The 71351-nt window shown below is 48.1% G+C and overlaps 2 protein-coding genes across 2 annotated transcripts in view; both read left to right on the plus strand.

The window, feature by feature from the left end:
- The first annotated feature begins 11897 nt into the window (after window positions 1–11897).
- On the plus strand, window positions 11898–47894 carry Aldh1a3 (aldehyde dehydrogenase 1 family member A3). Its single transcript, XM_052161127.1, has 13 exons — window positions 11898–12048; window positions 17298–17402; window positions 20161–20301; window positions 26029–26158; window positions 26468–26529; window positions 27250–27378; window positions 29683–29796; window positions 30917–31019; window positions 32708–32892; window positions 36626–36790; window positions 38496–38653; window positions 39850–39924; window positions 45732–47894. Exons 1-13 carry the CDS (start codon window positions 11950–11952, stop codon window positions 45802–45804), a joined length of 1539 nt encoding a protein of 512 aa, XP_052017087.1. The 5' UTR covers window positions 11898–11949; the 3' UTR covers window positions 45805–47894.
- A 1813-nt stretch (window positions 47895–49707) lies between these two features.
- Window positions 49708–71351, plus strand: part of Lrrk1 (leucine rich repeat kinase 1) — a 138270-nt gene continuing 116626 nt past the window's right edge. Inside the window, 2 exon segments of the mRNA XM_052161140.1 lie at window positions 49708–50118; window positions 56610–56824. Coding sequence (XP_052017100.1) covers window positions 56728–56824 — 97 coding nt within the window. The 5' untranslated portion in view covers window positions 49708–50118; window positions 56610–56727.

Genomic DNA, 71351 nt, shown 5'->3' on the forward strand with positions numbered 1-71351 from the left:
GCTAAAGTGGAGGCAACGAACAGTCCCACCCAGATATGATGAATGACGATGAACCACAACAGTGACCAACATAACTCTACGGATGCAGCATTGCCATTCATCCCCTGGCAGTGACCATCCACTCTCTAATTGGACTTAAGACTCATTCAACCAGAGAGAAACCAGGCCTGGTAAGTGGAAACCTAGCTAACTGCTCAGTGCTAGAAAAGTCATGGTTACTGGAGGAGAAACTACAACCTCTATTTTACTAAACCAGCATAATGTTTAGCATCAATCTATAAACATTTGTCCTTACACTCACAGATAAGTATAGTCTTCACCCCTCTTCAAGAAAACCTCTCTTCTCAACAGACAGATGCCACTACAGAACCGAAAGCAACCAAAATGCAAAGTTGTGCATCCCCATCCCAATGGATAACATCTGCAAAACACTCTTGCATCTAAGGTTCAGGGAAGGCTCCTTGCAGAAGGGACAGAAAGATTGGAAGAACAAGAGGATTAAAGAGTTTTCTGTGAGATAATTTCTCCTAGCAATGTGGGAAGCTGTATCCATAAACTCTTGCCAACACGATTGCTCAAGTGTGAGCTGAACAACAACACCTTGGACCTCCAGTGGGCATGCCGAGGTGGGCAGGGCAAAGTCCAAGAGGCCCCAGCCAGACATAAGGAACTATAAGCAACTGGGGAAATCTAGGCACAGGAGAGGTGATCTCCATTGGTGTGTTCAGGAAAGAACACACCAATTGGTTGTCCAGTGAAACACACATATAAGAAACATTATATGATTATATGGACTGAGCAGGTTATCTTTAAGAGTGTACACACACACACACACACACACACACACACACACATTCACTTCCTAAACCATATGCTGGATCTCCATGCTATAGGACACTGCACTGGGGACCCAGAGTCCCTTCTCATCCCAGCTTAGTCTCTGCTGACTTGATGGCTGTGGCTCTGAACTCTGTTCTGTAGCTACACTGTTTGTCTACAAGGAAGGACACGTTTTTGAAGATGGCTGTGGTCTTTATCAGGGCTGTGGCTCCAGGCTGGCCAGTGACATTGTCTCATCTATGACTATCTCAAGCATGGGTGGAGATACTGGGGGGGGTGGCTTTTTCTTACTCCAGCATAAGCCTATGTTTATTTGTTCTCGAAAGAATATTTCTGATGTATTTAGCACACACCTACTATCTGAACAAACTTTGGCCAGCTTGAGCAGAGTAAGCTTGACTCTGCTCACCCTGCCTTGCAAGACAGAGGAAGAGATGGAAGTGTGGATGTGTCTTCCCAGACAGACTGGTCAAGGGAGTCCTCAGGGACAGAAAATTTCCCCTAGATCCACATGGGAAGAGGCCAGTCCTGCAAAGATCAGAGAAAGGGCAAACGCCCTGGGGAGGGAACCAGATGATGGTGCTTCAGGGAGAGAAGACCTTGACTGCTGGGTTGCAAGCAACGTGGGTTGCTGTGGGCCAGACAGAGGCCCACGTGGGAGTCTTTCCAGGAGTAGTGGATTTAAGGGCAGAAAGTTAGGAGTCGGGGTCAAGCAGGAGAGTGACCCGAGTCAGGCAGAAGTCCCAGCTTGCTCCATCTTTGACCTTGGACTTGCAAGTTGCATCGGGGCTAAAAAGTGAGGTTTTGGATGAAGACAGAAAAATCAGTTTTGCAGCATGGTGCTGCAACTTTCCTTCTGGATCACCCATCAGACTTTAAGATGTCCTGTTTTAGACAATATCCCAAATCCCCAGATATTCAAGCCTCCTGTTTAAAAAAAAAAAAAGATGTAGTGTTTGTTCACACAGACCTTCGTCTGTCCTCCTGCATAGAAGAGCATCCCTCATGGTTCTCAGCACTCAGTACAATGTGGAGCCAGGCAGGTAGCTGACATACTTTCATTGTTTAGGAAAGAGTAACAAGGAAGATTCCTGTGCATATCCCGTAGGATGCCCTTTCTTCCCAACACCTTGCTTGGATCTGGTGTTCGTGGTTCTGACAACTGCAGAGCTTGCAATAGACAGGGAGGACTGAGTTTCCTTCCACTCTAGCCTTCTTACAGATGGCTCAGAAAAAAGTTATCCGCCCCCCCTCCATGTCATCTCACTGGGAACAAAGCCAGTGAATGCATCATGGTCGTGGAAAGAGACCCTTTGCTGCGTAGATGAAGAACAAGCCACATGCCACGGCCCCTCCTGGCTCGTGCCCCTTCTGGCACATCCCTTGAAAATGCCCACTTCTAGAACTGTCTAGCACCAGAGAACCATACTATCTGGATAGCTGAGCTCTGCAAGCCTGTCATGCAGAAGAGGAAGCTGACACCTGGAGAGAGGACTCTAGACACTGGAGTCCCCCAACACTACAACTGCTTACTTCAGCCTCTGCTGTCTACATGAGAGCAAGACATGGGGGAGCAGTCTCCCTGCTGAGTTCTTATTGCTTGCTTAACAACCCATTAGCCATATCTGACCCGCTTTAGGAATTCTTGGGAAATCAGCTTGGCCCTAAGGTTCATTTCCTAGGATCCATTTTTCTCTCCAACAGCTATAGGGTCAAACACTTACACTGCCTTGAAAAGTCTTTAAGCTTGCCTTTCTCAGAAAAAAACAAAAGCAAAAACAAAAACATAAAATAAAAACATAAAAAAAATTTAAAAAACATTTATATTTGTTATGATGATGGCATTACTTATTTTTAATAGTATTTCCTTGCGTTGCTAGACTTGACTCTTGGAAAGCATCTTATCAACTCAAAATCTCAAATGCTATCTATTGGGGGACAGTTGTCAAGTACCTCCAAAGGGCAGGGTCTGGGCTGGGTGTTGAACTTTTCTTCAACCCACAGAGGAATATGATGACATCCTGACTGAAATTAGGCTGAAAACCAAAAAGAGAAGATTCATTTTAGCCATCCTGATGAGGTGGGGCTAAGCAGACTGCCTCAAAAGAATTAACAGCACCAGGCCTGACAACCTTTCTCACGCTACTATGTGCGACTGAAGTTTCCAGAGATCTTATCAATTTGTACTTTTTTGCCTCAGAGATCTCAGACTGGGCCCAAGAGTCTGTGTTACTAACAAAGCTCACAGACAATGCTGACATAGAGAGGATGCCTATTAGTTATGTATTGGCTAGGATGCCCAGCTCCTGAGAAGTTCCTTCTCGGTCCATGAATGGAACATGCCAAGCAACAAGATTATACAGATTCCTATGCATGTTCCAGAGCAACAGGGTGGTTTCTTGGACTTGGAGCCATCGCTTGGTCTGAGACAGACATAGCTAATCAATCAAGATACTCTGATGATCCTTCTCTACGGATGTCAAGTAATGCCTGAGAGACAATCTAGGAAAATACCTTTCACCTGAGTCTTGAGAAAGATCACCCCTGACTCCTGGCTAAATAAGATGAGAAAGAGGAAACAAGCCAGGGCCGAGTTGGGCTTTTAGAAGCCCGATCAGGAAGATTTCTAGACAGTACTCCAAAGTGTCCACAATGCTAGACAATATGCCCCCAAAGCTCTGAGTTCTCCTGTAGTGCTGAAATACACCTGAAGCTTTGCTCATGAAAAAGACCAGAAAAGAAATCCTAAAAGGGCTGAGAAACTACTCACCAGCTCAGGAGTTAGTTTCTTGGCATGTGGTGAAGCAAGGGACTAGAGACGATATATCTCTCTACCAAGGGGATCTCAAGAGGCATAAACGGATGACCCACCATGCACCAGGCAGTGACTGGCCTTCCCACACCAAGGATGTCAGTCATTCCAGCATCGCTGTAAGGTGAGGACTCTGAGGCAAAGGAGGTCAGGTGATGAAGCTCAAATGTGCCCAACAGGAAATTTTATCATCTACTACCTGCCAGGCTGGCCTACATCCACACCTAGTATGTCTTGGCACTTGGACCATTTTGCAATCTCTTGGCACGTTTGCTTTACCTGGTCATTGCTTGTCATCCTTTGGGGGGGGGGGGTGAAGGGATGAAGGGATGAAGGGATTAAGAACAGGCAGACACTGAGGATAGTGTTTTCTGTTAGCTCAGCCAAGAGTCTGAGCTCTTCTAGTACATTGGGTGCACTACTCCTGATCTCTAAGCCCCGTGACCCTGTTGCTAGGCAGAAATCATTGTTTCCAAGTACTGCAGAAGGACAGAATGACAAAGAGCAGGTATTAGGCTCAGGTTCATCCTGGGCTGTGATGGGCACCTGTGTCTCTCCAATGAATGAGCTGTTCTTCACAGTCCTGCCTGGGCACTGTGTACCTAGTACCAGCTGAACACATCAGCACTAGAATCTATAGGCCCCGTGTTTAAGCCTATGGAGCAGTGGTTCTGATTGCCCCTACGCACCACTGAAGTTTGGGAAACTATGGCTCAGTGGAGAGATGGTTCGGTGGTTAAGAGCACTCACTGCGCTTCCGAAGGTCCTGAGCTCAATTCCTAGGACCCGTACGGCAGCTCACACCTGTCTGATGCCATCTTCTGATGTGTAGATATATATGTAGACAAAGCACCCCGAATACAACCATTTAGATGTAACTGGGAAGTGAATGCCTGTCCTCTCTGCAGAATACATTATAATGGCAATTTCCTACTCAACTTGGTCCCCTGACATCTAGTGGCCAACAGAGGAAGTGCAAGGCAAGCTGTGACAAGAGCAGGTGCAAACGCACACTGATGGTTTATGGGCTAAAAGACAGGCAGACGTTCATCGTTAGCTGAAGTCTCCGCGGAGTTAGTCAGATGCACACTTAAGCCATGTAAGGCCCGTGTTTCGTTCCTAATATTTATGCTGTTTCAACATCACCAATGGAAACTACACCACAAGTAATCGGCTGTCTCTTAATAAACCACGTTTATGGTAACGCAAAGCATATGGTACATGACATCCTGATCTAATGCGATGCAAGCCCAGCGCTTGAACGCTGGCTCCAGAATGAAAAGCACGGCGAGCTGGAAAGCGCTGGAGTCACTCATTACGCCAGGCCCCTGGGAATGCGGCGAAGGCATTAGGATCGCCATAATGCCACATGAAAGAGGTAAAACATAGCGCACACAGGCGTATACACCTTCAGATACGACGTGCCTTGCAGGGGAGTGTGAACTCTGCCGATGGATTCACAAGGAGGGTGTGGCTACAGGACGATCCCCGGGAAACCTCTGGCCAGCATAGACTTCCGCATCCACCTCTTCCCCACCACGATCTCCACCCCGGGATCCAAGTAGTGGCGACCCTCCAAGAGAGATGCCTCCGAAATCTGAGCATTCTTTACAGCATGTCCCAGCTGAAGGGCAGGGGGACAGCCTTCTCACCAAGGGGCCAGTGAGATACACCCAAGGATGATTTGCCAAACCTTAACATACTCGAATTATTTTTTAAACATTTTGGGTTTGGCAAAATGTATCCAACTAAGTCCCCTTTCCCGGCATTCTTACACCCATGTGGATTTCAAAGGAAATCTGATATGTATGTTTCTGATTCACTTGGGCCTAAGCGAACACCATTGTTCAGTGAGAATCATTTTGTGTCCAAGAGTCTCCTACACCCTTCCTTCTGTCAGCCCCTTAACACTCTCCCTCCTAACTAGGAGACCTGCTTCGACCTGATCAAATTGAACACCAAAGCTAAAACATTCAAGCTTAGTTCAAAGCTTAGAGACCCTTCAAGTCTGCTGGTGTCTGAGAAGCTTGCAAACAATTTCCTGTGTCACTAACAATGTCCAGGGGAGGTTCTGGGAAGCGTGGGGTGCCATGAGCTGCAGTGGTTAGGCAGAGTGATGCTCAGCATACTTAACACTGAAATTCCCTAGCATGAGTGCCAGCCCAAGACACGTATCTTTCTGGTCTGGGTGGCACAGTAACCCTTGACCCTCAGGGCAGCTCTCCCAGTGTCGGGCACCCCTCAGAACACAGCAGGCACCAGGAAGGGACCGTGGTATGGGGGAGGTGACTGCCTAGATCTGGGGGGAGGGGCACTTGCATCAAGCTATTTTCTTCCCTAGGTGAGAGTCCATTGTCCACTTTAGGCAATGAAAGCTGTGACTGACTCCGTGAAGTGGATTCATGTATTCCACCTAAGCGTTGGTATTGTTATTTTAAAGTTCCTATATGACATGAACACAGTACATCTACATATCTATACCACTGAAAAATTGTGTGTGTGTGTGTGTGTGTGTGTGTGTTGGGGGAAGGTAAACATGTACATGCAAACATATAGAGAGGCCTTTCTCCTTCCTGTGGGCTCCAGGAATCAAACTAAGGGGCAGGCCTTGGCAGCACATACGCTCTTTCAGTCACTCAGTCAGTCATCTTGCTAGCTCTAGGGCATTGGGTTAGCTCAAGATAGCAAAGATGGAGAAGTCATTCTTTTAAACAGACTTCTTTTGATATAGAAATGACATAATTTTTCCATTAGAGGATGTTTTTTTTGTTTTTTTTTTTGTCCCAGGGATGGGTTGGGTTTATACAGCCAACTCAGGGTGACATCCTGAACAGCAGAGGAAATCTTGAGCAAAAGGCCGACTCCAGGGTCATCAGTGTCGATTCCAAATTCCTCATCCTAAACTTGCAGTTCGGCAGTGCGTAACTGTCCCAGGACAGCTGCCTCTGTCGCAGCCGCAGTCCTTCCGTCTGTGTTCCAGCCACTGGCGATGAGTCTCTGAGCTGACTCTACCCCAGGGAGCTCAAGCCAAGGCTTCAGCTTATATTTCTTTGACCGCTTATATTTCTTTCTCTGCAAGAGAAGCTGGTAAGTGTTTTATCAAAACACATGGCTGCCCTGATAATGCGGGGTTCTTATGGCCAGAAAGAAGAGAAAATTGAAAGGTCAACCAGCTGCCATTCTTCCCCACATGCTCTTTCCTGGCCTTGTCACAACTCCTAACCACTGGCAGACAGGAACGTTCCAGAAGCCATGTACTGTCAGATGTTGTGTGTGGGAGGTCTCATCAAGGCCAGACCCACAAATATTGTGATGTATTCTCTTTGGCTTTATATGATTAGTTCTCTGTTTGCTTCTGCCCTGGTTGGGGTTGGAGTTACCTCAGGTTCATGTGTGTTTATGTGGAAGATATTTTCTTGGGATCCAAAAGGGCCAGCAGGGTTGAGGAGAAAGCAGCTGAAAGAGGCAATGGGGTAGCCCTTCAGTCTGCCTCGCTTTCGATAGTCAACTCCTGTTTTTTCTACGTGGGCTGCTTCTCACTCTCATGACCCTGGTTATCACGGTTACAGCTTTGGTCTCCATCCTGCAGTGATACCTTTAGCAGGTAGGGCGTAATGGAAGTTTAGTCATTGGAAGTATGTCCTAACAGGACTATCAGGGAGCTAACCCATTCCTGTTTTTCCCTTTCTTTTGCTTCTCAGTCAGTGTGAGGTGAGCTTTGCCACCTACTCCAGCCATGATGTCCTGCCTCACCATGGGCCCAAGAATATAGGCCCAAGGGACCACAGAAATATGAGCTGAAATCCAACATTTCTCATCAAGTGTCTTGTTTCAGCATTAGAAAGCTGACTAGCACTTGTGTTGATTAGTTTTTACTGACCACTTGATGCAACCTAGAATCATCTTAGAAGAGGGAACTTTAATTGAGAAACCTCCCAGATTAGACTGGCCTAGGATTGTGTCTGCGGAAGACTGTCCTCATTAAGGATTGGTAGGGGAGGGTTCAGTCCACCCTGGGCAGTACCATCTCAGGCAGGTGGATCATGATGTACATGAGAAGAAGCTAGCTGTGTCTATGCCATTGAATGAAGCGATGGGCAGCCTTCCTCCCTCGTGGTCCCTGCCTCCAGGTTCCTTCCTCTAGTTCCTGCCTTTCGTCGCTCACCTGAGTTGCTTTTGACCAAAATGTTTTATCAAAACGGAAGCAAACTGCGAGAACACAAGGAAACAGACTCATTTGCATGTTCCCACAAAGCTGTAACACAGAAGAGACTTGATGAATCATAATTTATAAAACTTGAATAGTAAGAAGTTGCCTGTTCAAATCAATTTGGCCAACAGTAGACAATTCCCACATGATGCAAACTCTGCTTCCGTGAATGCAAGGAGGTATTCACAGAAAATCAACTTTGCCTTAGTTCTGGACCACCTGTTAACTGCTCTCCCCCCTCCCCGGACAGCCAAGAAAACTGAGGTTAGGCTACCTGTCACCAGAGTCACCAGAGGCCACCAAAGAATTGCACAGCCTTCCCTTTGTCAAAGACCCTCTCTTCCTTATCAGAAAAGTTTGGCTTTCTGGGAAGTCTTTCAGACTGCACACCCACGGCCCTGGATTGGGTCAGACTCCAATTTGCAGGTAAAGGTAAGTGATGTGGATAAGGAGGGTGGATGGTAAGTTCCGGGATGCTAGAGACCCCCAGACAGCCCAGTCACCCCTCACAGAGGCTCAGACACCAGACTTGTAAAATAAAGTGTGGGTTCTATCCTACCCATTATTAATTACATTTACCACAGATTTCAACATCTCCCACAGACATGTACGGTTTGGAACAGGATTAGATTTAGAGTTACCAACCTCGCTTTTATCTCAGCATCCCCTTCATGTGTATTTGTGTGGAGGCCAGAAGTTGGTCAGATGCCTTCCTCAAGACTCATTATTTCAGCTAGCCTGGCCGGCCAGTGAGCTCCAGGGATCTGCCCATTTGCACCGATCTGTCTAACGCTGGAATTCCAAGCAAATGCTGCCATGAAGAGCATTTTTTCACGCTGGTCCAGAGGAGCCAACTCAGGTCCTCACGCTTGTGCCATAGGCACCCCGGTGACTCAGTCTTCCCTCCAATCCCCAATGCGTTGTAAAATATTTATTTATTTCCTTATTTATATGTGTGTGAGTCCTTTGTTTACATGTAGTTATGTACATCATACATGTGTAACACCTACAGAAACCAGAGGAGGGCGTCAGATCCCCTGGAACTGGAGTTACAGACAGTTGTGAGCTGTCTTGTGGTTGCTGGGAACCAAACCATCTCCCCACACCATCCCCGAGATGCTTAATTTTTTTTTTATGTTTATCACACAAACAAGCCTTCAGTCCCAGATCTCATGAGGCACCCGCCAAGAAACCAAGCATCAGACAGAGCCAGCCCCACCAATCTGAACACACAAACAAGTGCCCCCTAAGCCGGGAAGAGTGAGGGAGAAATGCCCGCTAGTAGGGAAACCTGGAGGATTAGGACTGGACATGTGTACAGCACGCCATAGTTTATCCAGTGTTATCTTGCTTGAGGCTCCCTAAACACCAGGGAGTGGAAAGGGGTCTCAGGAAAGGAAATGAAAGTTCAGAGCTCCAGTGTCCAACCCGGGAGCACACATCTGGGTCTGAGGCAGAGATGTGGGAGCAGGGAGGAAGGCTGAGCTCTCACCAGCCACAGGGCTCCAGAACCCGCCCCCAAACACCTGGTGACCCTCTGTGCTAAGTAATGAGTCCCCCCTCCTTTGATCCCTAGGGCCATGTCCCTGTGGCTAAGGCCATGAGTGTTGGTTCCTAGCAGACACAGCCAGGAAGGACAACCCCACTATTTTGTTACCTCATAAAATACGTACGTAGCACCTTAATTACATCAGTTGGCCCCAGGGCCACCCTGGGACACAGGTACATCCCTCGGTGAATAAATATGACAGAAAAATATTAAGAGCAGCCTCTCCTCGAATCCTGCAGTCCCCCCCCCCCCTCCAGCAGTTTGCCTTTGATTCCTCCAAGATGGTGAGGTCTAGGGCAAGTATTCACCTGCCTCTGTTTACTCACCTGTAAAATGGGAACTTAAGCTTCGCAGCTTCTCCCTGCCTGCTGAATGACAAGCTGAGGGGTGTGGAGGAAGAGACTTCCAGTCAGGACAAGCCCAGAGCCAAGCCCATCCCCCCCCCCACCTGCTCTTTGGGAACTGCCTGCTACAGGGAAGGTCTATGGTTGAGGATTCTGCTCTGACCTCTGGGGGGGGGAGGGGGTCACGTGGGAGTCAGTAAGGGGAGGACGGTGAGTCAGTCTGTCTGCCCGTGGTCACTGCCAATGGCTCCGAGGCTCTGCGGATGCCACGGTCAGGAGGGAGTCTTGGGGTGTGAATTGAGGCGACCTGCATTGTCCACTCTGTGCCTGGCAGAGTCACAGCTGTCCGCCTTAAAAGAAAGATTCTTACCAAAAAGAAGCAGAGTTCTAATTCCCAAACCCATTTGCCTCCCCCACCAGTCTAACAAGTATTTAATAAATTCAAGGTCTTCTGTACATTTTTGGAGTTTGTATTTTCTTAAAGACCTGTCACACTGAAAACCCAGGCAGGATCCAGGGTAGACTCAGACGGAGGACAGGAGTTCTGATAGGATAGGCTTGTAACAACAACCAGCCTTTGGTCGCTGGCCCCTGCACCGAGAAAGGTCTTTCAGCATTTCAAAAGCACTAGGCAGGACTCAGCATCCAGGGGCCCTAGTGCGAGACACCCCAGATGTTTTCAGTACACCAAGGTGGGAGTCAGGGGACCAGCTATATGGGCAGGGAGCCCAGAAGAGCAGGAAAGACGGAGGAAGAGGGTTGGCGACCCGAGAGTCAAGGGCAGATTCTCAGAAGGCTGTCAGTCCTTGCTCATTTGGGGTCCCACAGTCCCCCACCCCCACTCTCACCTTCTGAGTCCTTAGCAGCAGGAGACTTTTCCACTGTCTGAGAGAGCAGAGCTCAATAGGGCCTTTCTGCGGGTTTACTGCTTATTTGACTATCCAGAAGGATTCCTCCTGACAATACTGTGAGGAGAGTCATGGGGAACAGAAAAGGATGCTGAACCCTTAGACCAGAGGTAGCCACCTTACGGAAAAGCACGTGGCCATGGCCTTGGCCGAACCTCTCTGAGGACTAAACCCCCTCCTCTGCGGGCAGTTCAAGCCTCACCCGCTGATGCAGCTGCCCTACACCTGAGTGAGAAGCCTCCCTGTATTTCAGATGAGGCTTAAGTCAGAGTCCTGGGCTGAATGGAGCAGCGTTTCCTAAAGACAAAATAAGAGGAGTTGGACATGCCTTTCCCACAACCCCTTCTTGGCAGTTCTGAGCAACATAAACATTAAGAGGTTTTAGTTTGAAAGCAGCTAACTGCAAAGATCTCATGTCTTTTGTTTTGGGATTTTTTTCCCATTTTTTTTATTTTAAAAAGGACGTTTCGTTTGTGCGTTTCAAAAACTAAAATACTCGCCTCCCTGGGGCTGTGCGTACTTATGAAGGTCACAGGACCAGCGGCCGCAAAACTCCAAAGGGCTGCGCATAAGAGCTGTCGCTTAGCTTTTGCCTGCTGGTCGTGGGTGTGAAGGAAGCTCCCTGCCAGCCAGGCTCGGAGTGGACCTCCTCCGCTGGCGGCCCTAGCTTGGAAAGGATGGAGCGCAGGCTTCTGGCAGCTGGATCCCAAGTCGAGGCAGCCACGGGTGGTGGCCACAAGACACCTAGATCCCGGGAGGCTCAGCGCAGGGTCCCAGAGAGAGCGCTCACTCCTGCGAAGTTTTGGAGAGCCGGGACCGCAGGTGCTTCGGACAAAGTCTCGGGATTGCCCAGAAAGAGCAATGTTACTGTTACTGTGATCGCTACGAGCCAGCTTCCTGCCCTGACGGGGGGTCCGGCCCTTCAGAATTCCGGGCCCTGGTGTCCGTCCGGCTCCAAAGGCAGAAGGGAAGCTAACTGGGCTGCCGAAGCCCGCGGTGTGGCCGGCGATGCGCAGAGCTCTCTGGCCACAGCCTAGATCGGGCTGGGACCGTCCGGCTCCCGCAGGGGCAGGGACAGCAGGAGGGGTGGCTGCGGCGGCCCGGTCCCCTCCTCCTCTCCCGCGCCCGCCCTCCCTTCCTCTGTCCTGCAGCCAATTAGGCGGCCCCCTTGGGCGGGAGGCGTGGGGCGCTGCATAAAGGCGCGGAGCTGTCACCCGGAGCAGGCTGCGCACCGCCCAGGCCGAGCTGGTGCGTCGGGGACACGGACCAGGGAGTGCGAACCAGTCATGGCCACCACCAACGGGGCTGTGGAAAACGGACAGCCGGATGGGAAACCGCCTACCCTGCCGCGCCCCATCCGCAACTTGGAGGTCAAGTTCACCAAGGTGAGGAGGGTGACCCTTCGACTCGACGGCCTCGGACTCCTGAGCCGAGCAGCCTGGTGGGGAGAGCCGGGGACCAGGAGCCAACCCTGCTGGGAGTCCGCAGGGAGCTGCCCACACCTGAGCGTCTCTCTGGTGGGGGGCTGGCTCCTTGGAAACCGCACTTCTTTGAGGGACACCCAGACTGGGAACCCGCGCCTCTGGCTAGGTGATCTAAGCCTCAAAGCTGGAGGTGCAGGGCCCAGGCAGTGCAGGGCCCAAGGTGCGGAGTTGCAGCCTGCAGAACCCCCACCCCACCCCATGTGTACGGGCCACCGCCCACTTAGAGTGCTGGTGCTTTTGGTGAATGAGCATAAGGTGGTGACTTGTTGGTAGAGAGCTTTCTGGACTGATGGACCTGGGTTGGGGAGTGGGGGCAGGGGGTCTTGGTGGGAAACTAGATAACTGAGATAACTGAGGACTCCACGATGAGTTTCCAGTCTGAGTCACACCAGAAACTACAACTGGGAAGCAAGTCTTCCTGGGCAATGGGAGAAGGGTCTGGTACCTCCCCTGTGTTCAGCCTGAACCCAGCTTACCAAGAGAGCTGGGGGGTGGGGGGAGATGGACACCACTGATGAATCCTCAAGGGCTCTAGATCTGGGCCTAGGGAAAGAACTGTGGGCTGAACAAGGCCACAGGCAGTGCCCAGGCCTAGTGGTGTTTGCTCTTCCCTGGGAGGCTGGAACTGGCAGAGTGGTGAGATCACCTGCCCCGAGCTTCAGGGACAATGATGTCTGGCGACAGAGCAGGCTCGGAGAGGAAGAACAACTCTAAATTCAGGGATGGGCTGCCCTGCCTGCAAGGGATGAGGGACTGCAAGTGCTCGGCCTCAGGTCTGGAAACCTCAACCCCTCTTATTTTCCCATCTTGTTCGCCGAGCTTAACTCCAGCTGACACGATGCTTAGCAACTGCCTTCATCCATTTTATTTTCAAAAGTAGCAATTATCCCTCTCAAAGGATTTTAATCAAAAGGTGAAAGTGGCAGGTGGCTATGTGGGGGCTTCAGATTCTGATCTGTTGGTCCTTAGTCCCCAAAGTCGGCCATGCTGACATATGAATTGCATGGCATTTACATGAACTGTTTTCCCAAGGAAGGCTCTGTAATCAAGAGAGGCACAGCCCTGGGAGGAATGGGCTTCCGTAACTGTGTCAGCTTCAGAGGGAGAATTCCAGCGTCAGGGCTGGGAACTGAACGAAGAATGGCTTCGCTTTCTCAGACCTCACTGTGATGCCCCGCTCCTGCTCTGGCGGTGTCCGTTCTGTTTTGTCTTTTACAGTTCTGTAAAAACACCACAGCAGCCAGAAAGTGAACGGGATTGCCTCTTCGCTTAGTATTTTACTGAATCCTCCCACAACTGTCTGGCTACAGGGCAGGAAAAGTTTGCCTCTGTTTTAGGCGATTTCCTGAAACGCTTTAAAGATGCAGCCTTGATGGAGAGGATCCTGGAATATGGTTAGAGGAGTAATTGGTTCTGACAGAGGCCCCTCCCCTTTGAGGGTTGAAGGTCTGGGGGTGTCTGATGGAGACTGGGGAAACATGGGAGATGCAGGGACCTGAGAGCTGCAACCTTCGACCCTCGGGATGTTCCAGGAGATACTTTCTCCAGGTTTCTGATGCCTGGCTATGCCTTTCATCCCCTTACTGGTTCCAGCCTGCTCCCTCTGGGTTTCTTGTGCACCTCTACAGAGACCTCTCCTAACAACGGAAAGGCCAAGGTGCCTTGTACCACTAGGGTCTCCTGAGCTAAGGAAGGAAGCCAAAGAGCAGAATCCAGACCCGGATCAAACAGTGGGCTGAGAAGCGTGAGAGCCAGCCGAGGTCCGCGGCTTTCCCGACTCACCGTGCTTCTCCAAAATGGAGGCCCGGTTTGAGCCCAGGCAATGGCAGGGTGATTTGCCAGCTTCTAGAAGGATGACTTTATCAAAGCTCCTTCATTTTGTTCTCAAAGTTTTAAAGTGGGCGTAGGGCCATGTGGAGTGGTTCTGGTGAGGAGGGGGAGATCCTCCGGGGTTTCCCATACTGATCAGAGAGAGTGGCAGCCTTTTCCATTTTAGGGACCCACTTTCTTTATCAAGTCTCTCCAGTAGGAGAGGTCCTCTTTCAAGGTTTCCAATTCATCAAAATATAAAACGTTGCCATCCCTTTTATGAAAAAGAAAATTCCCCCAAATCTCCTGAAAATGTAGTCACTTTGAATTTAGCTGAGTCCAGTGGAAGTTACTGGAAATAATGCCAGAAGGGTTCTCTTGTGTGACCACCTCCTTTACCTCCATCCAGAACACCTTCCAGGGCCTTTGGTAATAAAATATGAATTCTGTCTGCATCTCACGGTATCTTTAACCTTATACCTCAATAACGTCCCATTCCGGCCAGTTCACAAGTCAACAAAGATGGTTGCTTTCTAGACCCATCAGCTAGTCCATTATGATTCACAACAATTCAGCCGGCATCATTGGTGGGCCGTGCCTGTGACTGTTTCCTCAGTTTTGTTTATAAGTTGTTTTAGTGGAAAGAAAACCAGCAGCGGGAACCACTTACAAGATCCTCCTACTGGTTGAATAATGCAAACAGCTTTGCTCAGTGAGAAACAAACTCTGTGAGGGAGATATAACCCAGCCAGTCTAAGTTTTTACTTGAGGTTGCTGGCTTGCAAGGTCAATGTCATGAACTGAGTAATACACACACACACACACACATGCACACACACACATGCACATACACACACATATACATACACACGCATACACACACATGCACACACATATATACACACATACATACACATACAAACATACACATACATATACACACATATACACATACACACATATACACATACACACATACACACATACACACATATACACATACACACATACACACATATACACGGACACACACATACATATTACACACACACACACACACACACACACATATATAGTTTTTAAAGAGTGTGCCTAGAGATGAGGTGTGTGTAGCAGACATCCGATCACTGCACTCTGCCCCCTTCCCTGCTATTTAGACTCTGTTTTACCACCTTCTCATTTTCCCTCCCCCTTGGAACTGATACCAGGAAGGACCTAGAATCAGCAATTTTCACTGACAGTCTCTATTATCTAACCGACGAAATTTCATCTTCCTTCAAATGGGCCTGCTCCTGGCTTCACTTTCCTCTGCGCACTGACTTAACTCCTTCTCTGCTTATTAATTTCTCGCTGGTGCCGAGTAATTACTTGCCGCATGGCAAAAGTGAACTCTTGGATTTGGTTTCAGCTGGAAGAATAAACCTGTAATTGTAGCCAGGCCTCTTCCTTGCATGCTTCCCTGGGGGCCTGGCCTCGCATGGAAGGTGCTGGCTGAGCCTCCAGCAGTTGCGTGGGTATGTCCTACCACAACTTCCCCCTTAGCTCCAAGCGCCATATTGAGGGTCTGGGGCAGCGGCAGCTTACCACCCTAGCCGAGTCTGGCCTGGCTTTGAGGTTCACTCCAGAGGTAGCCGGGGGTGGTGGTTTCTTTCTGATAAGCTTCAAAACATGCACCAGAGAGCCTGAAGCAATGGTAACCAGACACACTCTAATATCTCTCTCTCTCTCTCTCTCTCTCTCTCTCTCTCACACACACACACACACACACACACACACACACACATCAGAGAATCCTTGTGTTCTAAACAAATGAACTTCAGTCATTGAAACTAGCCCTGAAGTGACACAATTATTATTATCATTTTACTACCTTGCATAAAGTTATGTGAGGCATTTTGGGCTGTAGAATTCTGGCACACGGTGGCCTTTTCTGCAAGTGGGCTGCAAAAATGAGGCTCCAGGAACACGGGTGGCTGTCCTGGTGGCTGCCCTGGTGGCTGTCCTGGTGGCTGCCCTGGTGGCTGCCCTGGTGGCTGCCCTGGTGGCTGTCCTGGTGGCTGCCCTGGTGGCTGCCCTGGTGGCTGCCCTGGTGGCTGCCCTGGTGGCTGTCCTGGTGGCTGCCCTGGTGGCTGTCCTGGTGGCTGTCCTGGTGGCTGCCCTGGTGGCTGTCCTGGTGGCTGTCCTGGTGGCTGCCCTGGTGGCTGTCCTGGTGGCTGTCCTGGTGGCTGCCCTGGTGGCTGACAGGCCTTCTCTGCCATCAGATCCTGCATTGTGTGTTAGCTCTCCTCTGTTTCTGGTTCCTTCCAAAAGTCACCTCTTTTGGATTTTGTTTTTAAAATTTCACGTGTATTGATGTTTTGCCTTTGTGCGTGTGTGTATGTATGTATGTGTGTATATATATATATATATATATATATATATGTCTAAGGGTGCAGGATCCCCTAAAATTGTGAGCTGTAATGTGGGTGTTGGAAATTGAACCCAGGTCCTCTGGAAAAGCAGCCAGCGCTCATTACCACTGAGTCACCTATTCAGTCCCAAAAAACCACACGTTTTAGTGCCGTCTTTTAAAGTTGATTAGAGATTAGAACACATTGAACTAGTAGAATCCTTCTCAGTATACTGATTTGATAAATTCCTTTTAAATATTCTATTTTCAGCTGTGTTTTGGATAATTGAGGCTTCTATAAAATAATCTTTTTGCGAGCTACTTATTTCTGGATATAAATTATAGTTTACTATATCACTTAAAGTAATCTAAAATGTTTCTAACCCAGAGACTTAGCTTGGTGTTCCAATGGTGGGGCTTTGTAAAAGGCCCCAGGAAGTAAACATTGTGAGGGATGCAGAGATGACGCCACCATGTGGCTTGAGGAAGCCTAAGAATTTGTGGGAAGATCTCAGATAAACCTAGGTCCTGGGGGTCTCACTTGGAAGGAGGAAGTGTGCGTAGCGTACAGCCTTTTGGGACCTGGAAGACTGTATGCCAATTTATACACAAACCTGCCCAGCCTTTTCCTAAAGCCTACAGATATGCAAGCTTCAACATGCACAGTCTTTCTTACTATGTAATCTAGCTATTCCTTGGCAAATCCATACTATTGCTACAAACAAAGATATAATAATAATAAAAAATTAACTCTAAAGAACTTTAGGTTCATTCTGCTCCCAGTTGGTTGCTTCCTATGATTCTGTGTTCTGCTCCCGACTCCTGGTCTCATCTATAAAACATCCAGGGGAGGGGGAAGAAGTGGGGCAAGACATTACCTAAGACCCTTAGCATGTTGAAATTGTATGATTTTGATTTAAGCCTAATTTGTTACACTTCCTTTCCTGGTTAGATATTTATCAACAATGACTGGCACGAATCCAACAGTGGAAGAAAGTTTGCCACATATAACCCTTCAACGCTAGAGAAGATATGTGACGTGGAAGAAGGAGATAAGGTGGGTCCGACCTCCCCGCCCCCACTTTTCTAAGTAATTCAATTAGAGAGAAATGGAGGCCAAGGAAGCTGTGTGGCTTGGCTGTAAGACACGTGGGCCCACCTCTAGGTAGGGCCACAGCAACCACAGCGGCCGGCCGGCCGGTATGTGCGGCTCAGACGCAGCCTAGCACGGATCAGTTACAGATGGTCCTCTACAAAGAGTCTCACCTTTGATGGATGTTTCTCCATCTCTGAGGATGACCTCAGCTGTCTTCATCACACAGCTAAAGGGAAGGTTTTTATCAATTATTTCAACCTGTAAGCATTAAAGGATCTTTCCAGAAGGCATTTCCTGCTGGTGTGCTTCACCAAACAACACGTTCTGGCAGGAGACACTTAAAAGGGGTGGGGGCTGAAGGGTGGGGAGGGCACTCCCAAATGATCCTGGGAGTGGCAGTGCTGTCACGTGACGACTCAGTTTCTTTGCTGGTGGAAATTTACTCGATCGCTTGAGGCTGTGGTCTGCATTTGCCCAGTGTAAGATTTCCTTTACCACATGGGCGTGAGGGAGCGTCTACATGTGCCCCTTGTACCCGTCAAAGCCATCAAGTGTGCTTTAAGTAGAACGGTCCCTGAAGAAAGCAGACTCCTAAAGAGGGAAGGAGAGCCTGACCCTCTGCTTAACTACTAAAGTGCAGGCTGGATGCCCGCCCACCCACCCGCCTGCCCACCCTCCTCCCTCCTTCCTTTCTCCTTTCTTCCCTCCCTCCCTTCATCTCTTCACCCCTTCCTCCTTCTCTTCCTTCATACCTTCCTTTCTCCCTTCCTCCTTTCCTCACTTCCTCTCTCTTCCTCTCTTCCTTCTTCCCTCCATTCCTTCATTTCTTCCTCCCTTCTCTCTCCTTTTCCTTTCTCCCTCCGTTCCTCGCTTCCTCCCTCCCTTCATCCCTCTTCCCCTCTCCCTTCTTTCCCTCATCTGTTCCTTCTGTCCTCCCTTCATTTCTTCCTCCTCCCTCTCTCTCTTTCTTCCTTCCTCCTTCCTCCTTCCGCCTTCCTCTTCCTATCCCTCCCCCTCACCCTTTCTGTTCCCTCCTCCATTCCTCCCCTCCCCCAACCCAAATTCTCAGATTGTATCTTGCTTTATTTCTCAGACTAGTGGAAAACTCCTAGGCTCTGGGATGTTCTCAGAACTGCGAATGCTACACATTTTTGTTTTCTTTTTGGTGTTACAGGTCAACATTTTTCATGCTGGGTAAACTCGCAGCTCCCTGTTTCTTGAGATGGCTCTCACTATTTAACCCAGTCTGGCCTTGAACTCTTGATCTTCCTGCCTCCACCTCCCAAGTCACGTGCGGAGGTTACAGGTGTATACCATCACCTCTGCTGAACAGATTTTTGTTGTTGTTTTTCTTTTGAAACGGGGTTTCTCTGGGTAACCCTAGTTGTCCTAGAACTAGCTTTGTAGACCAGGCTGGCCTTGAACTTACAGAGATCTGCCTGCTTCTGCCTCCTGAGCCCTGGGAGTAAAAGTGTGCATCACCACCACCCTCCCAGATTTTCTTCATATGTGCATTGGTGAGACCAAGAGGGTAGAATAAAGGTGAAGGAGACTGGAGTTTCCTTGCACAAGTGACATCTTTTATATGTGCACAGGACACAGTGGTTTGCCTGCACAGACTACATAGACCCTGCTCCCTGTGGTTCCTTACACTGCAAAGCAAAGAAATGAGGGGGAACTGGGAGAGAGCTGGGAGGGCCTGGCAAAGGGGACAGGAAGCCAATAAATGCCAGGAGGAAACCCCAGCAATTCTGCGGCAGGCTTTGGTTCTTCCCATCACCTGAAGGAACACTTTGCTCTGTGCACCCAGAGACAGAGGCTGCGTTGGCCCTGCAGCTGGAGAGGCCTCTCCTCACTGGGGTGCCGCATCAGCTACCTGCTGCATCACCCCAGGGAGACACTCTGCATGGACGGAGCCTGTCTGTCAGTAACCAGACCGTGGTCCTGAGCCCATTCCCCTGAAAAAAGGACAGGCGGTTCTCCTCTGCACAGCCACCACTCTGCCCTTTTAAAAGACAGAGGGCAGAGCCAAGGCTCGGTTGTAGCGGGCGTGTCTTGCACATGCAAGGCTCCAGTTCAAGTCTCAGCTTATATATATATATATATATATATATATATATATATATATATATATATATATCCAAAGACCTGTGGCTGTTATCCTTCCTTACGTGCCACACCATGTAGACATAGTGATCTCTGTGTGTTGAAATGGAACTGACACATAGAAAATCTTTCTTAGAGTTTTAAGGTTTATTTTACTTATTATTAGCATGCATACAGCATGTCTGTGACTGCGAACACTCCCGTGTTCATCAGGAGGTCAAAGGGCAACTTTTTGGGAGTCATTCCTCTCTCTACTATGGATTCTGGAGATTGAGCTTGGGTCACCTAGTGTTCACAGCCAGCACTTTGCTGGCTGAACCATCATCTCTCTGGCCTGGGAAATCTCTTACTGTTGGGTCATCAAGAAAAAAAATATTTGAGGTGAATGACTGTATAAAACATTTAATACTTAGCTAGTACAGAAAAACTGAAAAATGACTTACCATGTAAAGAAAAAAAGAATCACTTGAAAGCCCCCAAGTCATCCGGGGAATTTCAAAAACGTGTTGCTTTGAAGCTTCTTGGCTCCTCAGCAAGACGCTGTTATGTTCTGTGCCCGCAGACTGCGGTTGCGTGAAAAGCGACACATTCTCTCTGTTGTTTTGTCTTGCAGCCCGACGTGGACAAGGCTGTGGAGGCCGCGCAGGCTGCCTTCCAGCGGGGATCCCCGTGGCGCCGGCTGGATGCCCTGAGCCGTGGCCAGTTGCTGCACCAGCTGGCTGATCTTGTAGAAAGGGACCGTGCGATCCTGGCGGTGAGTACGGGAGCTGGGCAGGTGGGGTGGGGGCTGTCCTCACTGTCCCTCTCACTGAGGGATCCGTCCCCATGGGATGCAGCTGGAAACACCTGCAGTATTTGTTTTGTGGGCCTATGGGTCTGTTTGGTCTTTGGGTGTGGGTAGCAGGTGTCCCTGCCTCAAGACTTCCTCCTCATCACATCGAAGACAGGCTTCCTCCACTGCAGCTCAGCCTCTCTGCCTCACTGTGTAAAGGGAATTCAGTTGCCTGTGTGGTTCCCAAACTGGAGACATTCCCAACCAGTCACCAGAGGCTGGGGTCCCCTGCCCCTGCCTGGACATTTATGTAGTAACTGTTTTCTACTTCACATTAACTTCTTTGCAAACGTAACTCTAACCTTATCAGAGTTCTGCTAGTCTCCCCTTAGCTGGGGTTTCAGTTATCCAGAATCTCCTGGGCTCAAAAGTACTATATGGAAAGTCCTAGAAATAAGCCTTGTATCGCAGTGAACTGTTATAGTTTTATTTATTAGCTACAACAGTAGCTACTGCTTCTCATCTCTTACGGTGATTTACAGGCTAAGCTTTATTGTGGAAAGTCAGTATAGGAAAAAGTGCAATATGTATTTAAGGGTTAGGTGCTACCTGCAGATTTCAGTCATCATAGTATAGGCTCTGGGAAGGTCTGGGGGCACAAATAACATTGTTTATAGAAAATCAAATGCCCTTGCATTATCGGAACGCATCCCTGTATCGCCTCAGAAGAGAACAGTGGTGAGCACATCCAGAATGCTGGTGAGGACGAGATTTGGTTATAGAAGATGCACAGCATAAAGGGCCTGGGCTCAAAGTCCTGCTTTGCCGCTTACTAATTACATGCTAGTTCCTAAACTGCCTGAGATTTATTTCTTCAGTGAAATGTCACAGATAATGATATCTAAGTGCTGTTTGAAGAAAGAGCCATTTAAAATCATCAGAATCCCCAACATACAGTAAGCACCAAGGAGGAGATAGCTGTTATAAATAACAGCTCTCATACTGATGCTATAGGATCTGACCCAAGCTGCCCTGCCCCCCTGCTGGCCGGCATCTTTTAGAGGCCTTAGCTTCTCTGAGAGGAAATAGGAACAGGATAGCAATACAGCCTACCCATGAGTGCACACAAAGGCTGTGGGGCTGGGAAGGCATCGATAAGCTGTAAGTCTGTTGTTTAACAAGATTCAGCCCTCCTTGGGTCCTGAGGCAGATGACCAGAAGACATCCCTGGGCCACAGGAAGTCTTTTGTTTTTAAATGTTTTCGTCATTATGATTTTTGTACGTGGTGTGTGGGTGTATACTTGCCACCACAGTGTCTGTGTGGAGGTCAGAGGACAACTTTCAGGAGTAGATTCTCTTTTTTTACCATACGGATCCCAAGATTCGAACTCAGGTCCTCGGGCTTGGTGGCAAGCACCTGCTTTGGAAGCTATATCACGAGCCCCACGGGGAGTCTTGAAACCATCACAGCCTTCACTCTGGCTGATATACAATTCAATTCCTTGGTTGAAATTTTGTTTCACACCTTGAGGCCCAGTTTGTTAGGAGGCGACATCTACTTTTTTGGTCTTTGATTCAAATTTTTAGCAAAGGGTTTTCTTGGTTTTTTGTTTTTGTTTTATTCTGATGTTGAAAACCAGGAGAGTAGCCATCCTTTTAAAGTATCAGCCAGGACCCTTGAACTGCTTTTGTCCTGAGTTTGGGTACTCCTGGGGGTTAAGGGAGCTCTCCTTGAGAGAGGTCTGCAGACACCATGAGCTCTGTTTCCTTCTGCCAGTGCTAAGCCTCATGTTCCTTCTTCGCAAGAAGGAATCTAAGTGAGATTCCTCCCGGGGCAGAGCTCCAGAGAGCCTCTGGTTTCTTCCTGCACCGAAAACCAGCCGCGCCGTTCATGCTGCCAAGCTGGCTTTTTCAAAAACATTTCTGTTTTCCCCCCGCATGAGCTCATCGGTCTGCAATGTCCATAAGTACTAATCGCAGGCTGAAGAGGATGTGTCCTGGGCAACCCTTCCCGCCCTGTCCTCAAATGTCATTGCCACCCGTGGCAGTGTGGGCCACCTTCTTCTCCTGCGCCGTCACCCCGGCACTATAGTGTGTTGATGGCAGACAGAAGCAGGTGGGGGGATGGGGCCACCCCCCTACCCCCCAGCACACCGCTCCTGCCACTACAACCTGGTTGCCCACAAGAAATAAGATCCAGCTCTTGGCCCCAACATTAAAGGGCCCCCGAGAATGACTAGGAAATATGGCTTTGAAAACTCTAACCACATCATAGGAGGGCGCCCCTCGCTCTCCACCTTGATATGGTTTCCTGCCTTTTTGAGTAGCAAAATGCTTTATTCTGCTGTATTCTCTTGCCGGCTCAGTGGTTTGATGGAACTGGGTGTTTATTCTGCATCCAAAGCTTGGAAACAGATGTTGGGGCCTCCGTGGCTCATGACGTTCCTAGCTCTGTTGAGGAACCTAGGCCCACACTCTGGCCCTCTGGGTGTCCGTCCTTGTAGGTGCCACATACGGCTCCTCCTTGATAGAGGATTGACCTTTCGGTTTGGGCGCCATTTCTGGAGCCTCGTTTGCAGCCTGGGCGCACTGGCATTTGGGGGAAGGCACACTAGCAGGTAATTATCCCGTAGCATCTGAACATTAAGTATTCAGAAGGTGCATTTTTCTCTTTTTATGATAAAGAAAGTAAACTTTGGCTTGACTGAGGTGGCCCGCGTCTGAATCACAGCAGTAAGACAATCACCGGCTCCAGTCAGGAGCTAACACTTGACTTCCCAAGCTCAGTCCTCTCTCTACCTCAACTCCAGTCTCCTCCACGACTCTTCCTCTTCCTCCTTCTCCTCCCCTTCCTCCTTCTCCTCCTTCTCTTTCTCCTCCTCCTCCTCCACATTCTCCTCCTCCACAACTCTTCCTCTTCCTTCTTCTCTACCTCCTCCTCCTCCACCACCACCTCTTCTTCCTTTCTTTTTATCTTCTCCCTTTGAGCATGTGGAGATGGCTATCTGTCTTAGTTAAGGTTTCTGTGGTAATAAAATACCACAGTCAAAAGCAACTTGGGGAGGAAAGGGTTTATTTCAGCTTAGAACTTTCAGGTCACACTCCATCGCCCAGAGAAATCGGGGCGGCAACTCAAGGCAAGACCTGGAATAGAAGCCATGGAAGTGTGAAGCCCACTGGCTTGCTCCTCAGGGCTTGCCCAACCTGCTGTGTTACATCAGCCAGGACCACCTGTCCAGGGTTGGCGCTGCCATTCAGTAATTAACCATTTGGGTTTTTTCAGTTTTGTTTTTGTTTTTGAAACAATTTCTGATTGGCTTGGAGCTCACTAATTAGGCAAAGTTTGTTGACCAGTGAGCTCCAGGGATCTGTCTCCACCTCCTTCATGCAGGAATTACAAGCCTGTGCCACCACACCCGGCTTTTCTCAAATGTAGGTTCTGGGACTTGAACTCGGGTCCTCTTGTTTGCATGGTGAGCACTTACCAACTGAACCTTCTCCTTAGCTGCCCCTCCTGTTTAAAGAATTTTTCGTATAAATTTATTGTGAACTGGGTTCTGTTTGTACTGATTCTTTACGACTGACCCAGAAAAATCAAGTTATTACTTGACTAAGCAATCTTGTCTAAATTAACGACTTAAACCTGTAGGTAGCATGCACTGGATGCTCTGGACTTACTGCATGTATTATATTATTTCAAAGCCAGGAAGTTCAGGCCCAGAAAAAAAAAAAAAACACCTTGTCCAAGGCCACCAAACGAGAGGTAGAAATCCAGGATGGGAGGCAGAGAGTTGCCCACGTCCCAGATTTGCCCACAGTGCTCCATCAATGCCCTCTCTCTTGCCTTATCACAGAAAAGAGCAAGAGCAGACAGAGCCCTGGCTCCACGCACCGCCGTGTTCATGCACTTGGGGGCTGTCCGGAGCCGGGGGGTCTTTGGACATTCCTGAAAGTACTAGGCTTCTCCTCAGAAAACTAAAGTGGATGAAAATCCACAGGGGCCAAAGGTACAGGGTACCGGGTGTCGTGCCGGGCTCCAAGTGGTTGGTGTCCAGGGTGAGCCTCAGACCCGCAGACCCAGCCAAGTTCTGTCATTGTCAGCAAGTCCGAGTCCTTTCCCCTCAGGAACAGTGATGGTCACCAAGCACCCGTCCAGTGCGTCAAAGAAAGCTGGCCTGTCCACCTGTTAGCATCTGGACAAATTACACCGAGGCACGCAGTTATTTGAGTGTTACACTCCCTGATTGCTTTAACTCACACACCAGCCCCAAGAGGGTGAAACTGTTAATATCTTCCTTTTTCAGCACAGGAAACTGAGGTGGAAGACATCTGAGGGCTCAGCCAGCATCAGTCAGAAGCGAGGATTTCCATAGTTAGGGAGATGGTTCAGTCAACAGAGTGTTGGCAGTGAGAGCATAAAGACCTGAGTTTGGATCCTCAGCACCACAAAAAAAAAAAAAAAAAAAAAAAAAAAAAAAAAAAAAAAAAAAAGCTAGGCGTGGCAGGATGTACCAGTAAATGCCACAGCTGAGGAGCGGAGCTCAGAGGCTCCTGGGGCTCACTGGCTAACCAGTCTAGCTAACTCCGTGCTCCAAGCTCAAAGAGTCACAGACCTTGTCTCAAAAAGTAAGGTGACGAGGGACTGAGAAGCTTCTGCATGCATACATACCCATACTCACATGTGTCCACACACATGAATATATACACACAAACATACCACACACACACACACACAGGCTGTGTTTGTTTCTTTTGGTTGTCTCTGAGGTAAAGGTCAGACCCTGCCAGCCTTAGTGACTGTACCCTCATCAGTACCTCCTAATGGGAACAGAGCCATCAGCATCCAATAAGACACAGGCAAGCGCCTCAGATCTAAAGCTCTGGGTTGGAGTGGGGAAGCACCTCCCTTCCTCTCTCTAGCACCATCTAGCTCCATACAGACTCTGACAGGAATTCAGCCCTAGGCGATTTGACGATGTGATGGGTGGATGCTTTCCTCGAAGCCAGATAAGTGGACGGTTCAACATGGTGCGCCATTGGGCTACTTGTGTGAGAGACAAAGGGGTTTCTTTCACCCAGGCTGGAAATAGAAAAGAGTCCCAATGTTGAGCAGCGGCACCCAGGCCTAGTCCAGCCAGCTTGCCCTCCCTAGTCCGTTTCCACATCCGGCCAGCAGCCTGCTTGGGAAGCATCGCGTGGTTGGGCTGGTGGCCTGTCCCTCCTGAGCTCCTTCTGAACCTCCTCCTCCCGAGGTTCTCTCTACCACCACACTGACCAGTTCTTCCCTTTCTCTTTTGTTAAAAGAAGCCATCCTCCTGCCAGGCAAATTTCTGGAAGCTCCCTAGGGGTGCACTAATTCACGTGTCTGGACGGTACATTGGAGATTGCTGCGCTCTGGATGGAAGAGCTAACGTCTTGGCAGAGGGCACACAGCGCATATTCAAATGAGCATCAATGGAGACAGTGCTCACGTTCACCAGCCCCCTGCTCCAGGCACCAGGCAATAAAGGGGGAGGGGTCGGTCCTTGCCGATAGGCGCAGGTCCACTTCAATGTAGAGATGTAGGTTTTCTGAAGTGGTATGTAAGGACGGAACTCTAGAGAGCTATGCTCTGGGTCTGTGCTTTCTCCTGCACTGCTCTACTTAACAACCGGAGAAGGAAAAAGAAAATTGTTGAGTCTACAGAAGATGCTGCCTTGTTCTTGCAGACTCTGGAGACCATGGACACGGGCAAGCCATTCCTTCATGCCTTTTTCGTCGACCTGGAGGGCTGTATTAAGACTTTCAGATATTTTGCCGGGTGGGCAGACAAAATCCAGGGCAGGACCATCCCCACAGGTGAGCATGCGCAGACTCTGACCTTGCTTGGGTCTACTGGGGGGGGGGGCTGTCTTCTCCTCCCCACCTTGCCCTTTCCCCTGCAGTGTGCCTGTCCCATGGGCCCTGTCCTCACATGGACCATGCCAACTTTTCTTTTGGACACTCAATTGGAACTTGCTATGTAGACTAGTCTGTCCATAAACTCCCAGAGATCCAACCATCTTTGCCCCCCATCTCTGCTGGGATCAAAGGTGTGCGCCACCATGCCTGGGTCCATGCGAACTTCTTAATTACAACTTTATTTTTCACGTGTCACCTCTCTTCCAGATGACAATGTCATGTGCTTCACCAGGCACGAGCCCATCGGGGTGTGTGGGGCCATTACACCAGTGAGTATGAAAGTGTTCCTTCACAGACTGTTTCTGCTCACTGTAACAGCCACTGGTGGGCACAGGGCTTGATGCCCAAGGACTCCTAAGATAGTCCAGGGTGTTCAGCAGGAGGCACCGTGGATTGGAGTGGCCTGCTTCTCTGGGACAGAGACTCTTAATTGGGCCTGGGGCACCGGAATAGTTGGTCATCAGAGAAGAGGGCGTTGCAAACAGTAAGACCTACCTGGGCAAAGGAGTGGATTAGTGGCCCTCCTCGGAAGGAAACGGGGGGGGGGGGGGGGGGGAGGCTGGCAAGGAGGAGCTCAGACTAGGATAAGTGCTCCTGGTAGGTAGCAGGTGCCACTCCTGCAGCCTGGGGCACTAAGGGTCTGAGAGGTGGTGGATAGGTTGGGGACCTCGATAATGCCTTTCTGGGAAGCCTTGGGACACTTCCACAGCAGCGGCGTCCTTGAGAACTGAAGAGACAAGGGAAATGTCACTCCTTTGGCAAGCATTTTGGAGGGAATAGACACATAGGGTAGAACTGTTCTCCATTAGCATCTTCCAGGATGAAGTTGAGCAAGCACTGGGCTCCTGCAGTCTTACATACGCCGATGCTGCCTTTCAAAGCCCAACCAGACCATGTTACAAAGGAAGTGTCCACTGAGGTGGCTGGGCCCTGGGATGGGGGCACAATGGACCTGAGCCTCAAGGTCGCTTTCTTGTTCTCTGACACAGTGGAACTTCCCCCTGCTGATGCTGGCCTGGAAACTGGCTCCTGCCCTGTGCTGTGGGAACACCGTGGTCCTGAAGCCAGCCGAGCAGACACCTCTCACCGCTCTGTACCTCGCCTCTCTCATCAAAGAGGTAAGAAATCTGACAAGGAACTATTATGTATTCTGGATAGACCCGCACACCCAGGAGTCAGGTGCCATCAAAAGTAGTGACAGCAGCCACCAGCTCACCGCGCAGACGGAAGGACATGACTGGTTAGCTTAGTGATTGCCTACACGGTAGCTGATCTGGAAGCTTCTGTTCCTCATCACGGTCCTAATAAGAACCTGCCTCTCTCATTAAGGCATAAACCAGTGGTTAGCTCTCTGTGTTTTATATAGAGCATGGTAAGGGAGGGGGGAGGCAAAAGAGATCTCCAAACTCCACGGGTCCTCGGCTCAGTGGCCACGGGAGGTGGGAAGGGCGGCCTTGCCGGCTAGCTAGGTAGTCAGTTGCAGCTGTGTGTAGGTCTCCACGAGCCTTCCCACTGTCCTCCCCACCCCAAGGGAGCCACAACTCAGGGAAGCAGTGGCCTAGAAGGACACCTGCCAGACACACCTGGCAACATATTTCAGCCATTCCATCATCAGCATGCGTGTAGGGAAGATCGAAAGAACAGGAAGAGAGATGAGCTGGAAGAAAGGTTCACTCCCAGCTGGACCGAGGCAGCGGGGAGGTGTACACGGTGGAGGGAGGCTGGGCTGCTGTAACCAGCCGGGACTCACCTTCTCTCGCTGGTCACACCCGCTTTCATGTAAATGAGACTCTGGGCTCAAAAATCACACCTGTTATAGAAGAATGCCCAGGAAACTTAAGAGTCAAGCATTGTACCCTAAAACTGCATTTTAAAGATGAAGTCATGGTACAAGACCCAGGGCTGGGAAGGACACCTTCTGCCTCATTAGGTTGGCGAAAGTCTTGTTAACAGGGAGGTCTCCTATGTGTGTGGAGCGTTAGTGTGAGTATGGGAGATCAGCAGTCCTGTGCCTTGGCAAGCACCAATCCTGGATGAGCCTAGTAGGGCCAGCAAGGGGACATATGTAGCTGTAGTGGAGCTACATACATCCTGCCCCATATGCTCTAGACTCTTGAATGAAAGACACACACATGTACATGTGGATGCACACATGTGCATGCACACATGCTCTCTCTCTACACACACACACACACATACACACACACACACTGCCTTATATTTAATATGCCTTAAACAGCACAATGGCTGGGGACTTCTAAACTTCCCCACAGCTAACACATTCTCCCTCTGATATTCCTGAATTATTTCTTACAAAAACCTATATTCCATCCTGCCTGCCCCAGACCCAGGCCTGCAGCCCTCCAGGGCCACGATCCCCGACTCTTACATGTTGGCAGTCTCTCTGTCCTGCACTTCACAGGCCTGATCTTTCTGCTTCCCTGGCATGACTGTTCTAAATCCTTCCTCTTCCCTTGGTTCCCTTGCCTGAGAAATCTAAAGTCCCGCCCCTGTCTTCCTACCATTGGCTGCTGGCAGCCTTAGTTATCAATTAGAACCATCTGGGGCCAGGAATCCCCAGTTTCTCACACTCATGCAGTTTGGGAGCCCATAATGCCAGCATTAAACCAAATCCATAAGAGGACTTCCCATTTTACCTGGGCAGAGAAGATCTGGCATTGGCTTGGCAAGGGCATAGGTGCCTGAAGAGGGGGTGACCAAGATAACTCTCCTTCCCTCAACACACACACACACACACACACACACACACACACATCTTATATTCACATGTTGACACATGCACACACAGACTCACATATGATCTTTCACACACATATCTTCACACACCCATTCATACACTCATACAAACACACTCACAAATAAAAATGCTTCCACATACCCATTCTCTTCCACCCCACAGACATATCCATAGACACATCACATGCTCACACAGGCACATTCATGTGCACGTATATACACATGCAGGCATACAAGCACACACACACAAATGTGCACACACATTTTCCCCAACACCATACACACACACACACACACACACACACACACACACACACACACACACACTGGCAGTCTTATCCAAGAGGTCTACTGCCACCTAGTGGTATCCCTGAACCTTTGCTCCTGGGCCCTGCTAGAATGAAAACTCTTCCTGGATGTGATCAATTCATTTGCCCATGAGCCTTGAACCCCAGCCAACAGCAGAGGATTGGAAGAACAGCAGGAGGCAGGGGCTGTTGCAGCTGATGTGGGTGCATCCTGCCAGCGCATGACCCAGCTGACCCTTGAGGATGCTGCTTCTCTGCTTGGGGACTCCAGGGCTCCAGCTCTTGACCACCCCTGCAGATAGGTTTGCAGTAGGTATTGTCTGTCTGATTCTTTGATACCGTTTCTGTCCCTCCCAGGTCGGGTTCCCTCCGGGAGTGGTGAACATTGTGCCAGGCTTTGGGCCCACAGTGGGCGCAGCAATTTCCTCCCATCCCCAGATCAACAAGATAGCCTTCACCGGCTCCACAGAGGTAAGCCCTCTTTGTGAGCTGCTGGCAAAGACAACAACTGGTCCATTATTTGAGACCCGCTGATGTTTTCTTGAGAAGCTCAAATACTATTTGTTTCTCTTTTTCTAAACCATTAGTAAACTATTAGGAAATGTTCCAGTTCCCAAACTAAATAAATAGTTAACAGAGTTTGGAAGCCTTAGGAAAAATAACTGAGAGATAAGATAAAATAAAAATGTAAAGCATCCATATAGTAAACAATACCATTAAGAACAAGAGCTGATAAATAAGCTGGGAGAAAACCAGCTGCACAGCACGTAGCTCTCCAAATGTTTATATATCCTTCATATGTGAAGAGCACCTACAAATCAATATTTTTAAAAAAGAAGAAGAAGAAAAGCAGGGGAATGGACATCTCTGAGATGTCTAGCCTGGCCAGGAGTCTGCTGCCCACCCCAGTCCTGCCATCCCCTTTGGCAGCCAGGGTGATCATCCTTAGAGCATCCAGTAAGAATTAGGCTCTGGCCTAGAACCATCATCCCCTTGCATGGTATTAAACAGGTCTTGGCAATGTGGACACTGAGCTATCCAGCTTAAAGTCTCAGGATCTGCCTTGGTCTCCCCAGTCTTTCAAAGCTCTGAGACTCTTAGTGCCTGGCTAAACTTGCTGACAGGGTGAGTCAGGAGGCACACTAGGCCAGCCCTGCATCCAGCTACGTACTCAGGTCCCAGAGAGACCCTATCGGTACGTGGGAGACTGGTCCTGTGGCACTACCTCAGCGACCAATTCTCATTCCTCCTCCCAAAGTGGGCTCAGTCTTTAAAGGGTTCTAGGGAACTGATCACATGTCAGCACAGGACGAGCCATCTTTGCTGTTTCCCTGACTTGGCAGTCGTCTCCGAGCAGCATCACCTCCATATTGGGCTGGCAGAGTCTCAGCTGTTACTAGCAGGAGTGCCAGGTCGCCCAGCATGGGGCCCTGCTGCAGTGGCCAACCTGGTGAATCAAGGCTGTGTGACAGACAGTATGATGCATCAGGCCTGGGGTACATCACTGAGGCAGGTGACCAGGGTGCCCAAAGCCTGCCCGCACACGTTCACCACATCTAAGTGTTAACAAAGCCTAATTCTTACCCTGAAGGTTGGAAAGCTGGTTAAAGAAGCCGCCTCCCGGAGCAACCTAAAGAGAGTCACGCTGGAGCTGGGAGGCAGGAACCCGTGCATCGTGTGTGCTGACGCTGACTGTGAGTCACTGGGCCTGTAGTCTCTCCTCACTTTTTGGCGTGCATTCAGAACCCATGAAAAGAGCACGAATGGGATGCTTTCCTCAAGGGATGGGCCTGCCATTGTCCCCCACGGGCCCAGGCCTATGGAGGGCAGAACATCATTGCTGAGCTGTGCACGTGTGTGGCTTACAGGCACTGCAGGGTCTGCACCTGAAGGTTAAGTTCACCTTCCTGCCCCTAAAGAGACCGAGGAGGTTCCAGGGAGTCTGTAGACGGGATCCAGTCTCTCCTTCTGGGCTGGGGAAGGAGGAGGCGGGCTCCCCACTCTGGGCGTCCATTTTTCCATCTTCAAGCCACTGACACTGCAGTGTTCTTGGGCTCTTGAAAGAGTCAGAGTGTTTCTTCTTTGTCTTGGGCCTGACACACCAGACGTCAGCCTTGCCGACCCTTCAAAACACAGAACAAAAACACGCTCTGGGTGCCATTTCCCATGTGACTTTTCCCTGGCAGAGCCACCTGCACAGCAGCTGGGTGCAACTTCTGTCTTGTCAGAGTTGTGACACAATCCTAAAGGGTATGCGTGTTATTGTTGGCTCTTGTGTCCAGAAGAGGGCAGAAGGGACCACGGTGAGCATTCATCCGTCTGATCGCTGGGTCACCAATTGAAAGGTGTGACTCCTCAAGAGCCTGAGAGCACCTATGCCTTAGAGAACAGCCTCCCCCACGGTCCACTCGTGCCAGAAACACCTGCCACCAAGAACAAAGCCTTCCATTCCACCTCAGATAAGACTGGAATGGCAAATAGCCCTGAGAAATAGTGACAGGGATACCATTCCTCACTAAGATGTGAAGGACTGGTTCCTTTCTCTAAAGCTGGGAGGGAAGAGTGAGGAAGAACCCCAGGGAGGCTGTGGAGAGGGACTGCCCACCTCTGGCCTGAGCAGTGTTGCTACTGGTGTCACTGGACCAGTTTTGTATGTAGCCCTCCTGTGACTCACATTTAGGGTCCCAAATTCCCATCCCTAAAACCCAGTGCTGGTTTGTGTTTGCCCCACCTACTGTCCCTTCCCTGATGAAAGGAACCCTATGTAGGGGCTGGTTTCCCAGGGTCATGAAAACAGAGCCTGTCCCCCCTTTTTCTTTGGCCTCCTCCTCCAGGGAGCACCATTCTCCCAAATTAAATCCTGACATAATGCTCAGGGTGATCTGCAACACTCTGTCACTTTAGTCATCCTTCCTAGTTACCATCAGGGACCAGAAAATTAATTGGTGTCTTCAGGAGGGGCCATGCTAACCTGGCCCATGGCCCAGATGAAGGGGTGGGGCCACAGCAGGGAGGTCTGAGATCCCTGTGAGACTACTGTCCTGTTCTAACCCTGCTGGGATACAGCCCCTCCAGGGACAGGAAAGCTGGGGTGGGGTGGGGGGTACCATAGACAACTAAACTGTAAAATGTTCCTACTCAACGCTCATTAGCACATGAAAGGCACTGAGGGCGCCTGAGTCTCCAGACTTTCTTAACTCAGACTATGGTGAATCTAAAATCCTTTCCTCCATCCTCTCCTTTGGGAAGCGCCAAGAAAGAAAAATTAGTTTCTGAAATGCGGTCATCTGGGCCCTGTTTCCTTGTGGGGGTAATTAGAGTTGCAGCTGTCAGGCCTGCTGTAACAACTTAATCGCTTCCTCTCGCCTCCCCCGACCCCCAGTGGACTTGGCTGTGGAGTGCGCTCACCAGGGAGTATTCTTCAACCAAGGCCAGTGCTGCACAGCGGCCTCCAGGGTGTTTGTGGAAGAGCAGGTCTACGGGGAGTTTGTGAGGAGGAGTGTGGAGTTCGCCAAGAAGAGGCCGGTTGGAGACCCCTTCGATGCCAAAACGGAGCAGGGGCCTCAGGTAACCCACCAACAAACACGTCTCTATGTGCGGGGCTCCTGCAGGGACTGAGCTAGGCAGAAGTATGGTCACAGACAGGATTCCCTCTCTGAGGAAAAGAATTAGCTTGTGCTGTCCACTCAATGCTTTTATTTAGAAGCTGATGGAACTGTTTCAGACAGGAAATGAAGCAGTATCCACAGGAATCAGGGAGGAGCCAGTGGATCCCCCGGCACAAGGCTATCTGTCGTATCCGTATCCATATCCGGCAGCCTCCTTGATATGGTGACCTTCAAAGCTTGGGGATAGAGAGAGTTCCTTGAACCCTGCAGAAGAGGGGACAGTCAGGGCAGTGACTGACAAGCTTGATTCAAGGGCCTTCAAGGCCACGTGCATTATAGCATGAAGTAACTCTCAGCAACCAGAGGGCAGAGAGACTCTAGGGATCGGGCTGTATCCTGGGCAGTGGGAACAGGTATCTACAGGCCTGTTTGAGAATGAATAGCTACAACAATGAAGTTTGTAAAGCGCACATCCTGTGTGGCTTTCTTACTAACAGTATGTGAAGCCATGGATGGGTATTTAAGAGGGCAGCCCGGCCGCTTCTGCACCATTGCGGCAGAGAACGGTGGCAACTCCATCTTTGTCAGACTGCTGCTCAGCCCGAAAGTTTCCAGTCATATCCATGACTTACTCCCTGCTGCCTATCCCAGAAGCACACTGAATTGGCACCACATGTTTACACAGCTCCTGAGCTCAAAGGAGGCTCTGTGGCTTTGTTCCTTCCAGCCCTTGGTGTTCTCATCTGGGAAATGGGAATAGTAGAGGGTATGGCATCACCAGGAAGAACTCAACAAAGGGCAATAGACTTATTTTAAGGCAGATGCGCTGACTGGCAACTCTCTGGCCTAGGAAGTGCGCATCCTCACGTGATTTCAGGGCATAGCCAGGCTTACTTAGCTATTCTGTGTGGATGCTGGCTGGGGAAGAGATGGAGGATTTTCTGGTCAAGGCCAAGCCAACCTTGACTCCAACCCATGTGCTCTGTGACTCTGGTGTCACTTGTCCCTGGTGGGGAAGCTGTGTGAATTCCTCATGCCAGGCCTTAACCACAAACTCCACAGTCCTGTCACAGGGTAGTCCATGGTCTCTGTGCAAACATGGCCACAAAACAATATCAAATCCACAAATTGTAGCATTAAGCTGGGCTAGGTGGGGAGGTTTTTCTCCTGACAGGTCTCTCCTTCTCTTTCCAAGTCTGTGGCGTGGCATTGCCAGGGAGTGGGTCAGGGAAAAGGGTGTCTCTCCATTCCACCTGAGCTCTCTGTGCACAGTCCCTGTGCAACTCACTTACACTGTCCAACCGGACACTGTTTAGGATCCTGTGACTGTTCTTCCCCCTCCCAAGACCTGTAAGGTTTTACTCTGTGAGGCTGTCCAGCTGCCTAAATATCCCTGTGTGTCTCAGGCCTGTGGAAGAGCTTGCTGGCCTAGATCGAGGGCTGGGGCTAGAGACCGCTTGCTGGAACATTCCATCATCTTTTGGGTTAACTTGGCAGCCAAGCAAGGAAGCCACCTGGCCTGCTCAGGATCCGGAGGCGTCCTCTGCAGAGGTCCTGTGGGGGCCATCTTTTCCCACTTCTGGTGCTGTGCCCTGCCCTGTCATTTCCCTTCCTGCCAGATCTTTCTTCCTGCACTGTAGGCACCAGCTGACATTTCGCGGATGGCTATTAGATTTAAACAACATGTTTATGAGGGCTCATCGGGGGAGGGGGGTGGAACATGGGTGTGTAGGGGCTCTGACAGGGACCCATGCTGTCTGCAAAACAGATGGGATCTGCCGGTAGAACATAGTTCCGGCCAGCCAAGACCTGAGGCCTGACGGAGTTCCTCCAATGAGCTATGTTGGCCCCCTAGGAGGAGAGAGGAGTTTTGTTACATAAGGACTTGTCCCCCACCCACATTTTAAAAATGTTTTTAAGTGACATTTATTTATTTAATTTGTATGTGTAGACGTTTGTGTATGTGAGGGGGAGGGAGATGCACAGGCCATTGCAAGCACGTGCAGGCCAGAAGCCGTCTACTTCTAGGATGTGAACCCTTGCTGGGCCCAGGATTCAGCTCAAGTTGTCGGGGTGACAATCAGTGCTGTTACTTGCTAAGTATCTTGCCAGCCCAGCTGGAACTTTTGAACCAAGATGTGATTCACCCAGAGAAAGGCGGAGAAGGCTAGGAACTGGATGTGTTTGGGTTTCTTTCATTACTTTTTGTGGATGTGTAAGCATATCACTCGAGACCCTAACCATGTACAAAGGACTACAGTGAAGGGGTTCACGGTTTCCACCCCCACCTACTCTCACCTCTCCCCACAGTGGAGCTCTCACGGTCTTTATCCCTGAAGTACCCCTCCAGAATTCCCTTGCAAATAAGATTATGTGCTTGGGTTTCCTCCCCATGTCTGTGTGTAAGAGATCAAGATCATGTCGGCTCTACCATTTGATTCCTTATTGCTCCTTAAGAAGAATCTCAAAGAACTTTCCACACCTGAAATGGGTTTATTTACTTTTTGTCCTTGTTCTGTATGTGTGTATTTGTGGTATATGCATGCATGTGTGTTTGTTCATGTGTGTGTAGCCGTGTGCACATATATGCTTGTGTGGAGACCAGGGGTCAAGGTCAGGTTCTTCCTCTGTTGATAGCCACCCTATTTTTTTAGACAGGATCTTTCACTGAACTTGGGGTGTGCTGAGACTAGTGACCAGCAAGCCTCGGGGAGCCTCTTGTCTCCACTTTCCCAGTGCTGGATTATAGGTGTGGGTCACTATGTCCAGTTTTTTTCTGTAGATACAGAGAGCCCAAGTTCTCAGGTTTTACTGACTGAGCCATCATTCCAGCCCTAGCTTTTTGTTGTTGTTGTTCTCTCTCTCTCTCTCTCTCTCTCTCTCTCTCTCTCTCTCTCTCTCTCTCTCTCTCTCTCTTCAATGTTTCTGGAATGAAACCAAGTCTCTTATCTGGATGTCTCAGTAACAGTATTTTTGCTTAAATTCTGAATCTCACAGCCTGGGAGGGAAGGAGCTGTCTGTCACCCCGGTCACAATTTGAGGAAGAAGACAGGAAGAGCATCTTCCCTGTTGAGCCATCCCCAGAAGGGGTGGCCTTTTGACATCTGGTTAAACACTGTGTCCCCCAACTGGGTGTTAATTTGTGGCAAAGGGCACCTTCTAGTCAAGAAGGAGACAGCAGAAGGTGGAACTTTTCTGATCGGTTCATTTCCCTCCAGCCAAGAAGCAGTACCCAGACCCTACCATGAGGCTCAGTCCACTGTTCCCAGGGGTATCAAGTCCTTGCCCCCTCCTCTGCACCATGAGAGGATAATTCCAATAATCCTGTTTTTACTTGTTAAATCTGGTAATGGTAGCAGAATGCTGAGACTTGACAGAATACAATCATTCCTGAATCTACTTCACGCTGAACCTCACCTCACAGCATGAGGAGGGGAAGCAGACATGAGAGTAAGGCCTCGGGATGGAGATGAGGACGGACTGCCTCTCTGCGGCCTGGGCATTCCAAAGAGCAAGTGCTTGTGCAGGAGAGGGCTCTCTACCCACAAGGCTCTCTGTTATCTGATCTAGGATGTGACAGGGACATAGAACAGAGGAGGACCTGCTGATGGTGCTGAGGGTCATTGAAAACACGAGCCCACAGTCCCCTCCTGGAAGACAGTAGTTCTAATTCCCTTTTGTGTCTTTTTCAGATCGACCAAAAGCAGTTTGACAAAATCCTCGAGCTGATAGAGAGTGGGAAGAAGGAAGGGGCCAAGCTAGAATGTGGGGGGTCCGCCATGGAGGACAGAGGGCTGTTCATCAAACCCACCGTCTTCTCAGACGTTACGGACAACATGAGGATTGCCAAAGAGGAGGTAGGTATGGCTGCAGCCAAAACTGAAGCCCCAGAAGTCAAAGAAATCCGACGCTCTAGGAATCCCAGAAGGATTTACAGGGACAACTGTCTCACTTCTGAGGTGGCTCTGCTGCCGCTTGGGTTTCTGGTACATCTGATGAACCCCAAAGCCCACAGCAGCTAGCCCAGTTATCCCAGCCCTGTTTCCATCCTTGGTTAGAGTCACCAGGCAGCAGTAGCCCAGTTCCTTCAACACAGTTACAAGCACAGCCCAGGTCTGACATCTCTTAGCCTTCCGGGTATGACCAGGCACCAAAAACTATGGATTCAGGAAGAGTGGCCACTTCCCACTCTTTAGACGGTCCTTAAACAAGTATTCCCTATGAGTCCCAGCTATAATTCTCATTGGTTTTCCTGCCACTTTTGTTCTTGAGAATGACAGGAACCTCCATGATGGCATAAATCTCCCCTTGCCTCTTAATTCCTGTGTTAGGCACATGGTTGCTGTTCCTGCTACAGGATTAGTAAGAAGGGCCCAGTCCATCAGTTTCTCAACTTGTGGATCAAAACCTCATTGGGGGCAGGGAGGAGGCAGTCAAATGACACTAAGAGCCTCTGAAAACAGATATTTATATTACAGTTCATAGCAGTAACAAAATTACAGTTATGACGTAGCAATGAAAACAATTTTATGGTTGGGAGTCGCTGCAGCATGAGGAGCTGTATTAAAGGGTGGCAGTGTTAGGAAGGCTGAGAGCCACTGGCCTGGACCTTCTGGACCATGTGAGGGGGTGGACATGGGCTTTCCTCTGAGGGTATCTGATAGTTTCTCCTTGAGTTGTTGAAAGGTCTCTCACCTCTCTGCAGAGGTGCCAAGCCAAGATTTCTATGCACTTCTTTTTAAAATTATCTTCTTGTTGTTGCTGTTTTGTAACTTCTCAGTAAGATGTTCCCAAGGAAGCTTCCAGAGACTGTGCACTGTCCTGGAATGTAATCCCACCTGCTGCTGAATCACCACAAGCTCCCTTCAGACTCTCCTCTAAATGGGCGAACTTGAAGCTTCTCTCTGCTCTTTGCTGTATGACTAGTGTGTCAATCTGTCCCCTGGGACTCACTATAGAAATAGTTTAAGTATATTCATTAAGTGACAGAAAAGGATACCAGGAATGAGCCAGGCGTGGTGACATACATCTTTAATCCCAGCAGCACTCAGGAGGTAGAGGCAGACAGATCTCTGTGAGTTTGAGGCCAACCCAGTCTATAAGAGAGTTCCAGGACAGGCAGGCCTGTTACAGAGAGAAATCATGTCTCAAACAAAACAAACAAATAAACAAACCAAGAAAAATCCACCAGGTAAGCAGCATTTATCCACTTGTGAACAGCCTTCCAGAGAACTTTCCAGAAAGCTATCCAGCGCTTTCCCTTTGTATACCCTGCTATACAGGAGTCTTCCCAAAGATCTAAGGCTGAAGGTTCTCAGAAATTGCTGGCATGAAGTGAACATAAATACAATGTGTATTCTCAGATTATCTTTCAGTTTTTGTTCTGTCTGAATCCCCTATTCAAATTTCAGCTATCACACAGTTATAGCAGGCTCTGGGGTTCTTTTTCTTGGGGGAGGAAGGGGCCCTAGGACTGTGGAAAGCCGTACAAGCTGGGACTGCCTGCTCAGGGTACCCAGTCCCATCTTCGCTCAATACTTCTCTCCTTGTAATTAACCACAGATTTTTGGACCAGTGCAGCCAATACTGAAGTTCAAAAACCTGGAGGAGGTGATCAAAAGGGCGAATAGCACTGACTATGGGCTCACAGCAGCGGTGTTCACCAAAAACCTCGACAAAGCCCTGAAGCTGGCTTCCGCGCTCGAGTCGGGGACAGTCTGGTGAGCCAAGCATGCCCACTGGAGCGTTTGTGTTGTCCGAGCAACCAGCTTCCCAGTTTCACTTTTCCAGTTTCATCAACAGAGGTTATGTGATGTGCTCTCCCTGTTAAGTGTTCTGTGGATCTCCCTCTGAGATGGGTACTCTGTGGCCTTAAGTCCTGCATGTTCCACATGAGGAAATCAAGGCATAAAAAAAGATGGTCCACCATTACCCAGCTAGTGCAGTTGACCATCAATCAGTGTTTCTTACTGAGAGACCAAAGTGGATGGCTACTCAAGTCCTTTGTATGTGCAGGTAGCTTAGGCATAACTTCTAGATGGCTGGCTGCCTGGCTTGTATTATTGGCCTGTCTGTCTTTCTGTCTGTCTGCCTTTCTGCCTGCCTGCCCATCTGTCTGTCTGTCCATCTATCTATCTATCTATCTATCTATCTATCTATCTATCTACCCACTCATCTAACCATCAATCTATCTATCAATCTACCTATCCCATGCTGGCACTCTGACCCAGGACCTGGAACATGCTAGAAAAGCATTTTACCACCAAGACACACCCCATCCCCTCCTGCATACATCTACCTGTTTTGCAACACCTAATACAATGCCATGTTGATATTTGTTGTACAACATTGCTTAGGGAGTAGTGGCAAGAGAAAAAGCAATTCTGCACAAAAACTTGAAGTTGGTTGCATCTGAGAGCGCAGAGCCTATGGGTATCGTGAGTCACTGGACACAGCCGAGGAGGTTCCAAAGCCTGGACCTTTGACACACTGCATCACACTACCTCTCTGCTTTTGTCTCTGGTGGATTCTAAAGTCCACCCAGAACAAGCTGCAAAGTGTGGACACGTCTCACTGCTCACTGATAATTCTGCAGATGGTATGCTCATGCACATCTTCCAGATGGGCCAAATGAGACGCAGAGTTTGAACAAGCTTAGGGTCACACAGTCTAGGAAGGAGAGCTCTGAGGTGAGGCCTGCATCATTTCACATTAACCCACCCCTAGCTCGTTTCCTCAGTATAGTCCAGTCGTAGTTTCTGGCAGGAAGAACAGGATGCAGGGGTAAGGAGTGTGCTGTGTTCAAGTTATCGAAGCTTTGCCTAAAGCCTCGCATTGGGTATCACCATGCTCCAATGTCTTAAGATACAGGGGAGTGTTCTCCAGGTAACCCAGGCATCTTTCACTCTTGCTCTAGGATCAACTGCTATAATGCATTCTACACACAGGCTCCATTTGGTGGCTTCAAAATGTCTGGGAATGGCAGAGAACTGTAAGTATTTCTGACCCCTCACTGTCCCCTCTGCATGAAGGCTGGTGGTCCCTCAGGGGAGGCTGCTCCAGATCGCTCCCTTCTCCCCTCCCCCTTTCCCATCCTTGTCTTCTTCTAAGCCCTTCAACCAACCTGTAGCTTCAACTTCTTCTCCTGCTTAGTACCATCACCCTAGGGACGTTCTACAGTTCTTAGGTCTAGGCTAGAAGAATGAGGGTGTGATAATCGACAGTCTTATGACACACATCTATCTCCACTTTGGATGGAGAAAACAGACTGGCTCAAGTCAGATTCTCAATCCGCCCCGGCTTTTCTTTCAGAGCCGGGCACAGACTTTGGGGACATACATGGGTGACTCTGCTTCCTTTTGGATACATTTTTTGGGGGGCCGTTTTGTACCTCCATGGCCATAGCAGTACATTCTGAGTCTGAAGTAGTTCCCCTGTACCTTCCCTACCTGACATCCGGTGATTCAAGGACACCCTATCTTACCTCTGACCCAGGCTCAGAGTCGGTGGAGTGTCCCTGGGTGAAGACGCTGGGATCCCCAGCTGCTGCACACTGTTTGCCCTTACTGCAGTCCTGGGTTTTATTAGCCAGTGTGAACAAACATATTTGTAGGCTTAATGTTCCTGTGGAGCCTCTGTGACAATGCCCTAAGGCTGTTTCTGAACATTTCTGAGCAGGCATGTTCTCTCTTTTGTTTAAACAGTTTGTGTCATTTATACACAAATGCATTGCCTTCTACAAAGTCAGCACAGATCCTGGGTACTTCTCGGCCCAGGCATTAGTGGGGGATGCAGAACAGCTCCCCTGATAGATTCTTAAGTATGTTGTGGTGGAGTGGGGCTGCCTTCCACTGGTTTTTGACTGATCCACATGGAATTTGAGTTCTTTATTCCACCTCAATTCTGTTCAGGCCATAACACAGGCCCAGGAGTCATCTGCACATGTGAGCAGAAAGCATAGAATGTTCTGTGGACCCTCCTTGTCCCTATGCCGGATTCACCTGCAACAACACATTGATTCTTGGCCACAAAGACCCATGGCAGGAGCTCTCTTGACAACCTGATGTGTTTACCGTTTTGGAGCCTCTGCTTTATAGCCTCTTAGAGAAGCCTGACACTTGAGGATGAGAAGCCAGGACCAGGGTCATCCGAATTCCCTCCAGGCTCCTCCAATGGCCACAGTACTGGTGGGGCTGGCATTTGTGAGGGCCCCTGAACAGTCATTTGTAGCCTCGTGGAGATAGCCCATGAGAGGGGATAACAGCTTTCATGGGATAGGGCTGGAGAAAAGGCTCAGCCATTAAAGGCTACGCTCACAACAAAAGAGGCAAGAGTTAAGATTACTTCTGGTTCCTTGGCCTTGGGTAGCCCAGGGCTTGATAGACAGAGATCACTTGTGCCTCTTCTTTTCTTTTGTTTTCTTTTCTTTTCTTTTCTTTCTTTTTTCTTTCTTTCGAGTTTTGTTTTGGAGGACTTTGTTTTGTTTTAGTCCTGGGACTTGAGCTTAGGTCATCCAGAATGCCAGGCAAACTCTCTGCCACTGAGCTAAGTAAGCCCTGTCCTAGGAGTCATCACTGTAAGCCTCTTCAAATGAAGCCTCCAGAGCTCATGTGGTCATTTGTCTCTTCTGGTCTTCGGTCTTCAGCCAGGCAGGCTGTGAGCGCTAAGGAACTCACACCCCTCCCAGCCTTCCTTCCAGAGGACAGGAACAAGGCAGCAAGCGCACCAGTCCCCTAAGTGCAGATCACAGGGAGGACACAGAGTGACCAGAAGGCATGTGGGGAACACCTGCTGTCTGGCTTTCCCTGGCATCACTGTGGCTTCACCGTGTGGCTTTCTTACCTGAGCCTCTCTTATCCCTGGGTGGAGTCTGTGGTCCCTATGCCTGCCGCAGACCGGCTTGATAAGGCACAGACCTCAGTCATGTTTCATCCTGACAGGTGCTCTGGGGACTTTCTTGAATGTCTGGATTTTGTTTTGAATCTTGGACATATATTTTCCCAAAGCTTTTTTTTTTTAATGAATTATTTTAAAATCATTTGTTAGGAGCCTAGAAACTGCCTTGAAAACTAATTTCTATTTTCAGTTGTTTCAAATCTCTGTGTTCCAACAAGTTCCCCCCCCCTTTTTTTTTTGCTGGAGTACCATATGGTGAATTCTGTGGTTTTTCCCCAAATTGGTTACTGGTGCTGGGCTGATTACTGGCTGCACAGCCACCAGCCCCTCCAGGATATGCTTCTGGGCTGGTCTTGGATGGATCCTGGAAACTCTGTTCCTCTTGGTGCATGGCTTCCTATTTCTTTGGTTTGCACTGTAACTAAGGTGTACAGCATCCAAGCCAGTGAACAAAATCTCATACGACAGAGATGCATCAAGGTCAGGCTGTCCTCCCTGGCTCTCAGTCCCACTTGTTAGAGGGACCAGTGTTCACTCATTTTGTTCGATCACTCAGTGGTTCACATAGCAATTATTTGGTTTGTTTTTTGTTTGTCTACAGTAAAAAATAATTAATCTTAAATTTAAAAATGATAGTTAAAAAAATTTATGGTGGAAACAAAAATAAGCCTAAAACCAAAGCTACTGGGAAATGTGCTCGCCTGTCTTGTGTTGCTCCTGAGACTTGTCCCTGGCCTCCCAACAGGCTTTGAATTTCCCAGCTGGGTCTCTGAAGGCCCAGTAGCTAACAACAGTTTGTCCAAGGCCACACCACAGAGGACCTTGTAAGCAGGAGGAGATTGTAGTCCTACAGTTTTACAAAGGACATGATCTTTGGTCTCTTGGTGATTTTCTTCTTGCAAATATTAGTTGGGCATCTTCTCTGCTCCAAGCTTGGTGTTAGGTTCTGGGTGTTTGTCGGTGAACTGCTATCACTCTGTCCATCCTTGTCCCCATCGACAGGGAGGTTTCCTAGAAGGAAGGCTCAGTTCCCAGGTGGTTTTGGTGGCTGAGGTAGAAAGGATTGGGAGAGGGGTGGGAAGAGGTGGACAGTGGGAACTTGAACCAGAATAACAGATGGGAAAATAGAAAGAAGAAGGAGGAAGCTACACCCTGTTTCTTACAATAATGCTGACACTTATGAACGTGTCTAACTTGAGCTACTTTGGGAAGATTCCATCCCTTTTCTTTGCTATACTGGTAAATCACTAACACTTAGAATTTTTGTAGAGCAACACTACTTTCTCATTTTGAAAGTTTATGGTGTGTTTTCTACGGATGCGCATAAACCCATTCACTCTTTTCTGCTATCTAATGTGGAAGCAAGCTACGTTTTGCCTCAAGGATGGGTGTTGGCTATCTCCCAGTCTTTTAGTGAAAGCCTCCTTGAATGGGCATTAGTGTTAATTCCAGAAGATTTTATCATTGCCAACCCTGTTTATATACTTCTTTGTGTGTAAATATTTGTGCACTTAAGGTGATAGTTTTCAGAATAATTTCCCATAATTCAGTGCTCGGTCACCTGAAAAGATCCTGTCACTGTATGGGTTCTCATTTCTTCAGGTGAGTGATATTGAGTGTTCTTTCACACTGACTAGAATTTGCATTTTTTTTTTCTGCAAACATGAGTATGTCCTTTGTGGATTTTTTCCATTTGGTTGTTTATGTTTCTCCATGCTGCTTTGAAAGAAAGAATGTTCAATACACTGATAAAAACAGTACAATCAATGGTGACATTGCTTATCCAGCATAAAGTGAGTGTCCTGTGTGAATTCTCTCTAGTTGACATAACTGAAAAGGCGTGCGCACTGTTATTCCCTGGCACCGCTCCAATTGTGCTGAGGATGCTGAGTGTCTTAGTTAGGGTTGTACTGCTGTGAACAGATACCATGACCAAAGCAACTCTTATAAAGGACAACGTTTAATTGGGGCTGACTGACAGCTTCACAGGTTCAGTCCATTATAATCATGGCATTCCAGAAGCATGGCAGTGTGTAGGCAGACATGGTTCTAGAGCAGGAGGTATAAGTTCTACATCTTGATCCAGAAGCAGCCAAGAGGAGACTCTCTCTTCTGCACTGGACAGTGCACTAGGAGCCTTAAAGCCCGCCTACACAGTGACACACTTCCTCCAGCAAGGCCACACCTGCTAATAGTGCCACTTCCCATGGGACAAGCGTATTCAAACCACCATGCTGATGAACTTGACTCATCTACACAATTCTGAGTTCCAATGGCTCTTATGCCTATCAGAATCGCTCAAGTTCTAGAATTTACTGAACACAAAAGTCTTGACTTCACCAAGGAAATTGATACCATAAATATATTGGGTTTTGGGGTACTGCAAAATCAGTATTGTAGAAGACACAGCATGTGATTCCCATATTCGGTAGGATAGATGCAGCTCTCTCTGCGCATAGATGGAGGTGTCAGCTAGCCTGTATCCTCTTTAGAGGCTCTGAGGATTGGACTTCCCTGCCTTGTCAAGCCCCCGGAGGCTTACCTCCTACTTGGCTGGTGGCCTCTTCCATCTTCCCAGCCAGCCCAGTGGTGCCTTTGTGTCAGGTCTCAGTTCTGCTCAGCTCTTCTTCAACATTAGGGATGCTAAGCCTCCCAAATGACCCAGGAAATTTCCTTCCTTCCTTCCTTCCTTCCTTCCTTCCTTCCTTCCTTCCTTCCTTCCTCCCTCCCTCCCTCGCTCCCTCCTTCCCTGTCTCCCTCCCTCCCTACCCTGTCTCCCTCCCTCCCTACTTTCTTTCTTTCTTTCTTTCTTTCTTTCTTTCTTTCTTTCTTTCTTTCTTTCTTTCTTTCTTTCTTTCTTTCTTTCTTTCTTTCTTTCTCTTTCCTTCCTTCTTGTCAATTGATTAGCCACAAGAATTCCATCCCCAGTATCAGGTCTTCCTTGCTGTGTAACCTAACTTGTACACTAGGATGTGGACATCTTTTAGCATTTTTCCTACCACAGTAGGCCTGGGTGAGGCCCAGCCACCTGCATTTCTAAACTGTTCAGAAGTTAAGACTGACAATGCTGGGCTTGCCCACAGGGTTTCAGGTCTCAGAGATGAAATGGAACTGTGGCTCAGATCTTTAGTACAAAGGCTGAAGAGGACATCTTCTTACCTTTTCTGTTTCGTTTGTTTGTTTGTTTTCTGCAAGCTCTAAGAGTGTGCTATGGTGGAATAGCATCCAAGATGTCTCTGGGTTCTGGGAAGGGAGTCTACTCCATAGACAGTCTATGATGCTTAGGAAAGATCCCTGGTCCCTCTAAGATGTAAGGGTAGTAAATATTCCGAAGACGCTGAGAGCCATCACCTCCTTGTCTTTAGCGTATGACACTATCTGTTCCCTTTCCCCTGCATGCTGACCCAGCTCCTCTTGCAGCTGTTCCTGTCAGAGCCAGATGTCCCTGTGGTCTCTGGCCACCTCCTCAAGCTTGGAAATCACCTTTTCTGTCTCTGCAAAGAGTAACAAATTACCACTTGAAACTTACATAGTCAGTGCGGTTCTCACGCCCCAGATCCCCTGCCCCGCAACCCCTGTTCAGTGCACAGGCCTCTCTTCCATAGCCACCTCCCCGACACAGAGAACTTCTGTTCTTTTGCTTTCACCTCTCACTGTCCAAAAGCAAACTCCTAGTTCTTTTACCTTCACCGAAAGCATCACAAGCTGGAACAAGCTGGAATTTAAGCTCACAGTTCCTGACACTTGAGAAGTGTATCGTAGAGCGATACGTCCAGGCACCACGCTGTCCTGTATCACAAACTCCAACACTCAAGCCGTCCCACAGGATGCTCGGGCATTAGGGGAGTTTTCCCAGAACCGTGAACTGACAGTGTGAACTGTCCCCCTTTTCTGTCATCACAGAGGCGAATATGCTCTGGCTGAATATACTGAAGTGAAAACTGTCACCATCAAACTTGATGAGAAGAACCCCTGAAGGACGGGCCGCCTTCTTCCTCAGAGGCTGGACAGCTGACTGTGGCACTCCAGCTCGCCACGAGCAGAAAGCAGGACGACAGTGCTCAGCTTCCCAGGGCCCTCTCTTCTGGACACTTGATCTACTGGAGTTCAGTGGTTTTGATTTTCCTCTCACTCACACTCGTGCTTTATGGACCAAACTGTGGGTGGCCGGATGCTATGTGGGAAACTGCAGGCCTGCCTGGGGAGGAACTCTTATCCAGCTCTGACTTTGCCTTTAGACTAAGTGCAGGACACCTCAAAGACATCTGGCGCTCTTTACTATGAGGCTGTGGGTCTCTGGAGTGTCCCACGGTTCATTTAAATGCTTTTTGACCCCAGTTGGGGTGTGGAACGGGCTCACTGAACGTTCTGTAAGCAAATCTGGTCATGTGGTCTCCTCTGGGTCATTTGTGCACAGAACAAGTCCCTCCTCATTCTGAGGGAAAAGTGGGACTATTCACAAACAAAAGATTAGTGTTGAGGTGAAGGAAGGAGGATTTTAGGGACCCAGTGTGGGGAGCTTAGGGAAGCACATGCCATGGAAAGATACCAGAAGCCTTTGGTATGCAGGGGTGTTGTTCCTAAGGGCTGCATGTGGACACTGACCATGGGATTCACCTTGAAAACAATTCCGACTCTGAAACAACCAAATCAACATCCAAAGAGTTTGCCCTATAGTTGGTTTTCCATGACAAAGGCTCATCTTAGGCAGAGAACCTGTCACCTTTGCCACTGAGGACTCAAGTTAGAACTACCACAGCAGAGCAAACCCTGGGCAGTGAAGCCTCACATTTGTCCCCCCCAGAGCTACCATCCACTTTTACAAATACCCATATCTACCACATTCAATGTCAGCCACGCCCACTTCCTTTTTCTCTTCTCCAGCTCCATTACCTGTTTTTGATCAGTGAAGTTCATGCCTGTGGGAGACAGTTGCCTTTGCATAGCTCTGTAGTCTTCAGTCTCCCATCTGGGCTTTCATTTCTGATTGGCTCCCACAGGATTAGCCAAGTGACCTGGGTATCTCAGTCACGCTGTAACGTTTCTCCTTTCCTCTTTGATGTTTCCGTATGAGGTACAAGTCCATGTTTGAACTTGGAAAACTGAAACGGTCCCCATAAAGCTTTAAGGATAGAACCAAACGCTTAGGGTCGGCTGCTCTTCGGGTACTTTTACTGTCAGAAACATGCACCTCCCTAACTGAACGGGATGCTTATGCTTGAGGATTGAAGCCCGGCAGGGCATTAGTGAGAATTAAACCTTCTATGTGCGGTAAAGAATATGGTGTGTGAATGAGCCCTGTCAGAGACAAGCAATATTCCATTCACCTTCTTTCCTCCCTCAGCTCTTACACTACCATAACTGGTTAAATCAGGATTTGGCCTCAGACACTGAATTCTCAGTATCTCAATAACTCTAAGCACCACCCTTCACCATAGTACACTAGAGGGTTGCTATTCTTCCATTGTACAATAATGCCTTTAATATGAAATGTTACATTATTTATAAGTGGTATCATTAATGTATCTTTTTATAGCTGTAAGTACACAGAGGTAGTATATTTAACCTTCTGTAATATACTGTACTTAGAAATGAAAATCTATATAATGTTAGATTTCGCTTCTTTTAAGGTTTACACCTGTGGTATGGTTTTTAAATCAAATGGACTGGGGGATTTGATCTTAACTTCAGATTGTGTTCAGCAATGAAAAAATAAAGTTGGACATTGAGAAACATTATTATTTTTTCATTGAGGGACTAACCCTACTTGAATTCGGTGGCAGGCCCTTTTCTTTCTGAGACTTCTGTGCAATGTGGCTTTTGATAAGGCAATGGCAAAAATAAAATCACACTCCTCCAGTTGGGTGCTCACAGGGCCCTTCTGGATGGTAACGGTCATTTCTATAATCTTGCTTGGTGAAGAGCCCCATGACTCACAGGCAAAGTGTAAGGTGGTTTCTGTGCTACCTAAGTTCCAAGCAACAATGGCAAGTTAAGGATCTAGACTTAACTTAGCCTAAGCTCTCAAGGCTTCTAATTGCCAAGAAACATCAGCTACTGGGTTATGACCTGACATTGATGCTGCAGCAGAAACCTTATGTAGGCCTGGAAAGATCAAACTGTGAACTCAGCATCACAAGCCCAGGCATCTGACACATGTGAAAACATCGCCCCCCCCCTTAAAAAAATGATGTGGGAGGTGGGGCCAGATCTCTCTCAGTATGCACCTGTGCATATGTTGCTGTGTTTATGAACACTTCATATTTGATGCAAATGTGAGCAGAGGATGATATTGAAATGGCATCTTCTATTGTCTGATTGATTAGAACATGCCTGTCTGAAGAGAGTCACTGTAGAGACATGTTTGAGTATGTGTGTGCAAGGGTGTGCAGGTGCACTCGTATACACGTGCTTGGCCATGTTCTAGCTTCACCTCTTGATGGGTGCTTACTTTCCAATGTCTACACCTTGCTAGAATCCAAGTAGCTGTGATTGTAGCTGGAGATTGGGGGAAGGTCTTTAAATCATTGCTGGGGTGGGGGGCACCAGACAAAAGGGAGCATTTGGCTGAATAAAAACAAGCACCAGAAGACAAAAAGAACAATGTTCATCCAGGGAGGTGGGAGTGGCTGACCTACCTCTGACCACCATCTACCAAAGGACCCCTTTGTAGACAAGGTCTTTCCAACCTCAGACTGAAAGTCTGAGGAATGAGGGTGGGACGTGAGCAAACCCAAGAATAACATGGGTCTGCAGGAATGAAAAAGAATCGAGGAGGAATTTTAACTGTTCTGTAATAGTCTCCTTTGCAAACTTGTGATTAAAACACACCTAATAGGTACCGCTGAATACTGTGAAACGGTCATCTCAGAAAAAAAAAAAAAGTCTTATATATGTGTCAAATGTTCCAGATGTTTGGGTTTTTTGTTTGTTCGTTCGTTCATTTGTTTTACATTGGGCACTTTTCCTAGCCTACTTCTAAGCTTGTTTAAAAGGGGACATTTTCTTGCCACAGTGCTTATTGGCAACACTAAGTGTTGATCCTGGCTATAGACATGGACTTCCTTTGGGTAGCGCTAGGTGGCAGTACTGTATGTACGTATGCCCAGAAGGCGCCACGGAGGCCAGGCTCATTCAGAGGGCTGACGCCATGCCTTGCAAATTATTAGGGACTTTTCCATAGCGGTCGTGTTGCTGGCCTTGCTAATTGGTCTGAGGACCTCGGTGGCGAGGGCAGGATTGCAGAACTGCTCCTACATTATTGGAACGGTGTTCAGTGGAGGAAAAGAAGAGCGAATGTAAGAGAGCTGCAAGGTAGTCAACTAGGGATACAAACTCCAACTCTAAACGGACACCTGAGGTGTTCCTGAAGTATCTCAAACGGCCCACAGCTCCTCAAATTCTGTGAACTAGCAGTGAGGCGGTCTGTCTATGTTCTTTGCACATGGCCTCGGGAATATTCGTTGTTACCTTACCGGTGAGAAACACTTAAGTGCAGTACTCATTTTCTGCCAAGGATTATCTTTTCTGGGGAAAAACTGGAGCAGAATCCGAAGCTTGCCTGCCACGTTTGGTGTTTGGTTATTATCTTCAGTGGCTTCAGCCGACATCCCACCCCTCACCACGAGCAGCTGGGCAGGGTGGCACGCGCCTGTAGTCCCAACTACTCCGGAGTTCGAAAATCGAAAAATAGTCATCACGTAGAAATATCTTGGCAAACGTCCATAATTAAGTTAGCGAACTCGTGTGGTGAAAAAGCGCAGTTTACAAAACATCAACTTTTAACGGTAGTTTCTGTACTGCTCCCTAAAGACCTGCACACACATTAATATTCTCGCCCTTTTAATATTTCCAGCCGGAGCCTATGACCAGCATACAAGATAAAAATTACTACAGTAGGGTAGGAAAGGCACAATCTTGTCCCTGTGCCTGTCTGCAGGAAGGACAGCAAAGCATTCAAATTTGGAGAGGACTCCAAAGTCTCAAGACCCAAGCGTCTACCGAGGCACAAGAGCAGTGAGCTTGGTCACCGACATTTTGCAGATAGGGAAACCGAGGCAGCTCAGCCAGGGGACCTTGTCCCTATCTGGGGAGGTCGGGGGCGGCCGACCCTCTGGCACGGCCCCGCTTCCGCGCCACCCGCCCTCTCCGCCCGCCAGGAGGCCGCAGGATTGAGGAAGTGCGTCTGGTCCCCGGCGGCCAGAGCGTTGCAGGGCAGAGTACGGTAGGACCGGCAGGCCCCGGCCCTCTGATGTCGCCGACCCGCGGCTCCCGGACCCCGCCGCCGCAGGTAAGTGCCACTCCGACCCTTGCCCTGCCCGGGGACCCGAGCGAAGCCCGCACCCCTAGATCCAAGCTTTGCTCGCGCCACCCCGTCCCGCGCCCGGGTCCCCGCGTGCAACCGCGGTCGCCTGCTTTGCGCCCTGCGCCCCGCCCTACCCCGCAGCCCCTCTCCCCAACTCAACACCCCACACCCAGGGCGACCGCGTGCTCCGGACCCCGGCCTGTGTCTGAGATCGCAGGTCACGGCTCCTGTGGGCGTCTGGATCTCAGGCTGGCCGGGGTCTCTTCGCTGCCTCTCTGGGCTGCGCAGCGACCCTCGCCCCTTGAAGGGTTAAGCAAGTGCGGAGCTGGAACCCGGGAGCTGGGGGACGCCGAAAACCCGCGCGGGATCGGAGCGGGGCGGGGGCGGGGAGCAGAGTTCAGAAACAAAACTAGGAAACACCAGGGCCGCTACAAAGTTCTTTTTGCGTTTGAAAAAAAGCCTGACTTTTAACTTGGGAGTGGGGGTGGGGTCTATGCGTGGGTGCGCGTGGGAGTGCGTGGGCGAGAGTGGCGGGAGGCAAAGGCCCAGCAAGGCTCTTGCGGAACGCGTTGCAGCCGGGTGGTGCGGGTTGGCCTGGAGGTCTTGTCCAGCTCTTCGCCTGGGATGTGTTTCTCACCCAGTGGTCTTGTCACTTTGCCCACTCCCTCTGTTGCTTGAGCTAGCTGCAGTCCCTAATCGATGAGGGCAAGAATCCCTGGAGGGTAAGGGGTGGGAGAAAAACAGCAATGGAGAGACTCTAGGGATGCTGCCAGCCAGTTCAGCCTGGCTTTTAACAGTTTGAGGCCATTAAGTTTTTCTCTTGCAGGAGGACACTCACCCCTGCAAACACCGAAGCAGGATAAATAGGGTCTTAAGGCCATGCTCTTAGCAAATTCTCACCAAAGAACCTAATTTTGACGAGTTGGTGGCTCACACTCACATAGCAGCATCAAAGAACCCACAATTTGTACATTTTGAAAAACCATAGCGTTTGAGTTCTTTCTGTGATTTGGTTTTCATGGTCTTTGCTCATGTGCCAGAAGAATATAGCATACCGATATCTAATTTGTCCCTAGAGGGGCTTTTAGAGTCAGCCAAGCCTTTCCATCCCCCACACCTCCAACAGACTTCTATGTCTCCTTAATAGCTTGGATATAATTATTGCAGCTAACTAACTAAACCAGCTAGGGAGATGGCTCAGTATGCAAAGCACTTGCTGGTCACCTATGAGGGTCTGAATTCAGATTCAGAGTCCACATACAGCCAGAGGAGATAAAGGTGTAATCCCAGCATGCCCCTACTTCAAGATGGAAGATTCCCTGGTAGATCACCGGTCAGCCACAGTGAAGAGGAGACCTTGTCTCCAACATGGTACAAAGCAAAGACCAATGGCAGAGGTCATCTGATGATCTCAACACACACACACATACACAGGTGCACACACAGAGAGAGACAGAGACAGAGACAGACAGACAGACAGGCAGGCAGACAGACAGACAGGCAGACAGGCAGAGACAGAGAGTAAAACTAAGAACCCTAGAATTCTTCGTCCCAGAGTAGTCTTGTTGGCTCCATCCCCAAGTGGGCCCGGTCCATTCTTTTTCTCATTTTTTTTTTTTTGAGACACAACGAGACTGAGGCACATACACACTCCTACACAGTCCAAATTGCCATGTGTCCCTCCCTCTGCTCTGGCTGGCAGGTAGAGTGATATAGTGTACACCCATTCTTTATTTTAATGATTCTTTTAAAAATTACTTTTACAATATATTCTGTCATATATTCTTTTCCCTACCCCCAGCTCCTCCCAGGATACTTCTTTCTACGCATCCAACTTGATATCTGTTCTGTCAAAAACAAAACAAAGAATACTAAGACCAAACAAACAAAAAAACATGGAGTTCTCTCTCTCTCTCTCTCTCTCTCTCTCTCTGCCTGTCTGTCTCTCTGTCTCTCTCTCTGTCTCTGTCTGTATGTCTGTCTGTCTGTCTGTCTCTCTCTCTCTCTCTCTCTCTCTCTCTCTCTCTCTCTCTCTGTGTGTGTGTGTGTGTGTGTGTGTGTTAGGCATAGGGTCTGCCCTGGAGCAAGGCTGCATACTGATTTTCCTTATCCCAGCTGTACACAGTTGCACACAGCTTCTTGGTTGAGAGGTGCAACTTTGTGGCCACTTCCCCTTCTCAGGGCTGGGATTTTTTGTGTTTTGCACCTGTTCTTTTTTTTTTTTTAATGTAAAATGTGTGTATTTATTAACCTAGCAAATCTGTTCCTGGAGCCTTCCCCTAAAGAAATACATTACAATGGATCAACAATGTATGCATAGCCATATCCTTTTCTTCGTTTTCTTTTTTTATCCTGTTCTTTTTTTAATTTTATTTAATATATTTTTTATTTACGCACCTGTTCAGGCCCTGAGCTTACTGCCACAGTCTCTATGAGTTCATCTGGGCATCAGCCCTGTTGTGTCTTACAATCTTTCCACCTCCATAAATCCCTGAGCCTTGAGGAAAGGACTATGACAAAGAAATCCCAGTCCGGATAGAGTGCTTCAAAGTCTCTCCCTCTCTGCACACTGTCCAGATGTGGGTCTCTGTGTTAACTCCTGTCTACTGCAAGAAGAAGCTTCTCTGAGGTGGGCTGACACATGCACTGATTTGTGGGTGTGGCCATGCGTCATCAGGAGCCATTTTATAGCTATGTCCCTTTAGCAGTATACTAGCGGGGTTCCCACGAGGACAGAATGGTGTGCATACATTCTTAATGGCTTGATGATGGAATGTGTCCTTCCTCTCCATGGAGTCTTCCATACTCTCATCTTGCGGTTGGCCTGAAGTCCAGGGGCACCCTTTCCTTTCGTTCCAGCCCTCTGCCATGCCACTGCCCCAGCCCACTGCCCCTAACCTCCCTCTCCAGCCTGAAGGGTCTTCTTTGCTGCCCCAGGTCTCTCCATGTGCCTCCCAAGCCTACACCTCTCCCTTCCTTTCTTCTATGTCGTCCCCACGGTCCCTCTGCCCACGCGCTCTTCCCCACCTGTTTATCTCCTGCCTACTTACTCAGGGTCTCTGCTGGGGCTCCTTAGGGCAGAGACCGCTTTGTTCACTGTGGCACCCCGTCACAACTGCGTCAGAAGCCACCTGTGGATAGTAGTATCTACAGTGATGTATTAATGAAAGAAGAGCCTTGAGTTAGATGTAGGTTCAGACCGGGGGAACATTTCTGCCCCCCAACTCTCTACACTCATGTGGGGCTTCAAACAACATAGTTCTTGGGCTTCCCACTCCATGATATTTTGACATCCTTTTTTGTAGGCATGAATATTGGTCAGAGGGTGCGGACCGAACTGGAGGTTCCTACATCCATAGGCTGTCTGTCTCCACCAGGTTTTGACTCAAGAAGGAGTTGTTAGCTCATGTGGTCTGTCCCAGCATGCTTCACTCAGACATTCAACACCTGTCTTGGTTGTCCTTCCTAAAATTCTGTAGAAACACATGTGGCTCTCCTTGGTCTGAAACCTCATAGCAATGACTTGTTTTAGGGTTTTCCTTCCCCACTGGCATCATAAACTCACAGAAATGGCTCAGTGGAAGCCTTTTCAGAGCAAATGACAAAGTCCTTTTGCTATTCGTTGGTATTTAGGTTTGCTGGTTCATACGGGCATGAAGAGTCAGCAGAAGGAAATGGGTGATGTTTTAAAGCATTAGTAAAATAGTCAACTACTGAAGAAAGCCTCTTGAAGCCTTCTGCAGGGTACAGAATGAAAACTCTGTGATCTACCACAGTGACCTGGGCATTGCTCTGCGCCCAAGGGAAGCACTGAGCTGTGTGAGGGCAAAGATGGAGTAACTCCAGTTACCTCATCCTAAAGCACCTACCTACCTTAGGGTGTTTAAATAAAAATACAAAGGATGATTTAAAAAACCACCCCTGCGGCAGAATCCTCTATATGTGGTGTGATTTATAAAAGGAAACTGAAAGGGGAACCAAGCATGTTGGGTGAGAGTTAGCATAAAGTATTTTAAAGTGTGTGTGTGTGTGTGTGTGTGTGTGTGTGTTGCCTAGACACATTATATGCCAAGCCATTTCTGTTCTGAGGAGGAGCTTCCACCCCTGGGGATCTTAATGCCCCCTGTGTGTTTGGTGGCTTTAGCAATGGGTTTGGAAGCAGATGATAGGTATGACTCTCGGCTTCTGGATTTGAATGTGCAATTTGGAGCCTTAGTTTTTAAAGAGGGTCTGTTTGGAGGCTCTTCTCCCTGACTCTTTTCTCAAGCTGATCTCTCGAACTGGGCTGTACAACTTACTAAGCTTCTGAGAATCTTCTGAATTTTGCCTGGCCCTCCTGGGTTTCCTTTCCTCTCTGTGTGGGCCAGACTTCTCAACTCTAAATACACTTCTTTGGATGATGTGTCCTCTGGTTCAGAGCAGTATGTATGGGTTATAGGAATGAGATCACTGATGCAGGACCCTCTTGGCCACACCTTCCCCTGCCTGGAAGAGTCTGCCCCAACCCTATCCTACCCCTATCCCCACCCACCACCCACCAAGGGCAGGTGCCTCATTCCTAAACTTTAAGAGGAGAATTTGGAAGCACCCTTTAGCTCTTCTGTGTTCTATGGCTTGCTCAGTGCCTACATGGTTTCGGAGAAGCTTCTAGAACCTGCATGCTCGGACATGGTGATATTCTGAGTGTGTTCATGAGAAGGGGGGGAGGCATGAGACCCTGCTGACCTCCCAAGTCCTCGCTCTGTTTTAAGTGGGGGCCACACTAGCCCTGATGAAGAGTGTGGCTGTTCAAGCTTTGTCTTATGTGAAGTCTCCTCAGTGGCCCCGTGAGGTTGCCAGGGTGCAGGGTGTGAGGGTCTATTCTTAGCAGGTGAGAAAACAGAGAAAAAGGATCAACGGAATGTCACACTGTCAGTACCTAATGGAATACAACTACCTTGACAGCCACACCAGATGGAGAATCTGAGGCGTTGCTTATTTAACTATTAATTCCTGTTATTGCTATTTTTGGTTATGTTCTCATTCTCAATTTTAAGGTCTTAAATGCTTATGGGTGTGCACTGTATGTATAGGGCGGACTATGGGAACACTGATAGGAACAAGCTCTGTGTGTGTGTGTGTGTGTGTGTGTGTGTGTGTGTGCGCGCGCGCGCGCAGCGCGCGCGCGGGCGCGCGCGCACGCGCGCGCGCGGGCGCGCGAGCGCATGTTAGCACCTTTCTGTCCTGGGCCAGGTAGGTCTGGACCTTCAGCAAAACAGGAAAGCATTATGGACATTCATGTTGAAGGGCTTCCAGGGCCAATGGGAATTCAAACATGCATTTAGCCTCAGATCGGAATCTGTTAAGTTTTAAGAGATAACTCCTAAAAATTTATGCAGCCAGGAAATCCATGAATTGTAAGTTATTTAGCCACAGCTCTGACTGCAAATGAATTATTCTTAATATAAATGTTAACAGTGAATTAATCTGGCGGCTGTAGTTCTTTACCTTATACCAATAATCACACAGAAAAACCAGCATTTATTTAAAACTGTGTCTCAATAGATGATCAGTTAAATGACCTATCTTTACTTTCTATGCTATTCTGGCTCCCCCTCCCTCTCTCCTTTTCTTTTCTCCTTCTCTCCCTCTCTCCTTCCTCTAGTTGGTTTCCATCCCACCCTATTCTCTTTTCTGGCCAGCCATTGAGTGATCAGCATTTATTGACAAGACAGAGAAACATTGGTAAGAATTGGTAACCCAAACTTGAGACAGGATATTTTTGACATAAGCATTACAATGCCATATCTGGAATGAAACAAGATATGAGACCAGAGAAATCAGCATTTGAATAACACAAGGGTAAACTTTACACAGTGCACACAAACATTATGCCTACATTTGACCTTTACCCACTATGTGCCTATAGCACCCCTCCCCCACACTGTGACAACCTAAAACATCTCTAAATATTGTCAAATATCGCCTTGGAGAGAGGCAACAGTTACAGGGTTCATTTGATGTGATAACCAGTAACAACTCCCAGACTCCTTCTCTTTGGGACTATTGCCTGGTTGTCACTTGGGGACCACCGCCAAGCATCCATAGGTATCAGTCCTGAGCTAGGGATGGCCTCATATTGTGAGCAGCCGTGTGCCCACCCTACCCCAGCTGCAGTGTTAGTCCTGCCAACAGGAGGCCTATTTTTGCTGTGTTGGCAGCATCGGAGTTCCATATAGGGCCTGTCTGTTACAGAACAAGACACACCCAGTGATGCTCGGTGATAGCTTTAGTTTGTGTTCACAGAAACAAGACCAGGGCCCAGTGTCAAGGCGGGATGGGAGGAGTCATTGCCCTTCAGATCTGGCCAGACACACGGACTGTGAAAGAAATACGCAGAGAAGGGGAAAGCCACTGACCACGGAGAATATCTTCAAGGGCCTGCAAGAGAGGACTTGAGTCTGAAAACTTTCTAATTTGACGTCTTCTTCTACCAGGATGAGCGCGCGTCTGCGGCACCATGACGAGGTGTCTGTGTGCTAGCCTACCTGCACAGTGGCGGCTGCGGTGACGACAGCGAGACTTTCCTTTGGAGATCTGCTGCCTAGAGGGTTGATGGCTGGCATGTCACGGCTACCACCCAGTATGTACTGGTGTGTGGGGACAGAGGGATCAGCTGTGTGTCCAGTGCCTGCCATGGAGACCCATAATGGTAAGTGCGGGGGCTGAGCAGGGGCTGTCAGACTCGGCCTGTAGAGAGCTTAGGCTCACTAAGAACGGGTATTTTCAACCAAAGAAAACAAAACTATGATTATTTGGTGCTTTTTCTATATCTTGGGATTCTCATTTAAATTCCTAAAATCGAGAGGCTGTGTACAAAATTTATTATGCTTTCAGAGATTTTGAAAGTGGGACCTCATATTAGTCAAGGAATTTTTTTTTAAAAAAAGAAGATTCCTTTTTGTTTTTACACCATAAAAATACTTGTTTACCAAAGAACAACTGAGAAGAGAAAAAGAGAAGTTTAAAAGAAAAGACTCACCTGGAGTAGCCCACTACACCAGCAACAGCACGGGCAGTAGCTCGCCTCGCCTTTAGTGTGTTTCTCTGTGGTTAAGCGACTTTGGTTTCATGCTGTGGCAGTGGTTCTCAACCATCCTGATGCTGCGACTCTTTAACACAGTTCCTCATGCTGTGATGACCCCAACCATAAAATCATTTTTGCTGCTACTTCATAACTGTAATGTTGCTACGGTTATGGATCGTAATGTGAAAATCTGTTTTCTGATGGTCTTAGGCGACCCCTGTAAAATGGCAGCTCCACACATCCCCAAGGAGTCTGGACCCACAGGTTGAAAACCACTGCTCTAAGCTATTTACAAGGTTGATGTGATCTTACATGCTGCTGTTTCCTAACCTTCTATACGTGACAGCTACCAATTACTGCCTACATCCTGCAATGAAGGGAAACTTCAGGAAGCACTAATGAAATTATCCATCCAGTCCTTAATTTCAGTTTGTTTTGTTTTGAGCCAGGGTTTTTCTGTGTAGTCCCTGGATGTCCCGAAATTCACTCTATAGGCCAGGTTGGCCTCGAACTCACAGAGATCCACCTGCCCCTGCCTCCCAAGTGCTGGGATTGTAAGTGTGCACCATTGCTGCCTGGCCTAATTCCTAATTTCTATTTGGACTTTTGAATTACATCTTAATTATTTACTCTTCCCCAAAACAGCACATTCCTATATTTTTATATGTGGTTTTCAAGTTCTTCCCATAAGACAGGCTGATCGGAAGTCAGATTAAAGATTTTCCATCAGAGCTGTGATGCTTTAATACCAATGGGATATGGTGGATGTGGCTAACAGTGTGTGTCTTAGGGCAGCATCTGAGCACTTTATCAAATAATCTCACTAAATCTTCACAGCAATCTGTGGAGAAAATGCTTTTTGTCTGTTTGTTTACATATGTGTATGTGTGTGTGTGTGTGTGTGTGTGTCTGTCTGTCTGTCTGTGTGTGTCTGTGTATGCTATGAAGGAATCATTAAGCAGAGACATTTGTTCAGTTTCCTGATTTTTTTTTCTCGAAAGCTTTGCCCGTGCTGGACAAACCATCTCCCTCTGAGCTCCACCCTCAGTCTGAGGATGCTGCTTTTATCCCTGTTCTATAACGGGAGGATTTGAAGATAAAAGACAAATAAAAACCTTATTTAAGGTCAATAACTCCTAAGTCACAGAACTGCCATCTGCACCCCGTCTGACCCCCCTAGAACTCTTAAATGGTAGGCTGTGTGTCACATGTGGTTGAGTATGAGGGGCTCCTGTGTCCTCAGCCACAGCAGTGATTGCAAGCTAGCTCTGCAGACATTTCTTCAGCTTGCTGGGTTTTGTGTTTGTTTGTTTGTTTGTTTGTTGTTTTCTCCATCTTAAATGTCCAGGAGCTAGAGTGATGTTTCTTTGCACATAAATCAAATTAATTTTTTTTCCGTTTTCACTTCACCTGGCACTAACATGTCCCAGAGTTTTTGACTTGCATCTTTTACATTTTTTCTCCCCCCACCCCCGCAGAGATACTCTGTGAGTGAGACCAGGGTGACCAGGGGAGTACAGTGCTGTCTTCCGCCGGGGCAGGATCTGGTCCTCCCCAGTGTACTCGCAGTCCGCCATCGCTATCATCATCATCATTATCCCTTTTAGCTCTCCTGAGGATGAGAACAGGAGCAGGTGTGAGAGCAGGGACATTTAGACAATATGAGCTCGCTGGCCAAACGGCTTTGGTGCCTGGCCAAGCCCTGAGGAAGACTCTGCCTGTCCCTTTCCTGCTCAAGAGCTGGTGACTTCAGTGTGTGCTTCTCCGCCCTTGGTGACAGAACCACCCTGCACTCAGAACACCTGCACTCTTCCAACACACAGCCTATTTTATAATGAAGTGTGCCTGGTGCCTCACACAGTTGATTAAATGCCGTAAGTGGAAAACAGAAAGCTTGTATACATACACTGCTGCACTATTACAAAGTCACAGGATCATAATTGAAAACTATGTAAGTCAGGGGCTGTCTGTACACACCAAGACCACAGCCAGGGGATGGCTGAGTGACACAGGCCTACAGAGCCATGACTCACATCCCAGGTCAAATGTGCTTCCCCGCCCCTTGCCAGCCATGTCTTTTTGGAATAAATGACATTAGACTCAAGTTACCTTTACCCAAACCCTCTTCAGAGTCCACTTTTGGATTTAAAGGTATCCTCAGATATGAGTTGTTCTTTCTTGCCTGCCTGCCCCACCCCCACCTTCCCTCTCTCCCCCCAACACATTCTGAGCCAGGAAGTGTCTTAGCTGATTCTCCCAATGACATCTACCAGCCTCACATCAGGGAAGTCTGCTCCAGACCTATTTTGCAGTCCTGGCTAATAAAAGTCTGCTGGGAAACCAATCATTCTCAAATTATAGAGGGGCAGCTCGCCATCTTTGAAAAGTCCCTAGAATACAACAGGTTTTAAAATGGCCACATTCTTCATAATTGCATGAATGGTTTTGAAAAAAAAAAAAAACACTCACACTTTGTTTAAACTCCAGAGTTCTTTGGAAATGGTATTCTATGCCTTGTATTCATGTGCATTGTTGAGTGTTTCTGCACAGCTCCTACCTAGCTTGACTTGTATGTGTTTAGGATGGTTTCAAAGCTCATACATTTGCAAGCCCAGACCAAACTGCAGCATCACGGCAGGCGGTCTGTCGGCAGGTGAGCTGTGTGCTCACCATGGGGCTCATGAGGATGTCAGAGAGGGGCTCTGAGGAGGTGGGGGAGTCATGTCAGAAAGACTTGTGGATTTCGGATGATTGGCAGGAAGAGTGGCCAGCCCTTACCTCTGCTAGGCCAGTGCTGCCGGAGTCTAGCAGCTAGACAGATTCCTTTGACAAGCATGGCATGTTCTTGTGTGTGCCCATACCAGCTAGAGTGGAAAAACCTGCTCTACCAGCTAAGGCGAGGCACCTGGGAAAGTAGATCAGCTAGGAAACTTTCAGATAATTCAGCCTCTCCCACACAGCTGAAGGTATGGGGAGGGGCTGGAGGGGACCCACCTTTGTGTGAGGGTCTTGCCGTTGTCCCTGAGAGATGTGAAACAGCTACCTACCTCTTAAAGCACTGGTAACTGCCAGACGCAGCATGGACCAAAGAAGATGGAACACCCTAGAGGGGCTTCGAATTCCAGGTTGTTACATAGCTGCTTGAAATCTCTTCCTTCTTCTCCTCCTCCTCTTCCTCCTCCTTCTCCTCTTTCTTCTTTTCCTTCTTCTTCCTCTTCTTCTTCCTTCTCCTCCTCCTTTGGCTTTTAAAAATATGCATTAATTATCTGCCATGTTACTATAACCACATTGTTTGCCCAAGTGGGAACTCATTATGTCTTCCAGGAAATAGATTGTAAATAGATTGTAATAGGAAATGCCTCTAACACATTAGCCTATATGCTTCTCGTATCAGTGTGCGGTTGTGTTTGCTGGGATGTGTGGGGTGCGTGACCTAGACTGGGCAGCGGAGTACCTGGAGACCTTCTCCAGCCTGAGTACAGGGGCACATTGAGCCTCTACAGGAAGCATGTTGGGGGTCAAGTACAGTGGGTACTAAGTGGGTAAAAGAAGAGCCGCTGGGAGATGGTCTCCTGGGTCGTGGTCAGTTCATGCAGGCGGCAGGCGGCTGAACTGCGCCTCATTCCTACAAAACCAAGCCCAGCTATGAAAGCTCTGCGCTGAGACTTGTAACATTGTAACATTTACCTTAATCTGAGACTGAGGCCTCTCTTAAGTATTTTTCCAGAAGACGCTTGCTCACATCTAGCAATAGGGAACTGATTAGCAAGCCGGTGATAAGAGGTTTTCTTAGGAAGAGGATGCTCTAGACTCTATCCTACTGTTAACTAGTTCCTCCCAGTAAGGCAACTTAAATCCCTTCCACCCTTTCTTTGGGAACCAAATGCACCTCCCACTAAAAGCCAAACTCTGGCTCTCCTTGCTGATTGCTTCTTAGGCTGAGCTTTCTGGATTCTCTGAAGGGCAGGCGGTCCTCGTAGCATGTTCTGCTCCCATAGTGCTTAACCTTCTTCTAATCTCAGTCTGCCGCCTATGGACCGATCCTTAGCCTGTGGCTTCCTGAGAGCAGGGAAAGAGCTGCTCCCACCTTCTCCAGCCTGTTTTGTGTGGCCTCTAAGGAGAATTCCTACAGGCCCCTTCCCCATTCTGAGTGGCCAGAGCCTGAGGTGGTGGCTTACTCAAAGCCTCAGCCCTTCCCTCTTCCCTGACCTGCACTTGATTGCCACTGTCTCATGCCCCACCCCCACCCCACCCCCAGTATGGCTGGGCCAACCGCTCTGTGCCTAGGTTCAACCATGTCATGAATTCAGAAACCAGCAGAGGTATCCTGTCTAGCCATCCATGGTCCTGTGAGCACAGAGATTCCTGTGCAGAAGGACAGAGAGTTTCACGCCCCTGTTTGGATTCCTGACCCATGTGAATCAGACCTTGCCACAACTAGAAGCCGGTTTTTGTTTTGTTTTGTCTTGTTTTATTTTTATGAAACTCTTTGGTCATCCAGCGATGGATCCCTCACCTTGTAACATATAAACCTAAACTCCAGGGTTGGGGGTGAATGTCACATAGATTCTATGGTACCATTTTGTGAGAACTGTGCTTAGCATTCTGACTCACCCCCTGCCCTGCCCCATGGACTTCTGATCCAGTTCTCTTCCAGAATACTGGGAAGCAGCAGAGAGCCTCAGCTGCCAGTAGGCAACAGAGTTTCAAGGCAAACAATTGACTCTCCACAAGGTTGTATTGCTCAGTTGGGATGCTCTAAGGTTGTATTGCTCAGCTGGGATGCTCCACAGCTTCCGCGCATTGGAGGTGCTTCCCACAGGACATAGTTCCCATGTATAGTAAGCTCATCCGGACGTGAGCCCGCTGTAAGCTGGAGTCCTTAAGCCCCGCCCCCCCCCATCATCACCATCCAGGGCACCCTTTCCTGCAGTCTATCCAGATTCTATGTAACCGCACAAAGGGAGCATATGTCTCAAGCAATAGGCTGTCCCTGAGCTCCTAACTCTGATGTTGTGGAAAGAATCACACAGGAGTTTACTTGGACACTGTGTTTCAGAAATATGGACGGTTTCAGATTTCAGTTCGCTTTTCCAGTTTCTACTAAAGCTGGACCTTCTGGGCCCTCATCCACTATTCAGGAACCAAGGATGTGTTGCCAGTGTGTCTTAAAATCATTAGCTGGCCCTTTTAGGAGAGCCGAAAGGAAGATAGTTGACTTCTGAGACACTGAGCGTTTGAAAGACTCAGAGGTATTTAAAGTCCCCGAGAGCTTGTGATCTGTTGTAAATCCAGAAGTGTGGGATGGTGACAATTTTGAGGATGGAATTTGAATGCAAAATGGCAAGGATGACACCAAGGTTCCTGCCAGAAACTGGTCTGGATTTAACATCTGTGAGCCCCCAGAGGTAAGGGGGGTGCAGGTGGCCCACACCTATAGGGGTTAGAGATAAAAAACCCTGGTTCTGTAGTGGTGTTGGCTGGGAAGGGACAGGGCAGGGTCCTCAGGGTGCCCATACCTGCCCCAGCTGACAGGCTCAAACAGCACCAATGAGCAATTGCTCCTGCCTCTGTGCAGACATCAGGGCAGGGAACATTCTCCTAGACCCAATTACTACTTGAAAGTTAAGGAAAACAGGTATCTGTATGTAGTTCCATACATTCTTGCAAGAGATTGAAATAATACAGGGAGAGGCGTCACCTGTTGACGCTTCTCATCTTGTTTAGGGCTGACCACTGTTAGCTGAATATACTTCCTAATTTCTTGACCATGTCTCTCTCTCTCTCTCTCACTTACTCACACGCACACAAACACACACACACACACACATACACATTCATCTTGCTTGACAGGTTTCATAATCAGTTGTACTATTTTGTGGTCCTAGAATCTTACCCAGGACCTCAGGCATTCTCCAACAGCATGCGCTGTCCCTTAGCTATCTGCCCAGCCTCATCAATCTTGCATGTTAAACATGCAGCCGTTCTCCCTATGCGGGGTCAGAGTTCGCTGCACATGGGCCATGGACATAAACACAACCCTATTCGTTCATCATTCCCTTGGTGCCGTGTCTCTAGAGCCACTTTTCTCAGACTCCCTCATGCTGCGACCCTTTGATACAGTTCCTCGTGTTGCTGTGACCCTTTGACACAGTTTCTCGTGTTGCAGTGACCCCCAATCATAAGATTATTCTTGTTGCTGCTTCATAACTGTAATTTTGCTACTGTTATGAATTGTAATATAAATGTCTTGTGTTTTCTGATGGTCTTAGGCAACTCCTGTGAGTCATTTAGCCCCAAAGGGGTGGTGGCTCATAGGTTGAGAACCGCTGCTCCAGACTCTACGTTCCCCTGCTAACATGACATGTTCCCATGGCTAGGGCTCCTGTGTGGAGACTCAGCCCTGGTTTCATCCCATGAGACCCTGGTGTGCACATCCCGCCTTTACCTTGCACCCCTACTCAGCCTCCCCCTGAACTCTTATTTTGGCCTGTTTGACTAGTGTGCCCCAGAGAGAAGGTTCTTACGGAAGGCTTTGCAGGAGACACCCAAGGGATTGTGTTCTGGGAGGCGCCTTCACCTCCCTCCCCTGGGGACCTCGCCTGCCTTCTGCGTTTAGTGTTCTTATTCTTTGATGTGTTTTGTCTTTCACCTTTTCACTGCTCCCATCTCCCTCTTTCCCTCTGTTGAGCACACTGAACTCTTCCAACAGGCTCAATGTATTTTTAATATTGTTTGTTTGTTTGTTTATATCCAAAACACTGCTTCCTCCTTGTACCCCCTCACAGAGACCCTCCCTTACTCCCTCCCCTTTTCTGAGAGTGCCCCCCTCCCGTATCCTCCCACCCTGATGCATCAGGTCTCTGTCACATCTGGTGCCCTCTCCCACTGAAGCCACACAAGGCAGCCCTGTTTGTGCAGGAATAGAAACTTTGACTGAGACAGTTGGCTAACCCCATAAACAGTCATATTGCTGTTGTACCAAAGGGCAAGTCTTGTCTGGTAGGTTAGAGCTGTAGAGTAAAGGAAGGGTCCAGCTATGAATAAGACCATGGAAGGCTTTTCTCCCCAGCAGCCTGGACAGTGACTTCCAACACATTGAAAGTTTCTCATCAAGAAGAGTTTCCTGGTAGGTTCAAGACTGATTTTTTTGCATCCTGAAACTAAAATGTGTGGTATCTTCAGCTGTGGGTTCCTACCATATAGTTATGATGGGCGCCCAAGAACAGTAGTAATAACCTGTGTTGTATCAGGTACCCATAGGAGCTCCCTGACCAATAACTTGTAGGGAAGCAATCCATGTCTGGCACTGAGATTTTAATTTGAACACACGAGTAAATGGCGTTGGCTCTCAGATGTTCCTGGCTGACCAGAAGGAAGGAACCATGAGGAAGTAGAACAGACATTTGTTGAATATACTAAAAACAAGAGAATGATGTACCTTTCTCATCCCTTTGAAAACATATGTACCATTTGTCAAAGCCTGGCATGAACCAGGCTTGGGAAACCAGTTCTTCCTAGTGCTTAGAATCCAGGGAGGAATCATATCAAACAAGAATTAATTAGCCTGATAACAATTACACTCGTGGTTGCCTAGGTTTGTCAGAGGTGGGGTCGTGGGAGGCTCGGCTGAGTGGCTCTTCTTGCTTCCCCAATATGTCTGCCCCCTCAGTGCTCCTCTCCTTTGTCCTCTTTAACATGGACACTTGTCACACAGCTCCAGCCTTCACGGCCTACAGTTGAAAGTTCCAGAGTTCAGTGGTAGAAGCTTCTAGGCTTTCAAAAGGCTCAAGTCCAGAACTGAAGCAGTATCACTTTGGCCATCTCCCACGAGTTAAAACAAGCCAGGAAGCAAGGTCAGATTGAGCCAACGTAGGAAATAGGCTCCATTTCTGCCCAGGAGAAAGGGTGGAAAGTTGGTGGCTGTCTTTAATATGACAGCTCTTCACACGGTATTTATTTTTAATTACTGTAAGTCATTTTGAAAAGACTTTTGAGAAAGTATTCAGAGGGAAAAGTGTGCATGGGTTCTGTATAAATACTGTATGACACTTAGTAAAGGCTGTGGCATCAGGGTGCCTTGCCTTCCAGAAGGAACCTGGACACAATCCATGCAGATGCCAAGGGCTGACCGTGCCTATCACATTCTCTAAGGAAAGACATATAATAGTTTGCCTACTTAGGCATTTATGACATTGCTATTTGGATTCTTTAAAAAAAAAAAAAAGCAGCCAGATTGGTTTTGACTATCGGGTCTCTTTATTTATAGGTGTATTTAATCCTTCTACTTTTAAGGATTTGTTTACGTATATGAGTATATATGAGTACACTGTCTTCATGCTTGCCAGAAGGCATCAGAGCTCCACCACAGATGGTTGTGAGCCACCATGTGGGTGCTGGGAATTGGACTCAGGACCTCTGGAAGAACAGCCAGTGCTCTTACCTGCTGAGACATTTCTCCAGCCCCGACCTTCTGCTTCTTGATTTAATTTTTGTCTATATAGTTTTCCAGTGTTTTAGCATAGTGACATCAGGATTCCTACCAAAAAAAAAGATTTGTTGCTCTTGCCATAAAATTCAAAAGCTTAAAAGAAATCCGACGGGAACCTCTCCTTCCCACCTCCCCACCCCTCCCTGTCTTCCAGTTTCCTTTTTCTTCCAAAGGACAGACAGATGCTCGCTTCCCCTTGTTATTTTTTTAAGCTCAGAAACCACAGGTTCTGTCTGCTACATACCACCCTGAGACTTTCTGTTCTCATCTGATTTCAAGAAGCTAAGCAGGGTCGGGCCTGGCTAGTATTTAGACAGGAGGAGCCACACTTTCTTAGGCTTGAATTCACAGTGATGGTGCTCTCATCCATAAACCTTTAGCCTATGCGTCATGTTATGCTTTATCTCCCTTTAATAGTGTGTGTGTGTGGGGGGGGGTGTATATGTGTGGTGTATGTGAGCATGTGTGCCAGGGAAGTTTTGAGTGTATCACAAAATGAAAGACTAATATAATAAACTCCATGGTGTCTGTCACATGGCTTCAGCTAATTTATGCTTGGCCCATCCTGATCTGCAAATGTTCTACCTCCTTCCAGATGATTGGGACCTACTCACAGATTTACATCCTCAGAAGTCTGAAAGCATTCAGAGTACATCACAGGCAGACTTTAAAAATTTAAAGAATCCACTAATATTATCTGATCAATATCCGTGTGTGCCTCGTTGCCTATTCAGTCATTACTGTTTTCCTCCAGTTCAGTCGGCTGGATCACAGCCGCTGTGTCTCGTGGATCACTGCTGTCCTAAGACTCTTATTTTCTATTTTCTCCCTCATTTCCGTTTCTGGGCAGCCTCATTGCTGATAAAGCCACACGCTCCTTGGCAGCTCCCACTGTCTGGATCTTGGCTTTGCATTCTTGTGTGTGGCCCGGCTTGGTCTCCTCTTAGCCATGGTTTCTTTAGATCTGGGGTGCTGGCTACATCAGGGAGCTTTGTTGGCAAGATCACCAGATGGTCTGTGCACGTTCCTCCTACTTTGCCTCAGGAGTCAAAGAATGTCTGGTGTCTCTCTTTGATATTTAGATTTTTTCCCAGAGATTTTTAACTGGTGTCAACTTGCTATTTGTTATTAAGGTCCTGATGGGTTTTCCAGTTTGTACCTAGTAGGAAAGTCCTGGCTTTCATCCCTGGTTCGTTATGAAACCAGGTGTGATGACAAACATCTGTAACCCCAGCACTCAGGAGTCAGAGGCAGGAAGATTAGAAGTTCAAGGTCATCTTGACTATGCAGTGAGTTGATGTCAACCTGGGCTAGTGAGATCCTGTCTCAGCAGGAGGAGAGAGTGCTTAAAGCCTTTCCTTCTTCCGTGATCAGCACACATCTCTAGACAAGCATCTTCTCTGTCCACCACCAACCTGTGGTTCCTTTGGTTACAGCTATGGGGAACGTCAGGACTGACACCTGGCTCTTCCCTGTTTGTTCTAGCGTGAGTCGGCGGCTCCTGGGCACTCTTCACAGGCAGCCAATGAGGGCGTTACCCTCTCAGTATCACTATGAGCTAAATTGTTCCTCTTTGGCTAGTAGGCCCCTTGGGTTGCTTCCTCTGCATTTGGCAGAAACCATCTGTCAAATAACCTTGCTTTCTTACTTGACAAGGCCACCCGAGTCCAGGTTGGATACTTACCCTATCCAGGACCTGGAAGCCAGCGTCTCTCTGAGAAGTCCCATTTTTCTTGGCTGGTCTCATGATTTTATTTATTTGTTTTTTATTCTTTGGCGCATGCTGTCTTGTTCCAGCTGCTGCTCACGGTGTCTCGAGTTTGCACCCCTCCCTCCCCCTCCTTGCTTCCCCCTTCTTCCCTAGAATCCCTTGGCTTCTTTGTCTCAGTTTTAGTCGATCTGTTTTTCCTTAAGATTTTATTTTATTACTCCCTTAAAAGAACTGACTTGGCTTTTTATCTCTCTCTTTTCTTTACATTTTACATTCTTCTTTCTTTTTCTATAATTCCTACTTCTTTTTCCAGTTTCCTGCCTAGTATCCTTCCATTTCTGAGAATTACTCCTACTGATTCAATTATATTCTTAGATTAGATTAGATACTTCTTAATTTTTTAATTTGATTTTTTGAGAATTTATTATTTATTTTTATGCATATAAGTGTCTTGTCTGCGTGTATGTCTACATGCCACGTGCAAGCCTGATGTCCCCCGAGAGGACAGAGGAGAGCATCAGATACCCTGGGCCCGGAGGTATAGACAGTGGCAATTAGCCATACGAGAGCTTGGAACTGAACCCAGATCCTCCGTAAGAGCAGCTAGAACTCATTATCACTGATCCTTCCCTCCATCCCCACTTTTACAATTTTTTATTATAGATTTATTTTGATAAAAAGGAGTCCACTCCTTTCTGATCCATGACCTCTACCTGTGCATTCAACTGAGGACCAAAAATATATGTGTAAAGAATGACCTCAAAAAAAAAAAAAAAAAAGAATGACCTCTGCGTGGACCATTTTCAGACCTCATTCTTTTTTTTTTAAGGTTTATTTATTTATTATATGTGACTATACTGTAGCTATCTTCAGATACTCCAGAAGACGGCATCAGACCTCATTACGAATGGTTGTGAGCCACCATGTGGTTGCTGGGATTTGAACTCAGGACCTTTGGAAGAGCAGTCAGTGCTCTTAACCGCTGAGCCATCTCTCCAGCTCTTCAGACATCATTCTTATCTTAGAACAGTATGCTTATGCTTGCATAGTGCTGAGTGTCATCGGGAATCTGTGGATGCTTGAGCTTGGGCCACGTGCACATGCTACATGATTTTATAAAACAGGTTGCGTCCTGCAGATATTGGTGTAGAAGGGCAATCCTGGACTCACCTTGAGGCATATGGGGATGGGGCAACTCTACCCTCCATGTCTCTGTCCTGCTTGTCTCTGCTTCCATGTCTGCAGCTGCACCTTCCACTTGACCTTCCAGATCACAGAGGTCACTTCCGCTCTGCACCTCACCTGCTTCTCCACTGTCTAGCTTCTCTGGTTTTCATTGCCTGGGGTGTTTTGTTGGTTGGTTGGTTGGTTGGTTGGTTGGTTGGTTGGTTGGATGGATGGATGGTTGGTTTTTCTAACAGTGGTTCTGGGTAGAGATGGACCCTGAGACACTACATGGGGAAGTTCAAGTGCTGACTCAGCCTGCCCCCTTGGGGATGAAGTGACATTTGCTGACAACATCTTTTACCAGGAGAGCCCCAGATCTCCCTCATTTCGGTGAGTGGCTTTCGCTTCTCCCACCCTATCTGGAGCAGTAACAACAGGATCTACTGAGAAACTCACACTCTGAGCTCCAGTCAGACCCTTCCCCACACAGACACTGTCACCACCAGCTGTTCATACCTCCACGTGAACTCAGGCCCAAGGTCTGTACCTGCGCTATGGGTCACATGTGCCTGGCTTCCAGTGAGAATATATACTGAACTTAATACCAACTTCTCGAATGGTTTGGTTCATCTTTGGTCTTCCTCAAGTGTTGTGGCAAACTGGTTGGGTTTCAATCTTTGTGTTTGAGATTTCTGTGCATCCACCATCAGTCCCAACAGCCTGCAGGAAGGAGGCAAGGAGACTACAGCAGACTCCCTGTGAGGCACCCCCAGAGCACGTCTCCTGAGCAGGGGCATCTGTCAGATGTGTAAATCTTTCTTCCCACTCTGTTTCTCTAGTACAAATGGGACAGATCTGTTTGCCCCCACTGCCTGGCACAGGCTGGACTAACCCATCCTCTTTTTACACTAATACGATGTCGTGGCAATTTTGGATAATTTTGTTTAAATCTTTTCAATCAAATTTATTATTCTGTGTATGTACATGGGTACATGCACCGTAGCATATTTGGAGGTAAGATGACAACTTGCTCAAGTCAGTTGTCAACTTCTGCCCTATGGGTCCTGGGGATTGAACTCAGGTTGTAGGATAATGTTAATTCTTTTGCTTTGGTATTCATTCATTCATTCATTCATTCATTCATTCGTTCATTCATTTATTCATTCATTTTTGAGACAGGGTGTCTTATGTAACCCTGGCTGTCCTAGAATTCACTCTGTAGAGCAGGCTGGCAACTCACAGCGATCTGCCTGCCTCTGGCTTCCTGCATGCGGTAATTAAGGGCATGAACCACCTCATCTATCCAAGATAACACTAATACTCAAGGAGGTTGATGACACTAATCTTTTTCATTTGAAGCTTACCACCTTATAAAATAGAGCGTGCATTCTCTCGTCTCCTAAAATCTCTGAAAAATAACAACTTCCTATCTTTGTTACCTGCCATAATAATTTTTACAAATTTAATTAAATATGTGTTGGCTTTAAGAAGATGGCAAAACAAGCTATCTGAAGTTTCGTTTTCTAAATTGGACCTAAGGCAAGGTTCCTTTCCCTCATTTGTTTTTTATTCCTTAAACAAATTCCTGGTGAGAAAGAAGCAACATTTTTCTCCTTCCTTGGCCCTTTTTGCCCTCATTTGTTTGCAAGGGATGTTGTCTCAAATGAGCAGCCTCGGGCTGTTCACCCTGGATGCAAGTCATAGAAAGATCTAGCAGAAGGGAGGCTATGAGTCAGGGGTGCAGGCTTAGGGCCTTGAGAGCAGAGCTGGGGCATTCTTGGGATATTTGTGGTTACAAAGGAATCTTGGAGTATGCTTCAGTTTAATAATGAGAGAGAGAAAAAGAGAGAGAGAGAGAAGGAGAGACAGATGAGACAGAGAGGGAAAAAGAAACGGTGAGACACAGAGAGAGACAGAGAAAGAGAGACAAAGAGACAAATAGAGACACACAGAAAGAAAAAGGGAGACAGAAAGACAGAGACATACAGAGACATACAGAAAGATAGAGAAAGAGGCACAGATACATAGAATCAGGGTTATATAGAGAGACAGAAAGATACAGAGAGAGATATAGAAAGACAGAGACACAGAGAGATAGAGACACAGTGAGAAACAGACACATAGAGACAGAGACAGAGACAAAGAGACAGACAGACAAATAGACAGACAGCATGCACATTACTGTCATCCCCCCAGCATTTACTCTAAGGAAGTAAGTCTGTCCTGGAAAAAAAAACTGCTATGACAACCACAGGCCAGGGTTGGTCCATCTCAGGCAGCCACACCCTAAAACCCTGATCTTGGCCTGTGCCGCATCCTTGCTTTTGGCGCAGGAAAGTAGATGACCAAATTCCTGTTGGTGAAAGTCAGCTGGACTCAGTTTTTGTTGTTTGAACTGAGGGTGTGGATCTCTGAAGATAGGGAGAGAAGAAAGAGCACGTGACCTCACGTTTTTCCTTGGCAACACAGTCTGGGTTTCCTCAGGGCTGCCACACATCTGAGAAATGCCTGCTAGACAATCTTGTTCCTGTGTGAACATAGACCACACAGACATACACACATGCTGTGGCTGAATACATATATAGATTGATGGTATCTCTCTCCATGTATACATACATACATGCGTACATACATACATACATACATACATACATAGAGGGAGTATATATATATACACACATACACACATACATACTTATATATACATATATAAGAGATTTATATATATACATATATAAGATATATATACATATATATATATAAGAGATTTAGAGAAAGCATGC

The sequence above is a fragment of the Apodemus sylvaticus genome, chromosome 1, assembly GCF_947179515.1.
Source record: "Apodemus sylvaticus chromosome 1, mApoSyl1.1, whole genome shotgun sequence".
Classification (NCBI taxonomy): Eukaryota; Metazoa; Chordata; class Mammalia; order Rodentia; family Muridae; genus Apodemus; species Apodemus sylvaticus.

What these genes read in the sequence shown, in the direction of transcription:
- Aldh1a3 (XM_052161127.1), top strand. Translation starts at nt 11,950, where the DNA reads ATGGCCACCACCAACGGGGCTGTGGAAAACGGACAGCCGGATGGGAAA. An exon ending in ACGTGGAAGAAGGAGATAAG is followed by an intron (nt 17,403 to 20,160) that starts GTGGGTCCGACC and finishes TTTGTCTTGCAG; the next exon opens with CCCGACGTGGACAAGGCTGT. An exon ending in CCTTCACCGGCTCCACAGAG is followed by an intron (nt 29,797 to 30,916) that starts GTAAGCCCTCTT and finishes CTTACCCTGAAG; the next exon opens with GTTGGAAAGCTGGTTAAAGA.